Genomic DNA, 72,089 nt, shown 5'->3' on the forward strand with positions numbered 1-72,089 from the left:
CCTGAGGGAGAAATTCCTTGCTCATGGCACAAATCTTGTGAGAAGAAGTACCATGAGATCTTCTCAATGAAAGGCACTGATTGCCACATTTTTGTTTATTGTTATCACATTGGCCTTGATAGAAAAAAAAAAAAAAAAAGGAAACACTTGCTGCATGAGAGTTTTACCCACTTAAACATGTAAAGGAGAATTGTCCCTACCAGCACCTATCAAGTTAATCAAAGGCAAAGCAAAACAAGTGACTAACCTCTTATTAATATCTAAAACATTTGCCTCCAATGTCTGAATAGCTTTTAATGAGGGTACTAAGTGTAAAGAACTAACAAATGCAATAATGAACTAAGTGGTTTTCTTCAACATCTTTATTTTGATTGTTCAGCATTCAGAAGATCTGCATATCTACAAATAAATAATTCAAAACTAATTTTAAGCACATCTTCAATGGCTCAATATCACTAACTTTATTAAAAGTTGTAGCTATTTATGCTAGAAAGATGATAGCATAAATTTACCATGAGTGATGCCATAACTGCAGCTGTGTTATAACTAACACAAAAATAAAGTTTTTTGCTGTGTGCAGGTTTATACTTCAATTACATTATTTAGACTCTAGATTAGGGAATTAGGCATAATAAATTTGGAAGAAATAATTAATTTTTTTTTTCATTGGTTTAGTAAATGACTTAGAAACCTTCCTAAACATGTTGAGAGAAGTTAGGTCTTCTTACAAATCAACTGCTGTATTTTTTTCAGAAGCCTCAAATTTCATCCATGATATTTGTGTAGCCAATTATAGACTGGGATTTGAATTACTTCAGCTGAAATGTTTTTTTCTATAAATAATCACTGTATAATCTAGATTCACCAAGCTCCTGCTCCAACCCTGGGAAGCACGGTCAGCCTGGGGATGGGACCAGGACCACTTGTTAGAGCTACAGGCTGAGCGGGGCTTGCCCATCCACAGTGGCAAAACAAGCGCAGGAGGTGATGTCAGGCTCGCAGTTAAACAGAGGAAGAGATTTTGGCATCATGTCACAACTGGCCTCAATGTTCCCCAGGAACTGCTACTTACTCGCATCAGGAAACCCCTCGGCACAGATCAAGGATTTCAGAGTCATGCGCTGTGGAAGTACAAGGCAAGCAAAGCTGCCTGACAAGCTTTATGAATGTTTGTTTGAGTTTTGTAAGAGAATATTTTCATAAAGTTGTAATCCTTTTATCTCAAAATGATTGCTGCTTAAATTACTGTTAACAAAATCAAGAGCGGGAGGCAACAGAAGCCTGCCAGTGTTAAGAAGATCAAAGCATGCTGGCATCGATAGCTATATTTATGTTGCAGGTTTACAGTATTAAATTATTTATGTACTTTAGAAGAGAAGAAACATTTCACTATCAATACAAGAAATATTACATTGCTAACTTTAGTTTAAAATTATTTCTGTTTTTCAGGAGAGTGTCTTTAATTTGCCATTATCTAATAAATAAGATTTGAAAAATTATTTCTTTAAAAGAAAACAATATACTATGTTTTTCTATACTTGTTTAAGGCATAGGGGAATGAGTGGTTTCCACATCCGAGACAACAAGACCTTGAAATGAGGAGGCTTCCTGCTTCTTTCGCACTTCACTTCTTTCTTGTTATAATTTCTCCTTGTCATACATCCAAGGGGAGGAAACCAGTTTTTACAAAGTGTTAACAGTGGCTGTGTATTGCTTGTCCTTCTGGTCATTCAGCTGTGCTTTCAAGACACCCACCTGTGTGTCTCTGTTTCAGCCTTCCCTCTCTCCCCTACTCGGTACATTGGCCAGACAAAACGAGAAGGTTGCTCCGGCCAGCCGGGACTGCATCCCTCAAAACACTACTAGAGCTTCTGACCAGCTGAAAGCAACATCCTCAGCAGATTCATGTGGCTCCATCGACCACCTCTTTCAGCAGCTGCCAAGACAGAGTTTGCTCCTCTCTCTAAAGCAGTGATGCCCATACTAGACACAGACCACAGTTTTTCCTGCCTTTGCTAGTCTTTTCTTTAATCTTTGTCTTAATTTGCCCTTTGGTTTGAAGACCAAGGATCAGAAAGTCCTCAGAAAGAGCTCAAGATCATGTTTTATCTTTTTTCTGAAGACTGCCAAACTGAGGATTTTATTTTTCTTACAAAGAATAAGAGCAGGAGAAATGTGAGAATAAATATTGCTCACACAGAAGCTCTACTTCACATACATATATATTTCTAAATACAAATATATTGCTCATATTTATTTCCTCTTGCCTTCCTATTTTCTTCATATTTAATGAAGCTTTAAAAAACATTTAGTGATGATTGTTTAATGCAGGACTAAAAAAGCTACACTCTCTCAGTTTAACCTCATCCCCGGGCTCATATTTAATTGTAATAATGTGCAGTGACAGTGTCATAGCATTTCCTTTAATCAGCTGGGCTTCCTGAAATTAGCTTCCCTAATTTTGGCCTCTAGTTGCCTACTTAGAAACTTCATAGCAGGGGATAGCAACAATTCATTACAGCCAGCTGGAAGAAGGATTTTGTTTCTCACAAGAAATATAATTTTAAAATACGTGCAGATATACATGCGCATACATATATATTAGCTTTTTTTTACATATACATAGGCACAAGCACGTGTGTCTATCTTTCCTCCTGGATCAGGATGAAAAGTCAGAAACTTGACAATTTTCATAGGAATGAGATTCCTCTAATGTCTCTTGATTTGCCAGCTGCCAAACTCCTTTGCTTCCCACCTCTCTGATTGCTTTCCTGGATGCTCAGCTGCCCAGCTGCCGCGCTGGCTTGTTGGCTGCCCGAGCAGCCAGCTGCTTTGTCAGGCAAGTGGAGGATCCCGGGCAGCCGGCAACCTGCCCACCCTGCTGCCAGCCAACTGGCTAGTGTCTTGTCAAGGCAGGCTGCCTGGAAACCTGTATTATTTCTGTTGAAAATTTTGATGGACTCCTGCAGGATCCATATGTCCTGTTTAATCAGTACTCTCTGATGGAGCAGTATTCCTTCAGGGACAAGAACTAACGACCTTCAGTGTTTCTGTGGTATGTGGAAGTACTCTTCTCAAACGTATCCTTTGGATACGACTGCACTAATGCACGCTCAACACACTTTCAAGATGTACAGATGTATCAGAACAGCATTCAAATAGGGCTCAAGAAAAATTAAGAGAGAACCACGGAGGTACTGGAATATGATGTCGGTGAAAGGCACTCAAGCATTACAAAAAAGGAGCAAGCAGGGCATTTCAGAAGGATAGCAATGATCTAAGAGAATGGAGGGAATTTTTTAGGAATTCTGATGAGCCAATGTCTTTAGCTTTTAGACATTAGAAGGCTATGAATGTGTCATGCTCCAGAAATGCTCAGAGTCAATTTATAAAAGCTCAGGATTGTTGCATGAGTAGATAATAGCTAAAGAACATCATCTGTGATTATGCAACAGCATAGCCAAGTTCATCGTCTTTCACATATCTCAGTAGCAAGCCAAATGCCAATACAATGCCCTATGCCAGAGAAAATATTTTGCTTCGGGATTTTTTCAGCTAGTAAATAGTATAAAATCCAAGTAATATACCAAACAAAATCTATTTAAGACAATTCATGTTTGAGAAGAGTGTATGAAATGTATCTGACTTATCTGTATGTGTTGCAGGTAGGTATTTGGTGACATTTGGACGATGGTCTTTCTCCATAGATTGTTATATTTAAAGCAGTATTTCTCTTGTGCATGACCCTCCCTCCGTTTATAAAAGTTTTGGGATTTTTTTTTACTTCCCTTTTCTGTTGTTCAACTCCAACTTAACTCTGCCTGTGGAAAGAGCTCTTCATTTCTAGGAAAATAAGGTGAATATAATATTTAGACCAATACCTATATCCCCCAGCTTCTTCCCCTCCATATATCAAACATATTTTTTACTTTTTCTAATTTCCTCTCCTACACCAGCTCACTATCCTTTTCTTCTTCTCTACTTAGTCTATTCCAATTCTTTAATTTCTTCTCAATTTGCTTCAGTTTCTTCACATTATAGAAAAGGTGTGGAGTACAACTTCCTTCCTTCAGCCTATTCAGGATTTTCTTCATCTTTCTATTTCTTTCTCCTTGCCCTTCTGATTTCACTGTAACAAAATTCTTCCTTCCTTTCAACATTCAACTTTTTGATTTCTTCTTAATCACCTCCTCCTACTCTGCATTGACTCACACTTTCTTTTCCTCCTCTCTTAACCCTTCCGTGCCTTGCATCTTTCCTCCCCCCTGCATCACTGCTTCTGCACTCACTCAACAGTCCTCTCAGCAATTTTTCTACCTCCTCCACTCAGCTTGTTATCTTTCCTACTTAAATTTTCTTCTTGACTCATTTGGTGATATTATTGTTAATAATAATAGTAGAAAAGAAGCTTTCCGCAAAGAGCAGAAGAGCAAGTCTCTGCCAATGATGAACTTGACAATATAAAAAGAGATTATAGAGACAAAAGTGAGGTGAATAGAACTGAAAAAGGCAATGGCACCTAATGGGACAATGAAGTCCTTGTTGTTTAGTTATCCATCATTTTGTTGTTTAAGTAATCTGCTACTAGAGGAAAACTGAGCTAGGGATTAAAGTACCTGTGAAGCTCATTTTAGATAGGCAGCTGCTTCAGATAACTGAGTGGGAGTGCTTCGACTGTGTCACTGGAGCCATTTGTCAGAGATATCTATATTCTTTTTTCTTTTCCAGCTTTGTCTGCAGTATTTATTCTTCTGCCCTACAGAGCTGATGCTGTGTCATACAGAAGAAAAAGAGAAGGGGAACGTGTGGGGTTTTTTGTTTGTTTGTTTTTAATCTGAATTACTCTCCAAATATTTAGTAGGGCTTACATCCAAATAAGTTAAACCTGCTCAAGTCAGATTTAGTAAAGGTCCATATGTTGCAGGCAGGCAGTGTGAGAGGCTGTCCCTACTCTTAGTCTTCCTTCTCAAACAGCTAAAGGTTTTTGTCTGGGCCAAGAAGATCTGCTTATCTTAGATCCACTAGCTTTAGTAACACATTTCTCCACAGTGTTTTATAGACCTTCTAAAGCATCATGTCTGGCAGCTGAAATTTATTTTATAGCCTTTTCTTTAGAAGGAGAGGGAAGAAAGGGCTTGGGAAATATAGCCTTTGCCTAGCCTTCAGTTAGGTTTTGCATGACTCTGGTCTTGGTGCTACCTAACAGGTGAGTGCTAGCACAGCTGCTGCAGGAGCCTTGTGCAGTTTGCTCAGCAACATATTCAAATTCCTGAGATGAAAATGAAATGAGAATTGTGGAGGAGGGAAAACAGGCGATGAGACAGGAGAGATGGAGCAGTAACGAACACAGCAATGGGCTCACCTACTGCTAAGTCAATTCTCTCTTGACTTCCTGGGAAGAACAGAAGAGCAGGGCATCCCTTGTAAAGATTTTTAGTTACTTTCACACTCCATGCACTTATGCATTGCTCCTTCTGCCTTTGGCTTTTATGCTTATAGAAATATGAGGGTATCTTTATCTATTATTACCCCTCTGTCAACATGGTTGAAATGGCCAGCACACTCAAATGCTGTTAGGATGGGCAGAGGGCATCACAGTCTTGTCTGCAGCCACAGATTTGTGAACACCGTAAGTCCGCCTTGCTTCTGGAAGAGGCAGTTCCTGCCTCTCCCTTGCTACCAGCTCTTCATTGATACCTCCATGGTATCTGCTTCTTCACATCTACAAGAGGAGATGTGAGCTATATATTGGGCTGCATGAGGAAACTAGATATTGGGAAACAATTTTAGCTTGAATAAGTACCCTGACCCAGCTCAGCAACCAACTACCTGAACTATTGTGCCAGCATAAAGGAGGCAGCAGCTCAAGGGCAGAAATTTGGTGGCCAGAGGCATGCAGTGTATAGCATTGATCTTTTTGGCAGCCATTCCAAATTATATTGGTTTAAATTGTGCATGAAGCTACAGACAAATAGTGTAATTGGGTGAGAATTCACTGCCTCAGGAAAACCGGCCAAACAAAGAAAGATTTTAACAAGGTATAATAAATGTTCATGTTACTTTCCAGTTATGAAGAGTGGAATAGTGTCGAGAGGCAAAACTGAGCAGTGGCTAAATCACTGCAGGTGGACTTTGTAGGCTGTCCTCTCTATCCTCTCTGTCCTTCAGGTCAGGCACTTAACTGCCATGGCCATTCTGGTAAAAAAACCTCTCCAAATAGGCATTTATGATCCAAAAAGCAGTCAACAACCAAAACCAATAAATACCCTTCCCCCATGCCTTGAGATGTTCCCCTAGACAGGGCAAGCCTCCCCTATCTATGTGCCTTTGATTCATCATCTGGGAATCAGATGCCCTGGCCGCTTGCCAGCGCCCGCATTTTGCTGTCTGTCAGAGCAGAGTCAGCAGCTTCCCCGGGTCTGGGAAGGGGCCCTGCGCAGGTCACGCTGCTTCTGAGCAGCCAAGCAAGCACCTTCACGGCTGCCTTTTAATCTCTAACGCAGCATCACGGTGTGGCTCATCTTAATCCTGCCAGTGACTGGGAAGAGTTGATACATCTTTGGTTTTTTTCTGCTCCGTTTGGCCCTTTCTCTGCCAGCAGAGTTCCCTTTTTGTTACAGGATCCCCAGTTTTTAAAGAGAGATGACGGTGATGTAAAGCGAGTTACCTGAATTGAGCAACCTCTTCAGTGGTACACAGATCCAGTGGAAGCTACTAGACAGGCAAAACTTAGCTCCCATGGAGTCACGCCACTGGGATTTGTGGCAAAACATGCAATAATTCAGAACAAGGAATGTACAACCTCAGCACAACTTCCAGATTTAATATTGGTTTCAACTAAATTGAAAATAATCTCCAACAACAATACACCATGTAATTAACACAGCTTGATTTTCTGTCAGTCAGTCTTTATTCCCTTAAAAATGTCCAAGTCAATTTGGAAAAAGAACCCTGCAGAAAAAAGAAAAAACATCACCACCAAAAATAAACAAATTAAAAAATTATTAAAACTAAACCAATAAAAATATAAAAAGTGTTTCTTATTTTGTTTATTAAATTATCATAGTTGAGGTACCAAGAAACAAATGTTTAGCAGATATTTTGTGTGTGTGTTTAGTATGGTTTCTTCTTTCCCTTGGTAACAAAGAACTTTTAGTAAATGGCTTTCTGTTTGTTAAAAATACAAGGGATGAGTAAAAAACTGCATGAGTGAACATGTTTAATATTTCAGCTGTAGTGTCATGTGTCATTTCAAATGAAAAGAAAAAGAACAGCGTGGGGGATGGATGGCTGAAAAGAGGAAGGCAGGATCAACCAATGTCTACCAAGGAGAAACTGAGGCAGTTGAAGGAATAGGTAAGGTGAATATTTCAGACGGAGAAATACCATGACAGAAAGGGATTTAGAAAAGAGGATAAAAAGAGATACAATTGCAAAGAGTTAGGAAGATCTAGGTCTTTTTTTTTTTTTTTTTTTAATTTGATTTTGGAGCTGGGTTCTGCAATGATCCAATCACGCAATACATGAGAGGGGAAAACAAAATGAAACGTTTGTTATTTTCAAACTTATCAGAAAAAGCAAATGGTTACATAATGAGTAATTTATTAGTGCCACTCATGATCATCAAAAGTTTCAGTTGGGACCAAGATTACAGCAAGGTCTTTAAAAGGATTTCAAACCTGATGTTAACAAATTAAACGGTTTTTTTCTTTTGTTTGTAAGACCCAAAGACATTGATACAATTTGTTATAATGTGATTTTCCCTGTCATTGGCTATAGACTTCTACAAATTAACTTTTATTAAAGGATGGACATCTTAAAAATAGACAAAATATACTATCAACTATTCCTCCAAACTGTAATTTAATTTTGGAGAACTAATAAGAAAGCTGTGGGAGGGGTGTGTGTGAAGATAAAGCCAATGGTCCCACTGCCTGTGTTAACAGAACCATGCCGCACCAAGAAGTAGTCTGTTAAAAAAAGCCAGCGGCTATATCTAAGTGAATTTGGAAATTATAGGATCACTTCTCACCTATTCTATTTCCATTGCTTTAACCTCATGTTTTCACTAGCCACCTGATGAAAATAGATACCGTTCCTTAGGCATCCCTTTGATGCCTCGTTTGCTTCAGGAAGGGGAGAGGAGGAAAGGATTGGTGTTTTTCCTTTCCTTTGAGTCACTGGAGACTTTCACAGATGGAGACAGTATGTCAAAAAGAGCCATTAGTAATTCATTAAATTCTCAGCTGCTTGGCTAGTGTATCATAATCACAGGCTCAGATACAAATCAGTCACCAGGGCTGGAGTCATCATGAATTTTTTCCTCTAGGTCAGATAGGCAGAAGCATTCTGACATTCATAGCAAGGGGATGACCTGCTTCCTCGGGTCGGTTTATTTAAAAAATTCCCTATTGCAAGGCCTTAAGACTTTGGCATTGTTCTTGATTTTTTCCCTTATGTTCCTTCAGACATTATAGATTTGTCTTTTGGCCTGTTACAGGCATATTAAATTTGCTCTAGACTATTTAAAAATACTGTGTCATCCGAAGTCTGTGAGGGCAAGCGGAGTGCATGTTCTATACTCTGAAGTAGGTCTCTGTTGCACTCTTACTGGTAATTTCAGGTTTATAGACTGTATGATCATGATCGTCTTTTCCAAATTCATGTTCCTAAATTAGAGAGTTCCCTAACATCAAATTTCTGTTTTCTGAGTAGATATTTTTAAGCGAAGCTCAAGGTTCTCTCTGACAAGCTTGAGTCTTTTGCTTTAACTTTTTTTTTCCAAACTTAAAAGCATATTCCTTATTGGTCTCCAGTTTTCATTATTCTTTCTGCGGTGTGAATTGGTGATTCAAGTACAAGATTTGAGCAGCAGTCTCATCAGTAAGAAACAATATTAGCTGAGATTCTTCTTTCTGGACGTCAAGAGCAACTGTTTTTCAGGTAGGAATCCACATTCAGATGGCTTCACTCCCTGCATCTGGCTGCGTCCTGTTTGATTGTGCCCTTTTGGTCCCAGCACCCATATTGGCCTGCAACAGTGACCAGGTTTTTTTATCACTTGCCAGTCTAAAAATTGATTCCTTCTGAAGATCTCTTCCCAAATGAACATTAATGTGCCTGATATTCAACTAAATAAGGATACCCAGCTAATATTTTTATTTTGAAGTTTCTGAGTGAACCAGTTGTTAATCCACTGAATTCAGGCCATGTTAACTTCCGAAGTTCTTGATTAAACTGTCATGTGATGCAAAGTCACAAGCTTTTTAGAAATCTCTTGCATTGACACCGTCAGTGTGCAGCAGGTCTGGAAACTTTGCCAGTGTACTGAGAAATCAGAGATCATCCACAAGAGACCATTGTGGAAATCTATCCTTGATGTTAATACATCATCAGAAAATATCTTTGCTGTAGGGAGTGAAATCAAATGTCTAAACTTCTGCTTGGCATGAACCAAGGTGGCATGAACCTGAGCTGGCTGACTTTCTCATTTGGGGTGGTCCCTACAGTTCATTTTTTCTAAAACTTTTCAACACTGACAGAATATTTCCATCAAAATTTTCTTTCTTTTAAAGATGATTACCTCAGAAGAAGGGGTCAGTGAGCTCTAGACTCAGGCAACTCCGATGCAGCACACCTGCAATGACTCTCCACCTGTGGTGAAGGCTGCCATTGAACCTTTCCCTCCAAAAATCCCTAGGTCCAGGTTCCCTTGATTGAAGGCTCTCATTGTGAGAGGAAATTAAACATTTTTTTTCTGAATCAAAGACTCCCATATTTCAATGTTAGGTCTTGTGCTTGCTATTCCCTATCTGCCAAGCCCTGAGAATGCCACTCATTTTTTGGTTTTGCTGAAAGGTCCTCATGCTGGCCAGACAGAGCTCTTCAAGGAACCCATGTCACGCGCACAGTTATTCTGGTCACCAGTCAGCTTTCTGGTGGTGTCAGTAAGTTTCTGTCTGCTGGCATGAAAGGGACATGGTGAAGATGTCTTCCGTGTCAGGCAAGACATTTATTTTTGACCCACTGCATCTGTAAATTACTTTTAACAGCTATAATGACAGGTACAATTACCTTAGAAACAGGACTTTGTGTTCCGTGGTACATCCGGCACAGCTGAGACTCCAGGATTGGGTTCAAAAGAGAAAAACTCAAACCAGCAGGAAGATTTGGTAACTAATTTTGATTTGATGATGAGATAAGACAAGAGCAGGTGCCTGCTGCAGGACTCTAGGAGAGGTCTGCTACTTCCTTCCTAAAGGTAATTCTGGCCAAAATCAGAAGCTGACAATAAACCAAGCAACTATTGGAGATTTTCTAAGATAAACTGTCCATCTTCAGAGCCATGGTAATCCAAATAATTGCTTTCAAAACATCCACGTCACAATGTTTGTGAAGGGCTGCAAGCAGTACAAAAGTGTCCTTTGGTCAGACTGGTTATTGCGCGGTCCTCAAGATCTGTTCTCCTCGGTACACCACTCTCGGGTCCTGCAAAATCTGTCAGGGTTTTAAAGTCTTTCCATTTTTCTTTGGAAAGTTTGCAGAACATCTTGTCCAGGGAACAATTTAAAAAGGAAGCAATGTTCATTTCTTGCTATTAAGTTCCCAAGATCAATTGGCCTAAGAGAGAAACTATTTGGATTATATCCTTGTGAAATAACATCTATAGACCCAGACTACTTTTGAATGAGATAGTTTCTCCTATCTGCCTTCTTCAGCTGAATAGTCCCAGCTGCAGACAGTCAGTCAGATGGTGCAGGAACAAAAACTTCACTACTGAAACTGTGTCAGGAAAAATGAAAGGAGGAAGAAGGACTTATTTCACAATTATTTCTCCTGCTGAACAACTTGCAGGTTGGGGTTTCTTTTGTTTTTGTTGAAATATCTCAATCAGAATCTGCTTCATGTTTCCAGCTGACCCTTCCAAAGCACAGGGGAGCCACAGGTCCTCCAAAAATTAGAATCATAAATCATAGGATCATAGAATGGTTTAGGTTGGAAAGGACCTTAAAGATCATGTAGTTCCAACCCCCCTGCTGCGGGCAGGGACACCCTCCACTACACCACGTTGCCCAAAGCCTCATCCAACCTGGTCTTAAACACTTCCAGGGATGGGGCATCCACAACCTCCCTGGACAACCTGTTCCAGTACCTCACCACCCTCACAGTGAAGAATTTCTTTCTAACATCTAATCTAAATCGCCCCTCCTTCAGCTTAAACCCATTACCCCTTGTCCTGTCACTACACCCCCTGACAAACAGTCCCTCTCCATCTTTCCTGTAGGCCCCTTCAGGTACTGGAAAGCCGCAATTAGATCTCCCCAGAGACACCTTTTCTCCAGGCTGAACAATCTCAACTCTCTCAGCCTGATTACTTGTTATGTCTTGGTTGCAGATGCAAAATGCCTCCAGAATCCAAATGGGGGTGACTTCAGGGTAGAATTTCTTAATTATAAAGCCAGTAAAGGTCATTATATCTCTGTAGTAAAAAATATTTAGATATGTTACAAAGGCAAGTGTATGGTCCTCCACCTAGGGTGGACTAACCCCAGTCACCAGTACAGGTTAGGGGTTGACCTGCTGGGAAGCAGCTCTGCAGAGAAGGACCTGGGAGTCCTGCTGGACAACAAGTTATCCATGAGCCAACAATGTGCCCTCATGGCTAAGAAGGCCAATGGTATCCTGGGGTGCCTTCAGAGGAGTGTGGCCAGCAGGTCGAGGAAGGTTATCCTCCCCCTCTACTCTGCTCTGGTGAGGCCACATCTGGAGTATTGTGTCCAGTTCTGGGCTCCTGAGTTCAAGAAAGACAGGGAACTACTGGAGAGAGTCCAGCGGAGGGCTACGAGGATGATGAGGGGACTGGAGCATCTCTCGTGTGAGGAAAGGCTGAGAGAGCTGGGGCTGTTTAGCCTGGAGAAGAGAAGACTGAGAGGGGATCTCATCAATGCTTATAAATATCTAAAGGGCGGATGTCTAGAGGAGGGGGCCAGACTCCTGTCAGTGGTGCCCAGTGACAGGACAAGGGGCAACAGGCACGAACTGAAATACAGGAACTTCCATCTGAACATGAGGAAAAACTTCTTCACTTTGAGGGTGACCGAACACTGGCACAGGCTGCCCGGAGAGGTTGTGGAGTCTCCTTCTCTGGAGAGATTCAAAACCTGCCTGGACATGATCCTGTGCAACCTGCTCTAGGTGATCCTGCTTTAGCAGGGGGGTTGGACTAGATGTTCTCCAGAGGTCCCTTCCAACCCCTACCATTCTGTGATTCTGTGATATGCTTGTAATCATAAAACTAATCTGCTATATTTTAATTGGAAAGATGATGATCTTTATTTTATGGAATAAATATTTGAAGCTGCTACCTAAAATTCAGTTAAGAACATCCCACAATTCTCTGCTGTGCTATTTCTACAAAAAAATGCTGAAAAAATAGCATTGAGTTATGAGATGCATTAAGTTTTAAGTCATGATATATATATATATGGTACACTGATTGTCACATCTCTTTAAGTAACACTGTTTTAAAACTGTACAGCCTTCCACTGTCAGTCAGTTCATTAGCATGTCTTGTGCCTTAAAAGGTGCTTGCAAAAAAATCTATAGATTCATAGAAAGAAAGGACTGCAAAAGCTATTCAGGAGATCATCTGATCAAGTCCTTTGCACTGAGGCAGGATCCAGTATATTTATATCAGCCTCAGCAGAAATATATACATATATGGTTGCTCAAAAACTGATTTTAAGAGAATAGTGTGGTCTGAAAACCAGCTGGAATCCTCTATTACTTATCAGAAATTACAGCAACCATCTATGAATTACTGCCTTGGCTAATACATTCATATTTTTGAGGTCATTTTTCATTTCCTCACCTCTCCTTTAGTAACAACCCTGCATTAAATCCCCGCTCGACAGAGTCAACAGGAAAATTCCCATGGACTTCAACAGAACCAGTTTTTCCCTCTGTTTTTCTTCTTGATTTAGCTGAGTGGCCATGGAAATCTTTGGCTGACAGATTTATTTAGAAACAGTGAGACATCTAAATTTTAAATCTTTGCTTTAGCCTGTCTGTTATTTGAGTGTGTGCTTTGGGAATACATTTAGATAATTTTTATATTTCAGTGTAAATCCCAATGTAAAATGTCACTACTAAACCAACATTTACCAATTGTTCACTTAATGGATTTGGATTGAGGTGTTGAGCTTGACGGGAAAAAATAAAAGTTAGGTTTCTTACTGAGCCCTGATCACAGAGGTACAGTTGGCTCTGCCTTGGGCAATGGAAAGCATTAGATCATCCCTCCAAGTCCCTGTCAGCCCTGTGATACTTTGATTTAACTAGTTTGGTTTTAACTTCAATCAAACATAGACTTGTGGCTAAGACAGATCAGAAAATAAAAGGAACATGCCACAGGAAAAAAATGTGATGTACTTGTTTAAATCCATTGGCTACAAGAAGCAAATAACCAGACTTATTTAGGCTCACTATGAACAGGTTTTCCATTCCTGAGTAAGATACTGAGTGCAGTCTTAAGATGCTCTCTTTGATGTAAATCTCATGCTGAGGTTCTTTCTCCGTATAATGATGAGGAGGCACATTAGAGCTACTAACAAAAGGACCAATGTAACTCTGACCTGAGAATGGGTTTTCAACCTGCCAGAATTGCCTGGGATTAGTAAAGCAGTCGTCTTCCTCTGGTTGCTCTCTGGTTGTCATTCTTTCAAACGCTCTCTGAAGAATTCAATTATCAAAACAATTTAAAAAGAGACAAGGTTTTGTGCAATAATAGAAAACAAATCTTTTTGTGTTTTGTTTTGTTTTTAAATAAGTCTTTAAAGCTCTTGGGCATAGAAAGAATCTGAAAAAGCTACTTAAAGCTTGTGATTTAGATGTGCTGTGGCTCTAATTGGTTCTTTCAATTTTAAGGCTTGCTCCAACTCCCACAGCAATGAATGGGAATCATTGCAGTAACATCAGGGCCTGATAGATCTGCTTCTCAAGCTACTCTGCAGGGACACCCACTCTTATTTCCTTGACTTCTTGTTTATTCTTTTGAGAATATAGAAAGGATAACATTAAAAAAAAAAAGAAAAAGAAAAAAAATCCAGGTAACAAATGAAGCAACCAACCTGTCAATTTGGTTTAATTTAAAACAGTAATTAAAAACCAGTTTACTGCCCTCTGGATGGGTATAATGTGAATCCAAGGAAAGAAGGATGCTGCTCTTCCGAAGGAGCAAAGCAAGTGAGAGCGGAAATAAAGGGTAAAACTGGCTGGCCCACAATGGTAAAGGGCCTAGCTGGGTTCTGACACAGACCTAAACCCCTAAATCCTCAACATGTAAGTTAAAGAACAAAATATAGTGGCCTTACAGTAACGGTATTTGTATCTTAGAAACCCACTGAATGTGGGTAAGATATTTGACAATCTTTGCTCAAGGAGTCATCAACATCCCCAAACTAGCGGCTCCAGGATTTTGTCCATAGTCAGCTATAGCAGTTTGCAGACCTCTTAGATCTTTTTTGGGGTTGTGCAGGACACAAGAGGGGCTGTTTGCTTGCCTTTTGCAATATTGCTTTTAATTACTATGAGTATTCTACTACCTGTCTTGAACAGACATCCAATAAAGACTTTGATTTTTTTATGAGCAGAAGAATTCTTCTGTCTTAACAGTGCCACATAGATTTCCTTCCTGTGTGACCTGGTCCCAGGGCTAGAAGATGTAAACCTAATCCATGACTAGTCATGGAGACGGGCAGAGGAGCTCGAGCCAAGGTAACAGTTTGGTCATTTCTAAAGGAGAATTCAGTCCCCCTCTGGGGTGGCAATATGTGTCTCTGAGGACAAAATAAAGTGAACAAAAAGCAAATGGAGAGAAACTTTGAGATTTATTTTGGAGCTGGTAATTTAACATGCTGCTTTATTTCTCAGCTTATCACTGCTCTCCCTTTTCCTCTTTGCTCAACCTAATCATCAGCTTGACCAAGGAAACCTCCTTATATGCCCCCAATAAAGAGGGAGAAGCTGGAAATCATGTAGTGAGAGAGATGGACACTTCCCTTCTGTTACCCTGGGAATCCACAGGTCAGACCAGTTTATCTAGTGCTAGTACACTGACCTCTAAAAAAATTTGTGTGATAAACCCCTTTGGAATGCTTCATTAATTAAATTTGGATTGATCCTCCATCTCTGTGGTATCACCCCCCTCAAAGGTGAGTGAGGATGGCACAAGAGTAAGAGGATGTGGGGAAGAAGCTGGCTTCCCATCACCAGTGATGACATACAGCCCTGAGTGTGCTCTGCCTGAGACAGCCAGAGAAGGGTACGAATGACAGAGTTTTGGGAAAGAGAGAGTTTGTAGGGAAATGTCTTATGTCAGACAGATGCAGAATATTTTAAATCTGTTTCAAATCTAAATTCTCCATTTTCACATTTTCAAGGATATCTCAAATCCTTTTTCTTTTTCTCCCACTCTTATTAAGTATCTCAGTGGTGCCTTCTGACAAAGAGTTATACTAGCAAATTCTGCCCTAATGTGAAATATTGTCTGGTATAATTTTAAAAAATTGTATTGCTTTTCATTCTACACCCAGATCGCTTGTATGCACTGCTCCCTGAAAGTTGAGGTCTCATTCACTAATTATTTGCTTACACATTTATGGCTCTTGGAGGCCAGTTTTTTAACCTGTGGGTTTAATGGTTTCATTAGGTCAGTACCTTTTTTGCTACCTTTTCATTAAGTTTCATTGTCAAAAATTAAAAAAAGCTGTTTTGGAGAAACAAACTTTTACAAGGTCCTAGTTTGTGAATTCACCTGCCGAAGACAGTCTACCACTTTGCCATCAAACAAATTTATACGCACTTCAGAGTTCGCTCATGGCTTCTTTGTTCGATAAGAAAAGGAGGGGGAAATCGCTCTTTTGCTGTATTCCCAAGGGAATCCCGCTAAGTTAAAGCACATTTTAATCTCTTGAGCCGGCAGCTTTATTAGTAAGCGTTTCCCAATCTTCAGGGAAATCTAATTTCACAAATAGATCAGAGCCACTTCAAACGCAGCTTTCAGTTGCCATCCACCGGGGGACAAACGGGGAGGAGGAAGTTTGTCAGAAAAGACCTCTGAGCCCAAGAGTGATTACCAGAGGTGTCTCCATCGACTGCCACCCACCTAAAGTCGATAGTACTCAAATGAGTACGCCGGTGCGGACTATATAAGAGAAGCGCATGGCTCTGGAGGGCGCATCCCCCCTCTCCGGGCGCAGCACCGACCGCCCCGCTCCGCGCCCGGCGGAGCCTCCGCGGGGACACGGGCTCTCCGGCGACGGCAGAGGACGGCTCTCCCCAGCCCGCACGCCCTCAGCGAGACTTGCCTCTGCTTGAAGGTAAGCAGTCGCCCGCCGGCTCTCCGGAGGGGGCTTTTGGCACGGAGCGAGGGGGGTGTCGCTGCCCCTGTCGCGAAGCCCGGGTGGTTCCCCGGTTACTCCCCGGGTTTGCCGTGCGCCCTGGCGGCGGCGGACGGAGGGAGAGCCCGGAGCCGTCGGGGAGAGCCGGCTGCCTAGCGGCTCTGATTAACTCTTTCGCCCAAGAGGATTTGCAAGGGAGGCCAAGTATAAAACAGTTTGTAAATAACAGAATTCCCCCCCCCCCTTAATCCTAACCCTTTGCTATAATTAGAATAGCTTACTTAGGGGCATTAAGCACTGCTCTCGAAGCCTCAGCCTGTTGTAATTGTTTTCGCCCTTTACACCCTGATTTGCAGCAGTTCCCCATGTAACCCCTAAATGAACTCCGTCCAGTTGCCCGTCCGTACGCTCTCGCCCGAAAACCGCCGTGCGGCAGTGCCCGGGCGGATGGCGGGCGGGCGGGCTGACCCGCGGGGGCTCCCCCGCCGCCCCGCTTCGCCGGCCGAGGGAGGAAGCAACCGCAAGCGCGGGAACGCCGGGGGCAAAGGGAGCCGAGCAAATCCCCCGCAAAGCCCTAGACCGCAAATATGTGCGGCGGGGTTAATACCCTTCTCCTAATTCCTGTCTATAAATGCACCCTCCGGGGCTGCTCGGGGGCTGGCGGGGAGGCGCAGCGGGGCCAGCCGGTGGCGGCCCGTCGGGTCTCTGCACTGCGCCGCCTTCGCCGGCTCTTCGCGGGGCTGCGCCCGGCCCGGGCGTGCGGGAGCGGCGTGCGGGAGCGCACCGCCTCCGCGCCCGCGGGGGTGCCCCCGGGCCATGGGGGGCGGGCGGGCGGGGTGCGGGCCGGGCCCGGCGCTGACCGTCTTCGCTCTCTGCCTCCTCCCAGCGCCGCAGAGATGCGAGGGGCGAAGAAACGCCAGGCGCTGCCCGCCATCGTGCTCCTGCTGCTGGCCTCGGCCCCGCCGCCGCCGGGCGCCGAGGGCAGGGACGTGCCCGCCACCGGAGCCGAGCGGGGGGCGCTCCTCGACCTCCTCCTCCAAGCCCTGGGAGACGGCGGCCGCCCGCTGCCGCCCCGCCCGCCGCGGCGGGACCGGGTGATCTCCCGGCGGTACAGCGGCGGCGGTCCTCCGCCGCCCGACCCCCGCGCCATCGCCTCCGCCGCCGCCCCCCGGCCGCCCCCGGCCATCGCCGCCGCCCCGCCGCCGCCCCGGCTCTTCGCCGCTGCCCGCCACGGAGGTAAGAGCCACCGCGCTGTCCCGCGCAGGGAGCCCGGGGATGCAGCCCTCTCCGGGTCCCGTCCCTGCCGCCTCCTCCGGCGCACAAGCCCGACGGCGCATCCGCCGGGGCAGCCTCCTGCAGGCCGGAGGGGGCGAGGGGAAAGCGGAGCGCGGGGTGCTCTCCCCACCTCCGAGGCGACAGCCCCCGGGGAGGTTTCTGCTTTTGCTTGGGTCGAGCCCCGCTGAGGACAGCGCAGTCCATCCCCGCTCCCGTGTGGGACCCAGCATCACCGGGGATGTGGAGGGGGAGCAGCGCGATGCCCCGGCCCTGCTCCCCGGCAGGAGTTCAGCCATGGGAGGTATCCGGGACAGAAGGGAGGAGAGGGTCACTCGGGCTTCAGCACCTTCTGCTGGGAGGTCAGTCGTGGCCACAGTTGATCTACAGCCCCTCTGAGCAAGCCTCCCAACTTCCCTGTGTTACAGTGCAGCCAGCTCTGAGGAAGCCCCATTTCCCCCCAAACTTAGGACTGCTCCTCTGATTTGCACAAGGAGGAGAAATGACTGATCTGAGAGACATATGTCTGGACTTACTCCCTTAAACTTTCTCTTCAACTAGACTGGTTGCTGTTTGATGCATTTTTCTAGGTTTGCAGGGGCAGGTGTGGGAGATCCAGCCTGTGCTGGGCATGGGGGCTTGTTTCACATTCTGGAGGGTGCTTGGGCCGGGGCAGGGAGCCATCTCTCTGGCTCTGGCACAGGTCAGGCATGGTCGTGACAAACAGGGGCAGTTCAGGATCAAGCACAGCTGCCTGGTGATGTTCACAGACTGTGCTTGACCAGGAGATCAGTGGGTCACCTCTGCTGCAGCTAGTTTTGATGCAGAGCTATGCAAAACATTTCCTACTGGAGTAGAGCTGCCAGACGCATTTGTGTGGGTTAGGATGGTGCAGTTCAGCAAGAAAGAGATTATAGTGACTATCTCTTGGGTGTAGCGCACTAACCTTTTTCTCATGTTGCCTGCCAGAGACCCTGCTGGAGAGAAACCAAGGTGAGGGAAACTGGGGAAGTTTGGTTTCTTAGGGATTGGTGTCCCTGGAGAGCGCCCTTGTGGCTGATGGCTGGTAATAGGTGAACGCGCGAGGCAGCCCTCCCCAAGTTGCACTGGAAAGGTTGCTCTTCTCTGTCCAGTGGTCTGTTTTAAAGGAAATTAAACCACATTTCAGAAAAACTTGGACTTAGATGACAAATTCAGAAGTTAATAGAAGTTAATAGGTGAGTAACAGATTGGTAGGACAGCAACTTGCACAGTGAGATTGCTGCACAGTCTAAGGGAACTGGACTAAAAAAAAAGACAAATCAAGCAAAAAGTGGTTAATGTTCTGGCCTTAGAAGCTTCCGCTGAGTGTGATCTGCCCCATGTACTGAGTATCATCAGTAAGAGGTTGTAGTGTCCCAGTGAACTTCCAGCTATTCTTGCTTTTTCAGAGCATTAAGTCTCTGATAGTTAAGGGAAAGCCAGCCCAAACCAGGTTGCCACAGATTTGTTTGCTGACAGGAGAAGATGCTGCTGGTTATCAACATGACTGGTCATGAGCGATTATTTACTGTGGCTTGAATTCTTTATGTGCTGTAAGCAAACCCTCAGTGTGCACTTTTCCAGGAAAAAAATGTAAAAGGGTCTTTTTAAGGCAGAATAAAGAAAACTGAGCAGCCCAATTGATTCTTTTATTTGAAACAAAAACCATCTAGAACAGTTCCAGATACAGAACAGAGCATGCAAGAAGCATAATTTCTGTGTTGTTTCTCTTTTTTGTTTTCTTTTCTGAGGATGCTACTTTGTGTTATCAATGAGCTGACTAGCAGGAGGGCTGAAATGCTCTTCCCTTCCTGCTCCTCTCTCTTTCCCTCACTCTCAGGACTGGTTCCAGCTGTAGTCTAACCACATGATGAGCTAATTCAACTCACTGAGCAGCACCTCCACACCCCCCTTTATTGTATTTTATTTCATTTGGGGGCCTAGTTAGCTGTTTGCATAGTGAGGAGAGCTGGCCTGGAGTGCCACTGGTTGAATTTTAGGAGCAGCATAAGGCAAGTGGCTGGAGCACATGACCAGGGGTGAGGTTTGAGAGGGGATGGGGCCTCCTCCTTACCGCGATGGAGACATGCTCATTTAGCTCAGGCCATAACAGAAAAGGGCAGCATCATAGTATGTCTTCAATGAGGCTGGAAAAAGAAAGGTGAGACACTAACTGTCAGACATCCTCCATGTACCACTCAGTTATAGATATGTAAATAAGATGCGAAAGCAAGAATAGTTGGTCTGTGATGCCCCTCTGAATGTGGCTTGCAGGAGATTCAAGGGCAGGTCCTGGGCTAGAGCTATGTCACGGGAATAACAGCTGTGCTCTACTTCACGCGGGTTCGTTGTGGGGCAAAGGGGCACAACAGCACTGAAATAAGATGGACACTCAAACCTGCTCTGCCGTGTTGGGGCAGTGAGCTGCTGTGACCTGCCTGGAAATGACTCTTTAAGGTCTTTTTCCCCCTTAATAATCAGGGATATATTCTGTGGCCTGTGCTTTTTGGTCATATGAAGATTTGTATCACATATCTTGTAGGACCCAGAAGAACACCCACATATACAATAAAGATACGAGTTTCACCATTATTTTAGCTGTCTTAACTTCTTATCTCTTTTATCTCTACATGTTCAAAAGTCTTATCTCACACAGATCTGTCCCTGTTTTTCTTGGTGACGTGATTAATGAGAGTGAGCATTTACTCTGAAGAGTATATTCAGAAGAAATAATGTATTCCAACTAACCAAAAAGCAATCTTCATCTTTTGCTAGGATTTCTGGTAGGATGTCACTAAAAATACAAGTTGTTCATTTGAATTATTATATCTAGTGGGATTAAATTTTCTGTCACAACATCCTTTACTTGCCTCATTTCCATGAAGTTCTATGGTTGAGTATGGGGTTTTAAAGTTGTTAAGCTTGGTTGTGAACACTCCTCAATGGGCAATCTTTTTCATAACCATCCCATTTCTGACGTGTAGCTGGTAATTTTTTTTTTTTTAAATGAAGAACCCAAATACGTATTTTCATGAAGAGAGGATTCAGCATAAGGTTATTTTTGAATGTCACATTGGGGGAACTAGAATAGTCGTCATTCTTCTCAGATTTTCTTTGTTACTTTTATCCAAACACTTTCCGCAGAACTGAAATAGCTTCCATGTAATTAGATTTAAAGAAGTCCTGGGAAATAAAAAAGTCTGCATTAACTGTTCTTTCCTTACGTATTCCCCAAGACAGTGGAGCAATGAGTTCTCTCAGCTTACAAGGGGTAGAGGGCTGAAATATGTCTTTGTGCTGGGAGACCAGCAAGACATTTTAAACCATTTTGATTAGTTATTTTTCAAGCATGAAGGAATGAAGATAAATATTGCTCTCAATTTACCAGTATGTTCAGATTAGCCTCCTGAGCATATCTACTTCAGATTTAGAATAACATATCAGAGAAGAGAATTTGGCCTTCAAACTATTTAAACTTTGTGGTTAAACTTAAGAGTTCAGTTTTATGCCAAAATTTCTTACACATCAGCAGAAGAAAACTGCAAGTTGTCCCATGACATGGTGCTAATTTAACCATTATTCATAATGAGTTAGATTTGAAAGATATATTTGAGGTTTGTTTTAGTTTACGGTTGAATCAAAACCATGTAACTATGTAAAGCATAAGAAAAGTTTTGTTCTTTTTACTAATCTCCCGTAAGTGTAGTGATAGTTACAACTAGAAGTCCCTAATTCTACAAGGCCTGCTGTGCCTAATACAAAACTACTTCAGTGAATGTAATTGCAGATCTGGAACAAAAAAAAAAAGAGACCACTGAGGAAGGTAAAGCTTGTCTCTAGGAAATTAAAATGTATGGTATGCATACGATGGAGTTCTTTGTAATACTTATGTCTTGTCCGATTATTATTTCTATTAATAACATAGCTTCTTTTTATTCTTTTATTTTTTTAATTTTATTTTTTTTTAGTATATTGTATTAATAGGAATTGCTGGGCATTCAGGAGGCTTAAAAGAAGATGTGAGTTAATAAAAATGACATTCTCAAAATCATATGTTTACCAAAACACACATTACCTCAGAAATTAGCAAAATAGTGGATGAAATTGATTTAAAAGAAGAATAACTGTTACATTAAAAAATCAAAATAAATTTTGTTGGCTTACAGTAATTATTCCTGCTTCCACATCCAAATTTTTTGAATGAATTAATTTTAAAGTGAAGTTGGTGGGTAGGCTTTTCTGGAACAGAACCAGGCAAATATATTCTGCTTTCAGAGGCTTAATATAATCCATATTCCAAATGGTTAAGGGACTTATTTTTCTTTATAACTCTGCATATTCAAGATTAAAATGTATTCTCACAAATTAACAAGCTTAATGAATCATAAGATATTATTCCTCTCAGCAGAACATCTACATGGCAGTCTCCATGGGAGAATGCAACTGGCTTGGGTACCGGGAGCAGTAAAGATGCCATAGGACAATATGGTGCCCAGGCCAATGGTTACTGAGGCAGGATCGGAGGGGCTGTGAGGATCTCACCACACCATGATTCAGAAATATGTACAGTCCCAATGAGTTCAGTGGAAATAACTATTATTTCTGCTTGTACCAAGACTAGGTGTCAGTTCTACCCCAAAAATACAAGTAGGCAAGATAGGTTTTTGTTGCATGGTATTTCATTTGGGTGAGGAGAAAGAATTATTTTTCATTAAATATATTGATAGTATTTTGATCTCAAAGCCATCCTCAAATTTTCCTTGATAAATTCTCCTAAACAAGTTGATATTGGCCACTTTTAAATGAGCTATTACTTACTGGTTCTTGTAGTAAATATATAGTTCCACACACCGATAGGTTTAATTCTGACAAGTGCATATTTGCATCTGTATTTGTATTAATAAGCATACTTTACTTTTCCCACCATTTTTGCTATTTTTAATGGAATGAGCCTTGATTTTACTGCCTTTCATTGAGGTCAGCTGTTAGTTATCACCAACATTTCCTTCCAGAAAGTGTTACCTTTGTACCGGTTCCCTAAACTGTAAGATGTCTGTGATCTCAGTACCTCTAGTTTCCGCGCTATCTTTCTTAGTTTCTAACTTAATTAAGCCCCAAATGCTGCAGAGAGTGTATATTCCTTCAGCCTTTAGTTCCGCTCAAGTGCTTGGATCTATTGTTGTGTCCATCCGGCTCCTTCATGGTCATGATGCCTGCACGACCTGTAGCCCTGCTGCTACGTTTCTTGCCTTGACTGCTTGGGTTTTTAGGTGTATTGTGCAATATTCCTCGTAATAGCAATATTGTGTGTTTGGCAAACATGACTGCCAGGCAGGAGAGCTAGGCCACTGAACAGAAGGCATCTGAAATCTAGGATAAGCCAGAAATTTTCCATGTCATGGTGGCAAATGTCAAGCCCATGAACCAACCTTGACAGCCGATCAGTGTGTGAGCAAAGACAAAACATAGTCGTTACGTACATTGAGATTTAAAATATAATGGAGTCTATCAAAGTAGTCCTTCAAATGAAATGATGACACTGGTTCTCCAAGGGGCTCTGCTCTCACTTCCATTGATCACAGTGCAAACCAAGGGTGCTCGATACCTTGCGCTATTGACCTGGCCTTGCACGCTCTCCTGGCACGTGAAGGGAGAAACCTTGTGGAACTGCAGTACGCCGGCTAGCAAACATTTCAGATGGCAGTACACCGTGCCAGGAGCAAGATAGGATGTCAGCATATGGAAAAGCTTTTTTTGTTGAGCTAATGCATACAAAAAGTCAGTGACTTTTTCTTTATTTAAGATGAGGAGATCTGGGTTTTGTTTTAGTTCTATTTCATATTTTTATAAAAATTTCATTTAGCATGACAGGAGATACAATTACTAATGTGTAAAGTTCTAGCCCCAGAAAAGTGAATGTGAGAATTTTCAGTGAATTAACCGGGATTGGGCCTGTAGTACCCCAGGGAATATGCAGGGAAGGGAATAACAAAACAGAAGCTTCACTTCAAAGTAGATCCAAGTGCATAACTGTAACTCAGGAAATATAGCATGCATTTTGAATTAGTCTAGCTTGGCACTGAGCCTTTGAGCAAACTGAAGAGTCGATATATTTTGTATTTTTTTTCTTTACTGTAGACACGATTTGATTTTTCAGTCAAGAAAGAATAGCAGGTCTCTATGTTTTACTGGTTTGTTATTTCAGGTGTTAATCTACTAGGGAAAGCCTCTGAGAGGTGGGAGAATGGTTGTACACAGGTGTAAGGCTTTGCAATACATTTATTGTTTGGTTGATAAGCTTTAGCCTTGAAAATACAGGAGATTATTTTGATTTTTAAATATGCGTGTATACAGGGGAAAAGATTTAAAAGGATGATAAGTGTAACTATACATACATACATACGTACATACAGGCACATCCACTCATCTTTTAATTAATGGGGTTTGAGGGCAATTTGAGGGAGAATGATGTGGTGTTTTGGACCTACACGGGATTTGAAAGTCAAAAAGGTGGCTTCTAAATGTTGACTGTATTATCCAAAGTGCTTAAAACAGCATAAAAATCATTGCATAGTAGTAGTCACTGTGCAAAGCTAGAAGCAAACCCTCATAATCAGTGAGGGACCCAAGGAAGATGCACCGTCTAGGAAAACAGAAGGCTGCAGAGGGGGAGGCTGGTTCCATGTCTGAAATATATGCAGTGCCACTGTCCGCTTTGGGATCATTTTATTCTTGTAGAAGATCTCTCCAAGTGATCTGAAAGTAGTTTGTAGGAGGGGGGGAAATATCCCCTTTATTAACACTTACCTGTTTTCTAGAGAACTAAAATTTTCAGTGGTGTTTATCTAGTACTTTTCACTAAAGTAAAAAATTTACTTAAGGGCGAGCAAATCTTACGTTAATATTTTGTAAGACTTCTTTTTAAACATACCAAGTAAGTGCACTTTAATAGCCATAGTAAATATCTTCTTTTTCAGTAAAAGCATTCAGCTTTGATCATTTGTTGCTTACATTTGGTTTTGATGATGAGGGAGAATATTAAAGCAGGCTGTTAGGAAAGAATGTAATGGTTTGTGAATGCATGCACACATGAGCAGCGTTACACAGAGCGAGATATAATTTTTTTTTTTTTGGTTGGAAAAAAATGTGTTCTCTGGGACATTTTTTGTTTGTTTTGACACTTAAGCTATTGTATATACTCCCTGCGAATGAGACCACAACGGAAACTTAACTCTGGTGAAGAAAATATGTCAAAACGAAACTTGTAAAATGACTAGAAAATAGCAGAAGATACATGATGGAAAGCATTTTGCTAGAAAAAGTGCAGCTGATCTCCGGTGTAAGCCTCAGCTGATGGTTAGGCTTTTCTATTCAATTTAAGAGTGAATGCTTCATTTTGTCACTTGTGAATTAGAGGTTACTACTTTAGTGTAAGTCCTGCAGGCTATTCATTGGTGTTTTGGGCATTTTTAATGTCGGTCAATTGGAAAACAGTTGCTCCATTGAGGGAATTGATTGACTATTGATTATATACCGAGGGTGCAATGCTTTATCTCTAGGGTATAAACAAGATTTAACACATGAAGGATCCAAACATTTGATTGATTAGTGGCCATTTTTATATTATCCTGTGTTTTATTATGTCTGCTGGGCAAAAAATAATTGATGTGAAATGCTCCACTGATTTTACTAAAACAGTGCATAAAAATGTGTTTGTTTAATACAGATTTTAACAACAAGAGAAAATATTGTTTGGAGTTGCAAATTTTGGCTACCTTTTAATCCAGAAAATCCAGGCAAATTTCAGGCTTTCAGAAAAGGGATGACTACAAAATAAATCAGTTGTGTGGATTAGACCTGCACAGGTACAGCAAATTTAACACCCAGCTTACCAGAGAGGGTAACTCTGCATCACCTGCATGGTGGAGACACTCAGTGTGTATGTATGTGATTCAGCTGCATGGGTCTAGAGAGGATCCTTCATCTAAGCTATAGTCAGGGCTTTCAAAATCCTTAAAACAGATCCAAACTGCACATTTATACTGAAGTCCACTGACCCAGAACTGAGCAGCACCTCCAGAAAAGCCTTACTTCTCCTTCTTTACTTTTGTCTGGAATAGCTATTTCTTTCCTGTCAGAGCGAGGAGTGAAACAAGGAGTCGATCTGGAGATTAAATAATAATAACAAGATAAATGTTATCTTCGATTAGATAGAAAACCTCTTGAATATTGAGGGTAACTGTTCCTTTTCTCTGCAGTTACACTCTCCATCTCAGAGTACCAGAATAGTGAGAGCAGTATTATAAAACAGAGAGACCTTAAACTTGCTCAGTCCCAGGATATGGAAAGTGTTTTCTGGTTTTTATTTAAGAACAATGCTTTCTGCTCAGCACATTTGGGCCCACTGAAACATATGGTTTGCATGTATTTTACACCTGCTTATGATCCTCAAAGATAAGACCTCCAATATCAGTATGTCTAAATAGCTCACTACGTTTGATGCATTTATATGTAACACTCCAATAAAACATTTTGATCCCATTTATCATTTATAAGATGTCTCCTTATGTAACTGTGATAGGGTAAAATGACATTTGCCTGAGTATAAACATGGCACATGTTCACTGGGAACACATTTAAGATAGCATTTTAGAATAAAGTACTTATAAGGGAGAAAACGTGTATTATTAATCTATTATGATAGTTCTGAATCTGTTCTAATTCAGAAAGAAATAGAAACATTTCTAAAATAAGCACAGGAAATGTAAAGTACAGTTAAACATTACCATTTGCACAGCAATCAACCTGAAGCCTATTCATATTTCAAAAAGAGCAGGGTCTAATTAAGCTCTGGCAAACTCAATTCTATTTCCTTTCGCTCTGATAGAGTTTGCCTGTTTGTCAGTGCTGAGTTTGGCTTGTATGCAGTTAAGCACATGTCATCAGCTTTCATTCAGATGATTCAACTAGTTCATATATTGCTTTTGATGTATTGCAGCTGTTCTTGTGTTTAATTTATGCAAATATTCTAGAATCTACATTTATTAGCAGCCATGATAGTTAAAACAAAATACTTGCATAGAGTGCTGCAGAATTGCAAGAAGTGAATTTCCTCTTCATATTTATCAATGTGTAGTCTCTATATCTCATTCTAAGAGCGGTTCTGCCTTCAGTCAAAAGCTCTCCAATAACTTTCTAGGCATAATTTGGAGTCTCTGGATTCAGCTGAAATATCTGCCTTGATAGTTTAGTGATTTAAAATAGATGATAGATGAGTGAATGGAAATTGTTATCTGTTACAGAAAAAAAAAAAAAAAACCCCGAATACGAGAAGACAGCTTCAGTAAATCAATGTGTTTAATAGTTTGACCAGTCTTACCGATATGTCTCATTTTCAGTGAATTATCCTTTTATAGTTTAATGAACAGTTAGTATTGTAATACATCTTTCCTCTTGGAAAGAGTGAATACATATTCACAGCTTAGTATTTAAAATAGCGAGGGTTTCATACATTTCATACATTTTCCCATTTGAATTGCTTGAGGGATATCCTAACCTGTTTATCAGAATCTCTTAGAAGAGAGAGCTCTTTCGTGTAAACTTATACATCAGGTCTGTAAGTGTTTTGAGATTTTCTCTTTTACTTTTCAAAGTAGATATGTTTCAGTGTTTTCTACGTTCACATCTATGACAGAGGAGAAAAGAAGAAAAAGGGTGCTTTTGAATTATGCACATAATGCTTATCTGTATGTGTGTGGCGCTGTTCAAGAGGTTTGCAATGCAAAATATAGTTGCTAAATTCTTTTTTTTAATTTCTTTTTCAAATGTAAAACTTGTCAGAATATGTTAATCTAGACGTATATCCATTCCAATTCTAACAGTTTTCTAGAGTGATCACTAATAGTAATAGCAGAAAAGTAATTGTATATACTACTTTTGGCTTATTTCTTGATCCCACAGCATTTTCTGATGAAAAGAGGGATTTACAGAGAGGAAAACAAAAAAAATCCATGCTTCTTAATGTTCTTTTGCCAAACAAATATAAAGGTCTCCACAGGCAAGGATTAACTAATACAAATATGCTTTCTGAGCAGCTATTGAAGAATTACTAATAAACATCATTATAGCTGAGTTCAAGATATTCAACCTTGTAAATATATCCTGTTATAATTTCATTATGGTTGGCCGATGCCCTAGGAGAAGCCAATGTTTCAACCTCTTTGTTCAAGTCTTAATGAATTATCGGAAAGTGGCTGATTAGAAAGCATTGAGTCAGAAGGGGCTGCTGCATTCTGAATGTTACTCTCTTTGATGTTGTTTACCTCCCAAGTCGACTCATTTCCTTGGCCAAAAATCTTGGTACACGAAGCTGTGAGCCTATTTCGCTGCGCCATTATATCCCAGTGCATGTCTGGAAGTCAAATCTGGTAGGTAGCTACTTAGTGAACGTTCTAAGTGCTCATTGAAGCTCACAGCTTAGAATTGGATTCTGCCCAGAAGTGGGGCGTGACTATACTGTAGCTAAAGGAGACACAACAAAAGAAGTGGGATGCCCAAGTAGAAGTTTAGTGTCTCCTTAAACTAGAAACACTTTCCATACTTACTTACCTACTTTTTTTTCTATTTGGTGGATCTGCTTGCTTCCTGCTTCCAGTTGCTTCTGAACTCAATGCCTATTCAGCTCAGTCCAAGGCAGAGGCTACACTGTAATGTGAAAATATCTGTTTGTGACACTACGCCCACTGCACGCTGCTGGGTAGGAGCTTGGGCCTACACTACGTATCAGCATATACTTGAGCTTTCTCTTCTGGAGAGCTCCAAATTTTAGGTAGTGAAACACAAGCACAGGCATAAGGAATTAGGATGTGAGTGCATCTCATCTTCAGACTGGAGTCAGATCCTTGATTAATTCCTTGACAATCTAAAAATATTCAAAGAGGTGCATGAAGTTTGAGTAATTGATGGTGTCTTCACAGTGGCTTAGCGTTGTTCCGCTGCTTCCCACAGCATACTGACGCGACAGTCCCTCTGTGAAGATTCACATTTCCCAGCAGATCAGCTCCACGCTGAGATGTTGCCTAAAGTAAAATCAAATAAGAGCAGCGATAAACTATATCCTGATTTTTTCATCTCCATTAAACTAGTCTAATTTAAAGACCATTTCATTGAGTATGTCACCTAAAATAAAAGGAGCAGCCATTAACCACAAGGTTCCCCACTCAGGCAATGGTCAACAAACACTCTAATCAAAGTGTGTGGTTTTTTCAGTTGAACCTGTCTTCGAGGTACCCCTTAACACAGCCTCTGTTCTCTTGGGGTGGAGAGAGGGGTTTAAAAAGCTGGCTGACTTGGATTGTGGGTCTTTTCTTTAAGGATGACCTCAAAATTCTTAAACATGGCCTTCACAAATAGGAGTGACCTATAGTTTAAGGGTTCAGAGCTTTTGAGATGTCTCATTGGTAATGTGCCTTGGACAGAATCCTCAATTGTATCTCTTCTGAAATACTGGAAAAGGACCATCACAGCGGACTATATTTTCACTTTAGTTACGATAGCCTCTAGATTATTTAAAATTATCTGGATAGCTTTAATTTGAAGAAGCAAGTATGCAGGTTAAGAATATTTGAAGCCTGGTAATGAGTGCTGTAGTCAGCCCTCTTACTCTTTCTCAAAGAAGATGGAGAAGGTTCAGAGAGTGCAAAGGAGGAGGAAATAACATGAAAGCTGGTTTTACCAGATAGGTAAAGACTTATTCATGCTGGGAGAATCTCCAGCTGGGAAAATCCACGGTTGTTATAGCCTTTGTGCCACCAGAATAGAAAAAAGGGTTGGCTCGGAGAAGGGAATCTGGCTCAAAGAACTTAAAATAAATATCAGATGTCAGAGCTGTGACTTAATTGTTTAGCTAAGTAGATCATGTGAATTACACACAGATTGAGGACCTGGTTTTGCTTCTATTGAAATCAAGGAGAACAGAATCAGGCCATACTCTCCTTCCAGTGTCTTTCAGCCCTCAAAAATGTGTTATTTGAGAGTACAACAGATCCTAGAATCATTTCTTGTACCAGTCGGGAATCCAGAGAGCTGCTAGTACACAACTACTTTGTGTTTTATTATTGTAGACATAAGCTAAGAGTCTAAACAGGATGTATTTCCTTAGTTGCTGTTGGTTTTTATTTCAAAATTTGACATTGAAAGAATGGCTTCCGTGACTCTAACCATGGAAATTGGAATTCCAGGTTCAGACATTGGTTTCTGACAGTAGCCAATTTCAAAGAGATACATTGAGATGTACATGTATTTTCCTCCTTTTAACGCAGTTTCAGAATTAGACCCATGCCTCAACTCAAAGACACTAGCTTATAAATATTGCCTTGAGAAACTGTAGTTCTGAAAGCCTTATAACTTTATAGCAAAAATGTATTTTTTTCTTCCTTAATGAACATATGAGATGTTTGTTACCTTTATGAATAGAAGAAAATAAAACATTTTTTCTCTATTGTTACACAATTGGATATTTCCTTTAGCATTTTAAAATTCTCTATTAAATTAAAAAAACAAAACAAAACAAAACATGAAGGCTTCGTAGGGGGGAGGAAACTATCAGAAGAAAGACAATGGCAGCTGAAAACTTGAAAAAGTTTATTTATAACCAAAATTAAATTACCTGGAGCTGACCGACAATCTTACAGTCAGGAAGAAGGGAAAGATTTTGGGAGAAGGCTTCACATGTGCAATTGAAAGTACATTTCCATTACCTGGCTAAGAGCCTTCACATAGTTCTACTGACAGAATGAAATATTGGTAGACAGGTGATAGAAAGAAAAATGTTTGGAAAGATCTACAGCCAATTTGCAGACTGACATGCATTTCTACAAATTCTGGCTGGATGATGAATGACTGTTGGTACAGCATGTAACTGATGACATTATAAATGAACGGAGCATAGAGAAATTACTTAGTATCATATTTCTGGACATACTTGGAAGATACTGTGGGAAATATTCTGATTTAGATAGGGCAGTTTTTAGGTGCTGGTTTCTGCATTCACACCTGGCCAGCCAGGGTTCAGCCTCTCCAAGCTCACGATGATGATAATACCATTACTGTAGTCTTTTAAGCAGCAACAAGGTGTGATTTCTTTTTCTGAGAAACGAAAGTAGTGTCTGAGCGATTAGTGAGCAATTACTTTCCCTTCACAAATGATGAGTTAAGCAAAGAAAAAATCTGAGAGGGAGAGGAGGAACATAATATTACCAGTGCTGAGAAACCTGAATAGTTCACAGCAGGGAAGACTATCCTCCCCATCCCCTGTCCGCCTATCCTGACACTTCAGATGTGATTAAATGCTTCTTCTGTAGCTCGAGTAAGTTAGCTCCCTCCAGCCTCAGGTTATGTCCTTCCCACAGCCCAGTGCCCAGGCTCAGAGGAGCCAACTCTAGGGATAAGCTGTTGCCCTTAAGAGGGGGTTGAACTGGAAGCTGGCAACCCATTTCGGGCTGTAAATAGTCATTGCTCTGCTGAGGTAGGAAGGCCTCCCTGGAATTGCTGTTCGTGCTGTTAGTTTTCATCATAGCAACGATTGCTGTTAACTATTCCTGTCACTCCCTGTTCCCGCTCGCAGCTCAGCAGACACCAGCCAAGGCGAGGAGGCCAAGCGGAGCGCAAGGGAGGGGAGAAGGCAAAGTGCAATGGCTGGGCAAGAGCAGGGCGTGGGCAGGGATGAGTGGGGGCAGCAGCTGGCTGGGTCCTTCCCGTGCATGTGAACGCATTTTTTGTCACCCTCCCATGATTGCAAGTCAACCTTTTCTGCTGTGAAGACTACTGGAGGGACTTAGTTAAAACTAGTTTTTCTCCATAGCTTCTGAAGAATTCACCTAGGTGTAGGCGAAGGTAGGAATGATAAGTAGGTGTCCTTTTCCTGTCTCTTGTATCCTACGTAGGTGCTCCAAGTGAAACAAGATGAACACCAAATGCTTCCATGTCTGTTTTTCCTACTTTTGTTCTCTAACTTCTGGATGTGTGTTCTGTCCTCCTTCCTCATACTGTTGCAGGTGCTTTCACTTTGTATATGGTAATGTACATCACAGGGAGTGGGAAACTGAGACAACATGAGCAGTTGTGGTGTCTCAAAGATGGTCCTGTAAGTTCAAGTCAGAAAGTTGTGTTATAAAGGAAAGAACTTTTGTATCCTTCCCAAGTAGCAGCATAATAAAATGTAAAAGAGCAAACTCAAGTAAAATTAGTGTTTGCTTTGTTTGCTCTTACTGTTTTGATTTTGTGAAAGTTTCTGTTGAAGAACCAATTTTACCTGTAGCATAAAAAAAACTAGACACAAAAGTTTGTCTCAGAGGACTTGTGTGACTTCACCTCCCCTCACTTGCATGGAAGAAGGCAGGTCTCCCACAGATTGTGCTTGAGAGGGATTGCGTTGGCAAGAATGCCATGATACTAGCTGTAATAGCATGGGAGCTTTGACCCGGGCACTCTGCTTTCATTACGTCCTGAGACATCCAGTAGAGAGGTAGAAGGATTAAGGGACTAAAGGTCTTGCTTTCTTAAAAAAGCGGAAAAAATTCACTTTCATTCACTTTCTACCACAGATGAATGGAGAGAAAGCTGCAGCGGTGAAGAAAATTTAGATACAAATTTAGAATACAAATGAGCACATAATACCTTCTGAGGCAACATTACAGTTGTGGTTCTGGCATTTTGGAAAGAGAAACTTGAAAAAAGCAAACTGTTTTAAAAGCTATCTGTCTCATGATGCACACCAAAGTTTAATTACTTTTCATGAAAACAGCAGTGTTTTATGATCTGAAACATCCAAAAAGGAGCTAGATAACAGACATTCTTTTCATAAAAACTAGCTGAATCAGTAGGATGTTACTTATGGATTTACCCTGTGCTAGAAATGTGGCAAGGAGCTCGAGACATTTAATTTCTAATCCCATGTACTCCTTTGTAATGTAGTAATAAATAAATTTAATTAATTCAGAAACTAACTCCATTTAATGATTTTCAGTAAACTAAGAATGAGGGAGTTAGTAATAAAACACTGTAACAAACAAATGTATTTCTTCTTACTGTAAAAGGGCGTGTTTTGCATGGCTCATTGTCATATATTTACAAGCTTGTATAATCTTCAGGTAAGACATAGCATTTAATCAAAAGAACTCTACAGGGGCAGGAGTAGTAGGGATTCCAGGAGAAACTCCACCCTCTTAGGTGCTCATAGGCCATGACCCAATAGAACATAACTGAGGTAGATATTTGTTGAATTAAAGCTAGTATTTCACACTTAGAATCATATGGCATAAACCTATTGGATTTATTAAATCCAGCCATTTGCTATTTCAGGCAACACATCCTAGAACCTTGTTCATAACCTTTTCAGAGAACTAGAATGTGCCTAGCTAACGTAAGACTAGTCTTGCCTATTTATCAGCAGAGATAAATAAATAGCCCTTTCTTCTTGAAGAGAGGTCCAAGTCACATTGGGCTTGCTTTTTTGTGTTACTATTTATATTATGTTATAGTATGTACAGAATCTTCCATACTATTTATAACAGAGTGTTGCTAAACTGTAGTGCCCCATCACTCAAATAAAGGCTATACATCCAACTGAAATCAAGTGTCTGAAGTTAGTCATCTGTTTTATTGGTACCCACCTGAACGTCTCTGTAATAACAATACAGCTGAAAAATGTATGGGTCCACAAACCTTTCCATAATTCCTTTGCAATTAGATTAATGGGGTGTTGACGGGTGAGGGGGACTACACAGCCATCAGTGCAAATGGAATTTGACCTTGATCACTATAAAAAGGCAGCACTTCAAAACTATTTCAAGACTATTTTTAGAAATCTTTAAAAATAAATAAATAAATAAATATTCCATTCCAAAAAAAGGGTGAAGAACTAGAAATTTCAAATACTTCAAATCTACTCCACACTGTAGTCCACGTATGTCAATCCATCAAACAAATGTTATGAGAACATATAAACATATAGTTCTACAGACAAAAACAAGGCATGCTGAATTAGGAAAGCAGTATGCCTTTGCTCTTTATAGGTTTTTTAATGTGTTCATCTTCTCACTTTCTTTGGTTTGTAGAAGGTTTCCTTGTCTGTTTTTATCATCAGCTTTAGGAGTCTCTTTGTGCAATACTTTGGGCACTTTAAAAAATGTTCAGTACTTGCAATACTGCAATTTTGGTAGAACCAAATAGTTTGCAGTGACTCTCCTATGAATGTTCTGTGAATATTAATCCCCGTGGGTTTAAGGGAGCAACTCATGTAGATAAGGCTTACAAGGGTAAGAGATATGACATAGGTGAGTAGGGACTCTGGGATAAGAATGAATGGTTGGCACTACATGTGATATATTGGCAGAGGGAAGAGAGGAAAAAACCAGAATTTGTGACTAAATGCCAGACTGAGATTTTAGAAGCTGGTGCTTCCTTTTACATACATCTTTAGCGCAGTGAAGAATTACACTGATTTTTTTTTTTTTTTAATGTGGTGCTCTTGCCAATGGTGGCTGACTTGGTAAACTTTATTAGCCATAATGAAAGCAAACCTTGTTAGGCTTTCTCTTTGAGGTCCTACTATTGTACTTCTAAACTGACTGATGTCACAGCCCACTTTATTGCTCAAGTTCCTGATGAAAGTTACGGAATGAAGACTTTTAATTTTATATATGTAACACCAGATATTGTATTCATAACTAAAGCTGGATAATTTGAGAACATACTAATTACTCAGCATTTAAAAGGAGTATTATTTGCCATGCTCATATCAGAAAAATATTACTGAAATGAGTATCAGGAAAAGTAAATGTTCAGTCACTAGTTTAAGTATCCTTAGCAGCAGTGTTTCAAACCTGGACAAGTAAATAAGCACGGAAGCATTTATTTGACATGGGAGCAGAACTAGTATTTTAGGACTTGACTAATGAGGTACAATCATATCGCAATGTGCATTACAAATCATAGAATCATGTAATGGTTTGGGCTGGAAGAGACCTTAAAGATCATCTAGTTCCACCCCCCCTGCTGCGGGCAGGGACAGGGACAAATATTCTCTATAAGTTGAAATATCGAACAAAGATTTTATGGACAGCAAATAAATCCAGAGATTAGAATACTGTTTATGGCTACTCTTGAAGAAGCAGAAGATAAATTGACCAAGTCATTCATTATGAATTCTTAATTGCACTCTATTTGTCACCCTTAAGCTCTAGAGTACACTTTGTATTGCAAGAACTGAAAGGGCTCCTGTTAGATGGAGTAAATGGGAAGCCTAGTAAACTACACTCTCAGAGTAGAAAGGTATGCATGAGTACATTCAGCATATTCTACATTCAGTAGATGGCAGTGGTATGCAGTTGTAGATTAATTCAGGATTTTCTCTTGAGCAGACGCTCTCATCTCTCTGAATCCAAGCAGTGTTGATTTGGGTGTTTATTTGAGGCTTTTTTTTTTTTTCTTCCCAGAAAATACTCAGATACTAGATAATTTCTCACCTGCTAGAGCAGACAGTGATAGAAAATGCAAAAAATTTTGCTAATTTATTGTAATGTTCATTACAGAGCACTTGGAAGAATCTGGCGAGTTTTGAATTTCAAACAACAATATTACATAGAGAAAGGAATGCATCTGTCTGGAGCATTGACTCATTTGCCATCTATGCCCCGTGGAACTTAGTATGTACACATCAAAGTCTCAAAATAAAAGTATTCCATAAGTGGGAACTGTGTGTGTTACTTAACAGAAGTAGTAACACAGTGATGTCTCGGAATACTGCACATGGAAATAGATATTTCCCCTTGTCTAAAGGAATGAATTGCAGATATATTGGGGGAAAATTGTGTGTGTGTGTAATTGCAAAAAAAATTACTAAGAAAATTAGAAACTATAGAAATTATTATAAAGCTTTTAATTATGGAAAACTGGAAAAAAAAAGAACATATCAAAAGCAGAAATACAGTTTATGTGGTAGAAGCCACAGAAGAAGAGGCTAAGAGAATTAAATTACGTCATTTAAGTAGATATGTTCTCATATGGCAGTTATTTCTAACATAAATAATAGAAAATATTTAATGATTTATGATTGTTAATGATGGAAGAAGTCGCGCTCTGTTGCACAAAGTTGTGGTTTTTCTTGCCTCCCTATGGGAAACTGCAATAGAAAATGCATTAAATATATCAGCCTGTAAACTGAGTTGTAACACAACCACAAATTTGTCGTAAGGATTTTGAGCACTCTTGGACAGACCCCAGAATCAATTGGTGGTCCCTGACTAGGGAATACAAATGTCACGCATTTTCAACAAAGAACTGCACACTCTCTTTCTCTGCTGTATCAGATGGCACATGAGGATCCAGAGAGATATTTCAATCTATATTAATATGGCTATTGTTTGCAGGACAAAAAGTAATGCCATTCTGATAGCAATGAAATAGCAGCAGAAAAACAAAATAGCATTTCCAACATAGTCGAAGCTGCTGGAAATCCTCAGTTTTGCCAGTAAGAATTTTGTCCAGCCATGGGCTCAGAAGTAAGAGTTTTGGGCAATCTGGTCACAGCCAAAGTATAATAATGAAAGTAAGAAATTAAGATCTTTTAATTGGTCAGGGTACTGAAGAAAGAAGTATATGTTAATTCATTCAACTCTGCTTAATGTCACCTGCTGCTGAGGGCTGTTAGGAGCTGTTGTCCCGAGCACTGTGAAACCACGGTGTGGCAAATGCCCTAGCCAGAGTGGGATTGACTCCCAGGGACAGCTGCCCACAGTGGTGACCACGTATTTCTGTCTACGTCTAGCAGAACTACCCGAATCAGGTCTCTAGATGCATGCTTCATGCTCCATTTATTCACGCAGGGGATTTTACCATCTGATTCCTAGGTGTGACACTGTAGTCAAACACCTACACTTAACATCACACCATCTTATCAAAATGAACAGTAACATTTTTTTCTCCACTAGGATGCCTTATCTTTGCACTGTTTTCTATGCTAATTGTTGATTTTGAGCAAAACTTTTTTTTTTTTTTTTTAATTTAACCGAGGATCTACATCTCTTCTTATCATTTATAGAAATCAGTACATCTGTAAATTGAGGCATACAGAGGAAGGATGGTTTGAGTCATTAAGGTTTCTGAATATATATATGTATATATTTTAAAGCACTGCTTTTGTAAAGATTTCATATATTTTTAAGACAATCATGTTGAGGATACTTTCGTCCTGGCATTGCAATGTCATTCCGTTCACTCATGTTTCTAGTATATTGCTTTACTTGGGTATTTTTCTCTCCTCCCTGTCTATTTTCGTCTCTATGCTTAAGTAATTCTGACACCTTATTATTTTTTTTAATGAATTTACATTTGAAAGATTTTACTATCACTTTTATCACCATACATTTTATTTTTCTGTAAACTAAATCCATCTTGACATTGCTGAATGTATGCAAACCTACTGCTACTGATATTTCACCTTGCAGTATTGTCACAGTAGACAAGGGTTGCCATCTTTAGGCACTACGGGGAGTTTCTAGTAAAGAAAAGCTCCGTCCAAATAAATGGGACTTCTCTATTTTAACAATTACTTGAGACAGTTTTGCTGACAGTGTTCCAATATTTGTAGAAGCATGATATTTCAACTGCTGCAAGATTTATTCCTCTACCGTGAACAAATACAGCCTTTAAGTTGAAGCTTTGAAGAATCTTGTCCTTCTAAATGTCAACTTTAATTAAAACTTTATTAAAATATACTGTGTTGTAAGCAGGTTCGTAACATGAAATGATCTTTAACAAAAAATAAAATAATCACATGCTATTTTCATGCCAGAGCAACATTTTTAGAAGCCTGCATCTGGGTTTATAATAGAAGAGTCAGCTGCATCTCACTGCTGACAGTTTTCTTCTGCCATTTCACAGACAGAAAGAAGAACACGCACAATAAAACATTTATTTTCTAAATGCCATAGTTATAAAATTACTTTAAACAAAATATGTGGGAATTAAGTTTTTCATGAGATTGTATGTGTGACAGTTGTGCAAAATCTAGATTAATCTATATTAGTCTAGGAAAAAAATATTATAAGGTTGGTAATGCAAGACCCTCTAAAATGTATTGCTTTGTATTAAAATAAATTTGGCTTGAAAAGGATTATAAAGTCAAAGAAAATATGACTAGGAAAGAAGAATAAAAAGCAAAGAAAGAAGGGTAATTCTAAAGCATTGCCCTTTCTGAAGAACAATTACATCAACTCAAAATGTCTTTACCAGAATTAATAAAAACCAGATCAGGGTCATATAACCGTTATATGATATAATAAGATGTATTACCATTGCTATTGACTATATCTTGTACTATGTATTATATTGTAAAAAATAATTCTGTGAGGTTATAATCATTTGAACTGTCTAGCTCTATTAAGTAACTTGAAGTGCAGAACAACATAAACCCAAGAAACACCTCTTATTCCATCATGTGACATATCATTTCAAGGAATGTTGTACAAAATAACAGTGGGTATCCCAAATTAACAATGGATATTCTGGAAAATGGATAATTATTAGACCTGGCTAAAGATGCCAAGCTTTAATTTCTGTAATGGAGAGCACTTTAGCACCTGCATGAAAATCTGACAAATATCAGTTAGGTGGCAGACATAGGTATACTGATAACTAACGTAATTTCTGGTTTTATGTTCATTTGGATATGCTTACGTTTTTCTGAAACATTTACCTGCTATGGAGAAGTTTTCCGTAAATGGTTTAAGGGTTGATTTTTTTTCTTTTCTTTTTAGTAATTGAGGAAAAATTGCTTTGGATTTTATTGGGGTTTTTTTTTAGATGCCTGAATATTCTTCCAAAAAGAGATTATGATTCTCGATGCAGACTTTTTTCTTATATAGAAAGATTAAGGGACTTGGCCAATGAAGCAGAGCCTGAGCTCTGCTACTTCACATTTTCTGTGCTTGCCTACAGTACAGCCTGCAGTGAGACATCGTAGATCCCCCTGGTGTAGACCTGGACTGGGCCAAGCTCTGGAGTAATTTTTGCTGGCTGGTTCACATGGCTTCTCTGAATAAGCTAAAAATAAGCAAAGACTGCCTGTTGGGAGCATAAACAAATTGAGATCTTGACTTTTTTCTGCCAAGGTGATATCACCTGAGGATGTGGAGTTTTCATGCCCCGAGACTACAAACTGTTGTGTGGGTTTGGCTTATTTCAGTCCTGCGAGCGCGAGTTATTTACACTACAGCAGGACATGAATTTTCCAGGCATGACTATGGTGACATAGTGCTGGAGATGGTAGTGTAAATACAGGGTAAAAATCAGCACCTGCTGTCACAGCTCTGCAGTCTGAACAGACAAAACACAGAGAGGCCAAAGGCACGGAAAGGTGAAAAGCCTGATCTGAGGTGAAGAAATTATGTCTTATATTGCAGGTTAAGCATATGCCCGAGCCCAGGGCTGTGGCTTATTTAGTCTTCTACCTCTCTGTAATTGTGTCCAAATTAGTGAAAAATTAAATATTCATGTCAGCTACCAGGTGCTGAATAACAACTGAAAAGTGTACAGAATAATTTTCTAGGAAATTAGCTTAACAACAGTGATTTAAATCAACTTTGGAAAGTTTACAACAAAATGTAAGAGTGGGGAGCTGGAGCAGCTGTTGCTCACTGCTTCTTAGCTCAGACCGTGCTAGGTCTCCCCATCATCTCATTGATCCCAGCATGGGATAAAATTCAAGCAGATCCAGTCATTTTTTACCTGAAGCCACAAGACCTTCTGTGAAGTGTCACAACTTGAGAAAATTAACAGTATGGATGGTTTAGAACCAAATTTGCAGTATAAACTTAACCATTCTGTCTGTCAAGCAGAGCTGGAAAACCCTCTAAATTAGTCTTGTCCCTAGATTTTTTTTCTTAGTGTTTTAGACGGAAGGTGCAGTAGCAGATCTGTCCTAGCACCATTTAATAGTTGTCCATGGCCATTGCTTTCTGTGGAAGGGGTGTAGCATGGGCAGCATTTTGCCCCGGATGAGTAATTATCTAAGGACACACATAGAGGTGCTAGTGTAAATAAGAAAGAAATCCTTGAACTAAGATTATTTTTGATTATAAACTGAGACTGTATCCAGGATGAACCCAGGGTCAGTAGCACCAGTGCCTTTTAACTCAGATGCCCTCTCTCTGGTGAGCAGCGCAGGTTTTGTAAGCCTGGGCACAAGAATGCCACAGTCTGAATGTTGTCCCAGCTGACTAAAACCAATCAGTTACTATGTCCTGTGGGATATATACTGGCTGTATTTTATTAGTTTGTGTAACGAGGCAAGAATGGATTGAATAAACTCTGTCCACTCAATATTTCCTGTTCATGTGAGTTTCACACTTAAAACATTTTATTCTTCCATTTCCCTGTTTCTTTTGTGGTTTTGCCCAGTGACTTTCAAGTGTTTTGATTTTAGTAAAGCTTTGCCAATCTATCTTATTATTTTCATGTTTCTGCTTTTACTTTGTGAAATTAATATTCCAAAGGAATTTAACTTGCATTGTGAGGATGCGACCATACATTGTGAGAATGGATATTAAGCTGTCTGTCTTAACAGGTGATAGATACCACATGAAATATGACTGGAGTAACTTGTTAGAAGCCAGGAAAAGCGAGTGAAGTGGTTTTGTCGTGATGATTTTTCAGTGCTTTATAAAAGCATCCCGTACGGACTTGAGATCCTGCTTCTGGCTGCGGTGTGATCTGGTCGGGAGTCAGCATATTCTATTTAAAAAAGATGTTCATCAGTTTGATTGAAATGCCGAGTCCTTTGAGACCTCAGCCTCACTGTTGTGTACAGATGGGAGGGCTTGGCTGTGCTGCTGGAACATGGAAGAAAATTACTGTGCTCGTGTCGGGCAATTCATAGTTCAGGCAGAGTAGTTGCCCCCGCCGGGGGACAGAAGTGTTCCGGTAACCTGTGCTGCCCGTGATTTTCACGCAAATGAGCTTAGGTTGCCTTTGTGGAGGGCTGGGGCTCACTGATTGCGTTCTACCGAGTGAATGCACTGTACTATTAAGAAAACGAACGCTTGAAGAAAGCAGAAACGTGGGCACAAGTTGCAAAGCAGATTGCTGCCCGGAGGGATGGCAGGCGCAGCAGGGGAGGAGCAGGCACGCAGTCAGTACCATTCCGCCGCTTTCCAGCACACGCCTGACCTAGTTTTCCCTACTGGGACAGGCGGAGCCAGGCTGGGGCGAACCTTGGGCCGCCTTGGGTTACTCGTGGGAAGCAGACCCTGCAGCGTTCCTTCTCAGGCTTACTGACACAGCTACAGCCGCAGTTTTATGCTTGCAATGCCTAGCTGCTTGCCTGAGCATCAAGGCTGTTGTCCTGCTTTACCTTCTGTGCATTTAGGGGTGGGGTTTTGGCTGCATACTGTATTACGGACTTTTCCTAAAGAATTTTATGGGGCAAAAGGCAGCTACCGTTCCCGTAGCAAATTCTATAGACTTTGAAAGGACCTGGGTCTAAATGTTCTTTGTCAGAGCAGAAATTGCTTGTTAGCCCAACCTTCACCAGGCTTTGGTTATTCATCGGTACTGGGCAACTTGAAGCATCTCATTCAAAACTCACACAGATTGTTTCACTATTTTGGTTTTTCATAGGCTTCATTCTGTGTAATCTTAAACTACCTGACATTTCATGTCAGTAAAATTCTCAGTTTAATGGAGAAGGTGTGGTATTTCATTTGCGATAAGGAAACAAGTTAGTTAAAACTGAGACTTTTCGAGGAGTCTTAAGTAAATTTGGTCCCCTAACTTTGCTGAGTTGCAGTAAGACTTGAGCATTTCAGCTTAAAATCCCAGCCTAAAAATACACTCATGTGACCTCTGAGAAACTGCCTAAAGCCAGCGGTAAGAATTTATTTTGGCAGATAACCAACATCTTCCTATAGTATGAAAGGAAACTCACTCTCTTCTGAGCTAAATGTTAATTCAGACAAGGAATTGAAAAAAAAAAAAAAAGTGGGAGAATACCAAGAGTTAAAATGACTTTAGTGGAAAGGAAATATTTTAGTGAATAAATATGTTTAGCTGCAGGTCCTAATGCTGTGAATTAATCATATTCCTTGTATTAGTGCTAAGAAAGGCATTTCTTTTGAATTTAATGTAACATGCAACTGTTATATACAGTAGCTGTCTGCAATAATAACTGCAGTTACCCAAGAATTTTTTAATACAGTTTTTCAGTAGAAAATTTATGAGGTTGAGGGGAAATGTACCAGTTCTGAGAATATTTACTTGCATCAAAAGTTTCTGCCGTAAGCCAGAGGCAACATCCCACTGAAAAAAAAAAAAAAAAAAAGTGAGTAGAGTTTTTGTGTTAGCTCCAGTTTCTGTTCCGCCTGATTCCTTTGGCTGTTCTGAGACTTGTGTTTTCTCTTCTACTTTTTGGAAAAAATACCATATATGGAAAGGGATTTTTTTTTTAAATCCACAGCAATTTTCATTGGAGAGGAGTACTATTTTTTGACTAATAGTGCAATGAAAATATGTATGACCTATATCTCTCTTACATGATCTGTAGGAGGTTTTTCTCTTCAGGTACCTGTTATTTCAAACCCCCAAATATGGTATTTAGTTTGTATTTATCTAGGTATTTTACATGATTTGTTCAGGTACTCAAATACTTGTCATAACATGATAACTTATATTATTTATATAAATATTCATAAAATTATGGCTCAACACAGACCTGAAGTGTGTAGAAATGATTGTCAGAACATCTGATAGACTGTGTTGTAGGATGACCATTTGGTATTCATCTGTGAATTACTTGAAACATTTCACATTGTTGTTTACACACACACACACACACAACTGTGAAAATTAATTTCGTAGTTAATTTAGGAAGCTATTGGGTGTCTTTACAGCAGACATCCTGGCATATTATGCTTTCAGAGCTTTTAGTGTAATTCCTATATTACATACTTTTTTTTTTTTTCTCTCCTCAGAAATTTTTCCAAGAGATTCCAGTCTAAAAGACAAATTCATAAAACATTTTACAGGTAAGGCAGCTGCTTGCTCTTAATTTACCTACATATGCATATTCTAAGTAGCCACGAGTCACACCATTACCTTTCTTGAGGTTCTGAACGAAGTATAACATTTGTGAAGCTAAATTTGCATTGTTTAGGACTAGAAGTTTTTACAGAAGTTTAATTAAATTTGAGTCTCTCTTTGAATAATCTAGCTTAAAATAACTTTTAAAACATGGTAAGTTAAAATATTCATGATTTAAAACTTATTGTTTCATTTTTATCATCCTGTTGTTCCTTGTTGATTTGGAGCTACATTACAAGTTTAATAGCTGTAGGTACTGAATGTATACATGTCTGTATGCTATAGGTACTCTGTTGTATACCTACGTGCAAACAATTGCCAGTACGGTGTTACAAATGCGATATGTGTGAGCACCTATCTGCTATCTCTGGCAAGTCATATTTTAATAAGAGAATTCAGTACAGTTTGAATTTTAAATATATGTATTTTTCCATAATTTTTCTCAGTCCTACCATATTTGTTTTCAATTTTACTAATTTTAAAACTTCTTATTGGACTGCATATACCTTTCAGAAACAGATTTAAGTGTAAGTTTTCACTGTATCAGGGAAACACATTTTGTCTTCTGTCTCATGATGTATATGTGTGGATGGTTATTTTAACAAGGCAAACAAATAGAACAAGGAAGGATTAAACAGTGTAAATGAATCAGAAAAAATAATTTGCTGTTTCAAATATGAAAGTCTAATATGATTACAGTCAAGTACTTGTACTTGAAAACTAAGGTGGAGTTGTAAAATGCATTTACCTTTGGGACTCTTATCTTGTAACAACTGGAAAAATACTGTACCCTCTGAATATAGGCAAAAAGAGTTGCCAACAGCAAGATGCTTGCACTGATTCTTTACTCTCCAGTTCCAAATGTTCTGTAATTCAGAAAAGTGAAGGTTTCGGAGTATGACACTGCAAATCTGTTGGTGATTTTAAATGTTACTGAGATTAGTGAAACTGAAAACTAGAGAAATACTTGGCAGTTGGAGCAAGAAGAAGAGAATTGGATATAATTATGCATTTCCTCTTTGCTGGAAATTTCAGACAGTCCTTGGCAAGAAGGAAAAGAATTTGTTGTCTCTTTTGCATGAGGGAAGTGTCCTCAAACCTTTAGGATAAGCACTACTTTAAGGATCTTGCTGCCAACTTCTAACTGCAGCGTAACAGCATCTACAGGAAACGTGCTACACCCAGCTGGCCCTTCGCTCATACAGTAAACAAGAGGAATTATGAACATTACCATTTCCAGTCCATATGAGAAAGAAGTGAAAAGAACATAGACATCCAACTATGCCATCCCATGTAGAACAGGAGTACTGGAAATTATTCTCCTGGGGAGGATAGACAAGAAAGATTTGCTTATATTAATAATTGATACATTTCCTTTTCATTTTTAACTTTGGAAACTGCTCAGCTACCATAAAAAGCTCAGGATAAGAATCTGGGGAAGCTGAATAATGAAGACAGAACAAATTTCATTACTCAGAAACAACAGTGAAAAGCAACCATGAGTTTTACAGAAGGTATTTTGAGAATATTAAATCATAGAAAAGAAAAAGAAAGAAAATACTTGAAGGCTTGTTTCTGGAGCCATTCATTAAATTAATAGTGCTTTTCTGCATGAGTAGTTGCCATCTAAATTGCTGAAATTATTTGACTAAGATTAGCTGGAATGAATAAGGAAAGCAAATTCATTCCATAATTCTTGAAGTTTATTTCTTTGTTGGCTCAGAAGTTCTGCATATATCTTTTTTCTTTTCTTTTGCTTTTTTTTTTTCAATTATGCTCTTAATATCTTCATTGATGGGGTTTTCTGCCTGTTTTCTTTCTTTCTTTCTTTCTTTCTTTCTTTCTTTCTTTCTTTCTTTCTTTCTTTCTTTCTTTCTTTCTTTCTTTCTTTCTTTTTCACAGCTTTATTAGGTCCTGTAATCCACAGCTGTTTTCTTAAAACAGCCTAACTTTGTTTTTCTTGCTGCCGTTCAAATCATAATCCTTTTTCTATCAATCTTAGTTAAATAAACTGTTCAGATATATTCCTTAGTAGTTTGAGAGTTAGAACATCCTAAACTACTGAAGTTGTGAAAAAGAGGAGAGAGGGGGAAATCAACATTATCTTTACAGTCCATTATCTTTACAGTTTCAGGGTTAAGAAAATTATTGTACACTTCTACTATGCCAAGAATAGTAGACACATTTTAAAGCCAAATAAGAACCATATGTAACAGTCCTTGCTTATAGGAAAAATCATAAATAATCTTGTGAGTCATAAAGCTATCTATCAATTCAGTTTGAAAAGCCAGCTGACAGAGAGTGCTCTGTAAGGCACAAATAAAATTAACGGCCTATTTTTGATGGCAAGGAAGAGCGTTAGAAAGCCATATATTATCTGAAGGGATGTAGAATTTATTTAGTGACAAAAGCTGATGTTATATCCATATATCTTGGATAATTTCAATTTACGTACATTCTCTTGAGCCTAATTACTCAGATAAAAAATGGCAACAAACTTCCAGTTCGAAGTTGCAAAGGCTGCTTTGTCAGCTTATTGAAAAGCTTATTTGTGGCTGAAAAATCGCATTAAATCTACATATTACTGTAAAATATATTTAATGTTTGAGTGTGTTCACTGTCATGGGGAGGAATCTTTTCTCAAGCTTGTGGTAGTTTGGCTCCATTATCCAGAGAGAATTGGCCTGGTATGTTTTAGCAGGGTGATAAACCACCTTTCAAATTGTGAAATAAATAAATTTTGCCCAGAAATGCTTACTATCTTCCTCTGACAGGAAAGTTAGTCAAAGCAGTGTGCTTCATATGGATCCTTTTGTAGCACTGCTTGAAACAAGCTATTCATATTCAGGATTCCTTTTTGTGCTGAATGTAGAGGATACAAGTTAAATTGACTCTTGTTCAGTTAGTGTCAATTTATGTCAGTGTTTTCTGTCCAAATCACAGGAAAGTCATCCTCAGCTGTCAGTGGTAGTATGGCTAAGCAGCTTACATGATGCAAATAGTACATTTTTACTCTCCTTTTCAACTTGGATGCCATCAGTAACACCTTGCCGGGGCCATCAGCAATGATGGAAGGGCTCTTTGGCAACTTGTTACCTTTCAGCCATGTTTTGGAGACCAGTACTATATAATCTTATCAAATATTAATGTGGGTAGATGACACTGATATCCAGAGAAGGAAGCACGGACTGGAAGAGCAGAGACACAGCACACTACACGCTGAGCACACAGGGATTTGCCTCACCTAAATGTTGAAACACATACTACCCTCTGAACTTCTGCATCCTTTCTTGCTAGGACTACTTGAAAAGGACAGCAGGTTCCTAGATGCTATTCAGCTGTCATTTTTTTCCCTTAACACCCACGTTGTATATTACGAACTTCATAAACTATCTGTGCGCAAATTAGAAGCATTAGTACATGAAACTATTTCACCTTTCCAGGGCTTAGAAACTCATGTTTGCTTAAAATGTTGCTTTTATTTATCTTTACAAATAATATCTGCATTCCTTCTACATTATTCCGTCTACATTAGAATACTGATGACTACTGAGCAAACTAAATTCTGTTGTAGTTACACCATTCCATTTTTCAACATATAAGAAATTTTACTGTTAATTTTGAATTACTGGAATTTCAAGGCCAAGCCAGTCCATAATTTCCAAGGGCCATTCTTCTGTGATTTAGATCATGAGCATAATAGCATAGCAAGAGTATTTCTTGCTGTTATGTCAGTAGCATTGTTATACTTGTTATAATTGTTTAAAGTGTAGTAAAAAATGAAATGTAAATTTGTCAAAACACATGGAAATTAATTCTATGTGTTGATATCATTCACTGAAGCCGTGAAGCAGTGACACTGAAAGCTTGTGGTTAACTCCTGCTTTCTTTCAAACAGGGCCGGTCACGTTTTCGTCAGAGTGTAGCAAGCACTTTCATCGACTGTATCACAACACAAGGGATTGCTCAACACCAGCCTGTGAGTAGCGATTAAAGTACCTTATAACACTAGCTGTGATACTTGTTTAAAAACACCTACTTGTCCTGCTAAGGGTTTGATGTGCTGGTCCTTTGGTAACTGTTGCTCTTTAGCACTATTCTACAAAATATACCCAAGGTTTTCTAACCTACAAAGATTTTCTATTAATGCACTTGCAGTCAGCTGCATATAATGGAGTTCCTTCAAGGTGAAACACAAATGAAATGAAAGCTACACACAGAAAAAGCAGTTGGGCATGCCTATGCAGAGAGCAGATATGAAGCCATGCTCTCCTTCCTGCTCCCTTTACCTCTGCTTATTAACTTGTGCAATAAGATAACATCTGAACCATTCTCTACCTTCTCTTAACAATCAATAGTATGGTTATAACTTATTTTTTTTTTTAGTATATTTCAGTTTGTGGTTATAATTTTCTATTATATGCCCATTGTTAAAGAACATAAAATCAATTAATTAATCATTTCTGTTACTGATACGTGCTGTTCTTGTCAAAAAATATTCCAGTGTGAAATCCACAGAAGTTTTGCTTTAACACAGCCTGAATGTAATTTTGTCAGAAAGACTGAAAAATAAAACTGTCCTAAGATGTCATTTAATGGATAAAACAACCAAACAAACCAACCAAACAAACAAACAAAAAAAAACCAAAATGGAAATACCTTAAAAAGAAGTTACTTCAGCATTCTCCAGTGCAATGGACAATTCAAATAAAGTGAGTGGAAAATAAGCAATGCCATTTAATTAGAAAAGATGAATCTTACTAGTGATGTGTAAACACAAACTATGGACCACGATGCTTTGGAAATTTTTCAGCATTTAACTTGAAAAAATAATGACGCTTCTTGTCTGCATCACTTAGAAAGATGGCAAGCACTTTCTCTGAGCAGCTGAGATGCTCTCTCACCGAAGCTCAGCACCTCAGAGGATCTGGCTTTTTTGAAAGGGGCTGGAGCAGCCCTTGTCTCCATCTGCCCTTACACTGTTCATAAGTTGGAATGTAGAAAGGCATGGCTGATCCTCAAAAGATATACATATAACTTTGTGAGTAGACATACGAGTAGGCTAGACGTATATCTATTACATGTTACAGAAAAAAATACCACACATGTTGCATATTGCATACCTTGATACATCGATCCAGAGTATATGAATATTATTTGGACTCCTCTGTATTGCCTGAGTGCTTCATTTTATTTATGAAGAAACACAGTCATAATATTTCTCTTCTAATTAAATAGCTTTTTTCTAAATTTAAAACCAGGATTGTGGTTAGGACTGCATGTAGAACTGATTTTTAAGTTCAACTACCAAAACAAAATGTAAAATAAAAAATGTAATTAAAATGAAAGCAGGGTGGGGTTTTTTTTTCTCCTTTACATCAACCAAACCCAAAGCAGACAATGAGTTTCATTCAACCTAAAATGTTCTATTGATCTAAAAAGAAAAGCTAAATCTTCAAAACTGTCTCCACCTTATCCAGCACCCAGGGTTTAGAATAGCTGCCAAGGCTGATGGTAGCCAGGTTCTTTTCCTATCTCTTTAGAGGGATCTAATATTTTCTTTCAGGGACACCTTAGCCACCATAGGATGTCTGAGGATAAGTTACTTCCTCTCCTGTTGACATGGCTATATTCTGTACAAACATTCCCTGAAGAACTGAACCCAGGTTAGCATTCAGTCTCTTGCTGTTTGGCACAATTTCTATTAAGATTTATTAAAATACTTATCAAGCAGGAGAAGAAAATTGCACCTAAGTAAGAGAGATAGAAGGTAAGACACTAGTATATCTAGTCTGATGATTAGGAGGTGTACCTAGACATGGAAAAGATGGGTTTCCATCAATGTTAATACTAAGTGGAACAATAAAAAAATTTGCAAGAGCCTGACCTCAAACTACCTCATAGTCTGCTGGTTAGAATAGCCTCCCAGTTAATGAAGTAAATTCCCTCAAGTAAAGTAGAGTGTTGAACCTGGTCTTCTACATCTTAGGAGGAAACTACTTGGTAGAAAATTAATTTCTACCATCACTCACATTTCCTCTAGAGCCCTGGCTAGGATAAGGTACAAGCTAATTTTGCATCTTGCACACATAATTTCATGAGTTTCCATCAGAGAATGGTTTCACCGTGTAGAGTGTCTGAAATTGTAGTACGAGTTATACATTTAATTTTATGCAGATTTTTGAGGGTATCTGTCAACTGAGATTCATTATTGCTGTGGGTAATTTTGTTTTGTAGATTATAAAAGATGTGCAAGGTTGCTAACAAGATTAGCAATGAGCCCTTTGTGTACACAGTCCTAGGATGTTTGCTATGTAAGTATCATTTTCCCCACTCATTTCCTTATTTGTTAAATGGTCTAGTGATTTTCTTCACACTTGTACCTTGTGCATACAGAATGTGGTATTAACAGAGTGCATCAACATGCAGCTCTGGCATTGCTGTTAGGACTGACTGGTTCCTCATGGAAATACGTAGAAGCACAGATAGCTCTGATAGGCCCCACTGTAATTTCCTACAAGTCACGTGTGGCACTATATCACATAATTATGTGCATAATTAGGCAATGGTGTTAAAACTTTAAGGAGGAGTCTGGTTGGTGAAAGAAAAAATGCATGACGACTTCACCAACACATTTATTTCAGGCCTTTCAGAGGAGGGTTTGTTGTTAATCCATGGAAGAAGCAGAACGTCTCGGTCTCAGGTCTGCCAATGCAATCTTCATGGATACCCTGTCACTTAATGCATCTTTGGGACCCCATTTCATTCCCAGATTGTTTCCTGAGAACTTCTCTAAAGTTAAAACCACTTCATGGTGATGAAAGTAAACTGAACATAAAGATGTGAGGAAGCTAAAGGCTTCAAGTAACAGGCTGTGGAAGGAACCGGTCCATTCTTGTTTATGAATAGCATGTTAAATGTGTTAGTTAAACACATTGTCACTGATAAAAGGAACATCATTGGGTGAGCTGTTTTCCCCAGTTGTTTGATTATCAATAAACTTCCAACAGTAATTAGAAAAACTGCACTGGTTATTATTGACCAATAAAATATATAAAATCAGTGAATTTAATTTATTTAAATTTCTTCAAAGATGGTTTCCTTTCACCACCTCCTACTGAGAAATACTGCAAGCTTGGCGTTTGGGGGAGTTATGTATGTCACTTCTTCCTGCATCAAGACTTCAATTCATACTAATCAAGAATAAGAAAGGAAGAGTAGGATATGAGTCAGTGTTAGCTGATTTGATTTCCAAGTGGAGGTGGGATTCATTTTGGTGGCTGTAAGAAAATGCTGTGAAGAATATGGCGATATTTCAGTGCTGAGAAGAAGTGACATCATTTCTTTCTCTTCTTCTTTTCTTAACTATTTTCAGTCTGTTTGGCCTCTTGCCTTCCAGATCTTGCAGATATCATTTTGAAAATATGAGGGGCACTGAACCAGAAATGGGCTAGGGATCCCATTACTTTGCCAGGATCTCCTTTTCATGACTAAGGGAAGGAAGCCTTTTCTGAATACCCTTTTTAACTTTTTTTTTTTTTTTGAGGTACCTAAATTCCTATTTGTTTGTTAGTGTTCTCTTTCAAATCTGAGTTTTCTAAAACATCCTATCTCTCATTTTCTGCACTTTAACCTATTTAGTCTGTGTTTTCCCCTCATCTGTGTCCCTTTACACCGCTGGTTTCATGGCTCAGGGCTTCCAGAAAGATTTCTGGGTGTTCCAATATTGTTTTTTTCCTTTTCTTTCAAGAGGATGAGTCAAAGATCTGCCTCCATAGCCACAGTACAGAAGCATCTATCTCATCATATTTCCATCATTAAAATACAAAAGGATGAAAAGTTGCTATGATTTTCAAATCCAGGTGTTCTAATTCGCCTGCCAAAAATAACACTCAAAGAGATGACATGTGGGGAAGGGAGAGTTTAAATGGTAAGCAATGTTAGCAGCTCGTGTGCACTGTGTTCACTTACAGTTTTATCTAGGCTGCCTTTCTCTCTACTTTGTTAAAAATAGAGAAAACATTATAGAAAAAAGTAGAACTATGATCTGAGTGTTTCCCAGCTGCCTCTGTGCTCCCTCACCCTATTCCTTCACCAAGTAGATAAAGTGGCTAATTTTCACTAGAGGTAAGACAGTCTCAGGTCTTTATGTTTACTCATATCCAATATCTTTTTGGAATGGAAATATTTTCCTGATCAGAATGAAGAGTGTCAGGAGTCGCTCTCTTTTCTCTCCAAATAGACTGGGCAGCACAGGAGTTATATATGTTCATCCCTCAATAACACTACATTTTTAGCATGATTCGGTGATCGCTTCTACTCCGTCTTTTGGCACAGAGGATCTGTTTTCCTCACCACCCTCACACTAACTTAGAGAGGACAGGGTCATAGTTCCTGTTTATTGTAAGGGAATTTGCCTTTGCTTTAACATCTGAGAGTCTTGGAGTTTCTGGATTGCCTTGAAGAAGGAGGCTCTCCCACTTGAAGGATTCACAACTAATTTTAGCCATTTCTCCTGCATGTACTAAAATAGGCTGCATTTTCCTCATAAAAAGATAACTACGGTGCTATTAGGCGAATATTTTCCTCCCTCTCCTGTAAATTCCCGGATACAAAAAGAAGACGTGGTCTTTTCCCGTTAGAAATGAAGTTTTGCCTGGGAAAAGCCGATCTTCCCGCGGGAGTTGGTAGCGCAAGCTGCAGCGGGAGCTGCAGGGGAGCGGCCGCGGGCTGTTTCAGCACCATGGAGAAGGGCCCCGCGGGGGCTCCGCGCCGCGCCCCGGGCAGCTGCCGGGATGCTCGCAGGGCGCCGCGGCGGCCCCGGGGCTGCTGTGCGGGGCACACGCTGCCCAGCAGTTAGTTACTCGCCGTTACGGCTTCTAGAGAGTTTTTATTTTGTTTTGTTGTGGGGTTTTGTGGGGTTTTTTTCTAATTCGGATCCTTGCAAATGAAAGTGAGGCACTTGATGATACCCGGATTCTAGAAATGCACATGACTCTGCATGCGAAACTTCTTATAAGATGCAGCAGCATGGACCGCTATGTGTTAAACCTCTTAGCATCAACGCTGAGGATTTGCCATGGCAAAACTCATTAGTGTTCACAGGAGAGCAAGACCCACTGGCATTCTGGAGTTAATCTTAAGATTTATGCAATCCACAGGAAACTGTGCTTTATAAACAGAATTATACTAAGCAGTCTGACTCTGTGTTTTGAAACTAGTTATAAAATGGCATGTCCTTTTCTCTTGCAGACTTTCTACTAAGGAGAGAATTCTGATTTGCCAAGAAAGTGCCTTGAAATCTTCCAAGACGGAGAAGACATCTTTTACCTTTTTGATTTACAACGTTTTGTTACTAGGTGCATTTTATTTTCATATATTTGTCGGACATTCCATATTTGTGTGAAACATTATTTTATTTTAATTTGTAAATCTGTTGCCTATAGTTCAGACAAGCCAATTATTTAAATACATTGTATATAAAGAATACTAATGATATACTGATTAAATGTTATAACCATATGCAGGGAGTTGGTAAAATTTTGCTGTTTCTCTTGTTCCATTGTATTTACATCATTCTGCTCAGGCTCTTACTTTCATTATTTGCACTAACTTGAAATGCAGAAGTCTATGTAACTGAAATCTGAATAAGCTGTAAGTGGGGAAGTTTTACTTGCCATGGAAGATATTTTATATTATGAAGCTTTGTTAATATATACATATATATTATTGCGCATCAGAAAAAAATTGCTCAGAAATGCACCTTGCTTTCAGGAACATTTGTATGACTATTCTGGATTTTCATCAGTTACATTTGTACTGGCACTTATGGAAAGAGTTGCAAATAATGTAAATATAAAGACTGGAAAACTGCAATGCAGTTTTGGTGGAATAAAGAACATAAAAATAAACTATTTTTCAGGAGAGGTTATTTAAATTTATTAAGAGGTTACTTCTTTAATATATAAAATTAATTTACCTGGTGAACTCGAAATAATTTTCCACTTAGAACTTCAAACTTGTGGGTTAAGTTTTTTACAGCATTTCATTTTCAAGTGGTAAATTTTATTCAGATATTTATTTTTCAACTGAATGGGGTGCAAACAAAAATACATCATGCACCCACTGTGAACAACAGAAACCTTCTGTGAGGATGAAGAGAGGGTAATAAAATAGCCCAGTAGAAGAGAAAATACTTTGAAGTATACTGTCGTAAAACCAAGGGGTATAATGAACGGATTTGGCTGGTGACACATCAAGCTTAACTGTTTGGGAAGAATCCAAAACACCGTTGCTGCATCTTTCTTATTTAAAATCAAATTGTGATGATAACATTTGCTACCAATTTGTCTCAGCTCTTTTATGGCAAGCTTACATGATTGCTTTACAAAGAACCTAGTATGAAGTGAGGCTTTATGGTCAGGCCTAGACTAATTGATTACTGTGCCCAAATTGCAGTTCTTGTGATTAACTGACCATTCAGACTAATCCCCTCAGATTAGATGTTGTCTCTATCCTTTCCCTCAATGTGGGCTTCATGTGCCCCTTAACTTCTATGGCCAGCACTTTTTCCTCTATAGAACAGCAGGGCAGCTCTGCCCTGGGATTCCTTATAAAATAGCGAACAGCTGCCTTATTATCCAAAGGGATTTTGTTTCTTTTTTCTACATTGTTCAGTGTGTTTCAGCACTGAAGTTGTGCAGTGTCCTATGATGCACCAGTCAGTCCAGCCCACAGCTTCGGCAGGTACTATCATGTTCTGTCTGCCTGGGCAAAAATATATTACAGCAGCTGTTTCTAACCTACTCCGTAGTCACAACTGCTAAAGTAGTTACTCCATCTGTAGTCCTGACTAGAAGGTTGTCCTGTACCATTTGTATTTATGCTTAGCACAGTTGTTTCTCAAAATTTTTGCCATCACGTTCTTTTGATAAAAGCAGTTTTCAAGCCTCATTCTAATCTATGTTGGATGCAGTATTTGTACTGAAGACACAGTAACATATGGGAAATCCTAGTGGCTGAATGGTGAGATGGATAACCTTGTTTCTCTGTCAACATCATATTTCATAGGAGGATTATTGGCCAAAACAGAAGCACTGCACCCAGAGGAGAAAGGATGAGGTCCAGAATAGAGATCAGAGGCTCTGAGAAAAGCTTCTCTCTTTAGTCCTGCTTTTGTATTTCCGCTCTGATTTTTTTTTCTCAATTTTTTTTTTTTTTAAAAAAAGTCCCTCCTTTCTTCTTAAGGGACTGAAAACAATGAAAGGAGAAGCAGTTTTACTTCAGTTAGCTGATAACCTTTCTCAAATAACTTCATTGCTCCAGACTTCTGACTTTGTAAAGAAAACCACTCTGTAGGCAAATAATATTGTTCCTCCAGCATATTGCAGAGGGATTCACAAGGCCACCAGCAATTTAACCTGGATCTGGGTGAATGGAGACTATAAAGCAAAGTTCAATTTTCTCTCTTTATTGCTGAGACCATCTTATTTTTTTATCACAACACTGTAGAAGGGGTGCTAGTCTTTGTTTTGGGTGCTATGCAAATGCAAGACAAAGACCCTATTCTCATCTTAAAGAGGTTAAAGCCATAGAGTAAAACAGTGTGAGGAAAGTGTATATGGAAACAATGACCTTGTGATGATTGGTGAGGTGGGTAATGGCTTCACTGTGAGTTGTCTAAAAGCATCACTCAAAGAGATTTGACAGCAGACAGCACAACAGGCAGCCAGAGTTTTATAGGGAACTCTTCCCAGGATGAGGGCTCTGATCAGAGAGGGGATTCTTGGAAGCTTTTCTAAAAAAACAAAAACCCAACTCTAAACCCACATAGGCAATAAGTGATGGTATAAAAACTTTGTAAGGGTCAGAAATTGAACTTTCAACATGGAATGAGACATTAGTTTTAAAAAGAAAATTATAACAATGAAAGACCTTGAAAATGAGGACAAACAAAACATACAGAAAGCAAAAACTTGCAGAATCACCTTGGACTCAGGCACCTGGTCACATTTTGTCAAGACCAGTAAAAGTGACAATGGAGTAACTGAGATGTAAAATAACAATATGAATATATGCTCAGATCATATCTTAAAGGTTACCTAAATGGCTATAATGTTTATCAGGAGGGGCGGAAAAGGATGATATTGAGGCTTGGTGACAAGATAGATGAATAGAGTGGGCACAGGAGACCCCTAATTATTTCAGCCTGGCCAAAGAAACCAGCACCTCACAGACATCCCTTTGGATCCCACCTGATCTTCCTGCCCTGCCATGGGATCCCTAACTGTTGCTGTTTAACCCCAGCCGGAAACTAAGCACCACGCATCCCCAAGGGGATGGGGAGGGAATGGAAAAAAAACCCTCTTGGGTTGAGATAAAGACAGTTTTATAGGATAACAAAGGAAGATGACGATGATGATAATAACAACAATAGCAATAATAATATAAACCAAGTGATGCACAAATGCAATTATGCAATTGCTCACCACATGTGGAAGAAAAAAAAAAAGGAACCCTGATGCCCAGTCTGTTTCTGAGCAGTAAATCTGCCTCCCAGCTTCCTTCCCCAGTTCCATACGGAGCACGATGTTACACGGCAGGGAATGTCCCTTTGGCCAGTCTGGGCCAGCTGTCCTGGCTGTGCTCTCCCAGCTTCTTGTGCACCTGGCAGGGCGTGGGAACCTGAAAAGGCCTTGACTTAGTGTAGGGACTACAACTACCTGGCAACAACCAAAACATCAGTGTGTTATCAACATTATTCTCATACTAAATCCAAAACACAGCACTATACCAGCTACTAGAAAGAAAATTAAGAAAGAAAATTAATCTCAGCTGAAACCAGGACAGTAACTCACCTGGGTCAGAAGCTTGCATTGGTCAGCAGGAATGAAGACACTGCTCCCAGACATGTCAGAACAACCCAGCACAGGGTGGTTTAGTGTGAGACTGTGAGCTGTGACATCTGATTGGTGTGGAAGGCTAGGAAAAGTGGCTGCCATGCTGGGAAAGCAAGTATCTACTTGACATATACTCCACTGTCCGCACCATCCCATGGCCAGGTGCTACCCACACTGGACCTGAGTGGGGAAAGGTTGCTGACTTAAGGGGAAATGATGGAGAGGTGCAAATAAAAGGAGTAAGGATAGGCAGCACTTTTTTGCACTGGAGTATGATTGAACTCCCTATGCTAATATTTGCTCCTGGCCTACAGTTCATCTCTTTCCTCTGCCATTACCTGTCTTAACAGCTGAGCTTCCCACCCAGTCTTGGACATTATCTCTTCGTTGTCCCCATGAATACAAAAGCCTTATCACTTGCTCACAGACAGGTATTCAAAAATCAGATATAAGCTATCATTATTAAAAATCCACTAGGTCAATATTTATGAGGGCATAAAAGAGAGAAGTTCAGAAGAAAAACAAGGCGCAAAAAATTTTGTGAAGCTTTCATTTAGCTTCACAGTAAGAAAACAATACTTAAATACTTTGTCAGACAAGTTTATACCATTTGATAGCATACATTTTGCTTTGGAAGTGTATTATTTTCAACCATATCAGCATCACTTTACATCCATGTAGAGTGTTATCGATGTAATTATATTAGATAATGTAATAAATATAATTAATTTAGCTTTGCTGCTCATTTGTCCTTGTCACTCTCATAATTCTGTGAGAGTGCCATAATTCTGCCCTTTGCTTTAGTATCTGATTCATTTGCTTACCTGCAGTATCAGAAAATTTCTGTGCCCTTTTAATAAAGACATTTCTGCTAAGAAGAATACTATTGTCATTGAAATTGCTATCCAATTTTACACCAAATATGGTAATTTTTACATTTTGTACATGATGCAACAAGTTCAAGGAATGATTACTATCTCAGTTACTACAAACAAAACTAGTATCTTTTATTTGAAATGTTCCTTGATGGTCATACACTCTTAATTACAAAGCATATTTTGCAATAGTCTTCTGTTCTCTGCAATATGAACTCCATTTATCCCATTTGCTTCCCTTAGAATGCATTGTCTAAATATTACCTATATTAAATATTTCCAATTTATATAATTGATATTCCTTTCCTAGTAACATTCACTTTGGTTATTTAACTACTGCCAAGAAATGAACTTATGTTTTCATGGAAATATTTCACTTCCAGATCTCACCCTCCAGATCTCAGCCTAGCAAATGTTGGCTCAAAGCCCATCATTATATATGTGCATAAAAATGTAATATGACTTCTCTCACGTGCGTTACTTTATGATTATCCACACTGAATTTAATTTTCTAGTCATTGCCCTGTCACTCAGTATCATAAGGTCTGTTGGCAACTTTTAAAGGTCAGCTTTCACCTTTGATATCCAGAGTGACTTCTTATCAGCAAGAAAAACATTTACATAGGGGTTTTTTGATCATTTTTGGATCTTGCTTCATAATAGAGGAGTATATTTTGCATTTAGTCATAAGAGAAGCCTAAGAGGAAGAACAAACTGCAGTCTTTATTTCTCCCTTTTGAAGCTTACTTCTCCCAGTAAATATGCCTCTGCCTTACAGTATTCTCCCTGCTCCAACTAGAAAGGATGAAAAGCCATAAATCTCATGCATTTTCTGCACGGCACCTTGCATGCATAGGTAGAAATATGTGTGAACCTACTCTCCATGTTTCCTTTGCAGATTGCTCAGATGAAGGGATAGGGACATACGTATTGCTGTCTTCCAAGCGTGCTTTCAGTTAAATAAGACAAGCTGATGTTGGCTCACCTAATTTTTCACAATTAATAGGTCCAGCACCCAAGGTGCCGCATTTGCCGTTTGCCTTCATTCTATGCACAGATGGGACTGTACCAATGCCTAAAAACCGGAGTGTGAAGTTAAGCTGTGACAAGTGCGTGCAGCTGGCTGCACAGGGAACTCAACAGGACGAACACCAGCTCTGCCCACACTGCCGATAGTGCTCCTTTGTGCCGCCTGCCTCAGTGCTACAGCAGTCCCTCTGGCAGGGGCTCTGGGGTAACGTGCCTGGTACCTGGAGTGAGACAGTGCAAGGACAAAAGTAACAACGCACCGAAATGGAAGCTGTCTCTTTGATCCTTTAGGACCTATGGAAATCAGGAACTGGCAAGGTTTAATGTGAAAGAAGGTGGAGAGTCATCACTTTGGGATGCCTGGATTTTTATCCTGAAGGTTGCAATGCAGGAATTCAGACAAAGTATAGACTAGGTACTTTTTCTGGAAAATACATGATTTCAACTGTTTTAAATTATTTAAGTCCATAAGTGAATGATTTTGAAACAGTCTGTCATACTCTGTTATGCAAAGATGCATTAATTTATGTCACTGAAGAGGTCAGCTTGGTCCTTATAAATGGAAGAGTATCTGAACTAAACCTAAATAATGTACTGTGGTAAGGATAAAACTGAAATATCCCTCACGAGTAATTCTGCCATATCACTCTAACAGTAGGCTCTCGTGTCTGTTGCATCACATGTTGTAAGGAGAATAATTGGTCCAGCAGAAGAATGTACATGCTTGTCAGCAGAAGAATGTACATGCTTGTCAGCAGAAGAATGTACATGCTTGTTACGCTTTACAGGGTTCCTACTGTGATCCTTTTTTTGCATCTTATCTTTCTTCATTTAAATTATCCACTGCTATTTGAAGAGTTAAGAGTTTATGTTCCTTTGGGTTTAAATACTTAAAGATGCAAGTTCTCGAGAGCTGGCCCTGGAGACTCATAAGCAAGCTGATACATGTGTCCAGTGGAACTTTTACTGTGGCAGTGCCTAATAGCAAAGTTTAATTTACTGTAATTTTTTTTTTTAATTGGAGAATCGAAATATTTTATTGAATGCTTGTGGTGCAAAAGAAACAAAAGATTTGAAGCAGACAAATGTAGGGGTAAAACTTTTACCGGAGAATGGCAGAATCATTGTCACTGCTTGCTCAAAGAAGGCTTTGAATTGGAAGATTTTTCTAGTAACTTTTCATTAAGACTTGAAGGCATCACTAATAGTAACAATCTGAGAGAATTTTCAATTTCAATTATCATCCACTTTGAATAATAATAAGAAGCACTGATTGAGTCACACTATCTTTTCATCACAATACTGATTTTTGGAGAAGAAGCAAGGAACTCGGAGTCTTATTAGCATGAACCAAAGCAGTGTATTTCACGTATGGCTTCTAGTTTATTAGACTAGAACTGAGCTAGAATCTGCCTGGACTCAAGAGATCCTGTACACCTCACGGTGTGGTGAAGACTATGTGCTTTGAAAGACAAGTAAGCTTTGTTTTCATATGAGTAAAACATTATGGGAAAGAATAGTGTTGAATGATTTATGTTTGAAAGAAGGGAATGATGCTTAAAACTCCCAAAATTAAATTATATGCCTTTAAATTTGTAAACAGAAATGAAATGCAGATGCCAACGGAAAAACTTTTCTGAATAAGTCAGGGATGAGGAAAGAAGCCTATATTCTTGACAGAAAAAGTGATCATGGAAATGACAAAAGCTCCTGGAGATGGCTACAACGTAAACTCTAAATAGAAGCCATCCTAGAGCTCAGGAGGGAGAAATATAGGGCAAATTATATTAAGACAAAAAGAAGGGAGTTCAAGATGGCATGAATGAGTGACAAAATGCATCATGAAGTATGCAGAAGCAAAATTTAGAGCATACTTATCTCTTTCCTATTAAAAAAAAAAAAAAAAAAGGAAATAAACAGGACTGTAAAAGCTTTTCCAAGGCAAGTCCACATGGGAGCTGTCAGAAACCTGCTGTCTCAGGTGTAAGCTCAGTAACATGCATCCTCTTTCAGTCAATAAAACCCAGTCATTTTTATTTGTTTTCATTTTAACTTTTCCAGCATAAAATAGCGAACTACGTTATTATTTAACATTGTTAATATATGTAGTGGGAGAACAGGGAAAAGCAGAGGAATAGGTATGTGATGTTTTCAGTAGACTCTCTGGTGGACTAGGGAGTGCATATTCCAAGGCATCTTTCCAGTTGGGGCTCTGCCCAGAATAGAAAACCCTGAACCAGAACCACAATATGTGAAGCTGCTCCAATAAATCTGGCTTACACAAGTGTTTAAGTTTATTAAGACTTCACTGCCTGAAAGCTACTTGGAATTATTGCTACAGCTGGATTATAACATTCTCTCACTGGTCCAGTATTCTTTCTTCCATGGAAATCTCATAACTTATGTCTACTCCATCATGATGATTGCTAGCTTTGAGCCAGAGGAGGCACATATACGATAATATTTTTGTCATGTGGAATTTTTATTTTTAAATCAACATAAGGTCTAATAATAGCTTGCAACATGATATTTGCAAAATATCTCAAGGAAGATGAGATATAGTCAAGACTTCCACTAGAAGAAGCTGTCTGTATGCTAAATCTGTCATTCCTAAATAGAATTCCTGTCACTTGTTAACTACAGAAAATATAACAGTAACAAAAAGACTTGGAGGTGACCTTGAGACTTGACTCACTCTTTACAGGCGTTAGCACTCTCCCTCATTGATAAAAGTTAGATTAATTTATTTTACCTCCTGGCATCTAATCATAGGAAAGGGACCTAGAGAATGGGGAGAAAATGATGCGACTTGCCTACGCACAACAAAATCAGTAACATGACAGCTTTTAACCAAGATATTCCAATCCTACCACATGTCTTAGAAAGTGCATTCTAGTATCAAGCTGCACTGTGGTTCTGTGGCTGCAGTCTTTGATAAAAAAATATATGCTCTCTACCTTTTTACTGTCCCAGTGCAAACTCACGTGTGTGAATAAGGAGGGAAGTGCAGATTGTTTTAATAGGCTGCAGACTGGAAAAACGGAAGACTAGAAGCGGGAGGAGAACATGTCTATTCACTTCATTGCCTCACAGGCTACGAGATGCTGACTGACAATGACTATATTAGGGGCACAACACAAAGTAAGGACTCTTACAGGTTTGGTGTGGCGGTTTTTTGGTTGTTTGTGACTGATTTATAAGACAGGCCTGTTTTTTAATATTGCTTTAATATTAGCAAAACTAAGGCTGCACATCTAGAAATATGGAATACAGACCATATATACAGAATGAAGGATTACATCCTGAAAACTCTGGGAACAGTTCTAGGTTCATATCAGGTGTGCTAAGAAGCTTTTTACTGAGAGACAAAAGTGACGCTACCTTTGTAATATGTTTATCTTATCTGTATACTTATCACAGTGCTTATCTTATCTATACAGCTCCAAGGTATGTAGATCGGTTGCATAAGTGGAGAGAGAGCAGGGGAGGAATACAAATGCCTGGGAGTTGGAAAGTATATGTTAGAATGACAGAAGTAAAGGGCTCAGTCTGCCTAGTGGATTTTTAAAGGCTACTGAGTAATGAATAGATTTACATGTTTAATTACTTTCCCAAGGGAAAGGCACAAAGGAACTTCATAAATTTGTATGGAGAGGTAAAACAAAGACCAAAAGTTGGAAGCTGGTGCTATGCAGATTCAAATTTGGAATGGCCCTAAATCGCTAATCTTCTGTTCAAAAAGTTAATCTGTCGAGGTATACTGGATTCTCTGGAAACATCAGAAAAGAATTGAAGACGGAGGTTTTTCTAAAAAATGTATTAGGTAAATTCATAAATTATTAGGCTTAGTAAGTAGCTAAATGTATTAAGATGTCTTCGCCTGCAACACATAAAAGGTTGGATAATCTAATGTTCCTTTCTGGCCTTAAATCCTATGCTTTTCACTCTGCCTGTTTCTTTCTAAATAGGACTTCAGGAGGAGACTGGCAACAACTATACTCTATAATTAGGTAGTCCTGTAAACCATGATAGGCCTGCCCTTTTCCACAATAAAATGCAGTTTTGTTGATACTGTACTTATACCATACAAATAACCTTGATGTATCTGAAATTTCAGATGCAAAGAAACTTCTATCGGAAACCACTTCGATATTCTAGGGTAAAGAATAAAAACTATTTTGATTGACACTTCTCCTCCCCTATTCCCTAAACTATTAGAATTAAGGCTCTTTTGTCACAGCTTTGTTCTAGGTACAGAACAGACATGAACAAGCCAAATATCCCTGTTATGTGACTGAGTTAATAGGTAATGACGCATCTTATAGTTTTGACTTTCCCTCTTAGTGGCTGTATATGTGACGGGAGGTCAGATAGAGGAAACAACTGTTCTGTGTAACTTAACTTTTTCTGAAGTTGACAGAACACAGTGAATGTTTCTTTTTTATTTAAAAATATTTAAAACACTTCCATGCTTTCCCAACATTATTCTAATGCTGTACTTGATATGTGTGTTTTGTGGCTGACTATGAGCAGCTATGTGAGCCCTGCGCAATTACTATGGAGAGAGAAATGGAAAAGGTAAAATCTCTCCAGAGTGACCCACACTACAAAACACCCAGGAATTCTTGCTGTAATGTGACATTAAACTGTCTGAGGATGAAAACCAGGCTATGATTAAAAATGCCAATGCAATAATTTTGTAAAAATTAAAGTCTTTTGGTATTTTAAAAGAGTTTTCAGGGGTTTTTTTCTCTGCCTGCCTTCCCCTAATATGACATACCTAAAAAAGAAATATATAACAATCTTTGGTCTAACTGGCCACTACAGGAAAGGATCACTGGCAATATTAAAGCATTGCTAATGAATAGCAAGGTGGTATTTTATGCACCAAATTTATGTATGTCACCATCCCATGGGCAAATGTTTCTGATGTCTAGTACAAAAACAGAGAAATAAGGGAGTCCTGCTAGCACTGTTTACTTTGGCTGTCACGGGATAGGCTATACATCTTCTTCCATGCTGAACTTCTTCTACATAAAGGTCTGATAGTCTAGAACAGTTCCCACAGTCTTGGCTTGTGATGAAAGTGACCTTCTCTCCATGTCCTGCATGGCCTGCTTCCCATTTGGCCAAATCCGAGTCCCTGCATTCCAGAGATCTGCGCCATATATCCTTTGTATATCTGAATCATGACAAGGATCAGCTGATATAAAACATGAGGAGAGTCACGAAGGCCATGTTTGCAAGAGCCTTGTGACTGCAGGAGGCAGATTTGCACTAATTCACATCAGTGGTGTGTGTCTTCAAAGACAGTGAAGCTACGGTTATGTGCAGACGAAGACTATCACATTAGCATTACGTTTATGCCACTGGCACTCAGCAGCACTTGTCCACAATGTCCACTGTGCCAGACCTGTTCTGCAACAGCAATATGTAATCTTAAGGATGATTATATAGATCATCACTTAGGAAAATGCTCTACTCTGTAGCAGAGATGTGATTTGAAAAACACAGTTACACAGATTATTCCAGTGCTCTGGATCATCAGGGTTGCCTGCATTGCCTTATGAAGGATATTCTGAGAGGTCAGAAAACTGCAAGAACAGGTAAACAGTCTAAAACCAATAGCATAGTGTGGATTTTAGCATATCATTAAGCAACATATGTGAGTAGTTCTGTACACCTCTTTTGGTAAGCTGTGCAGAAATTTGTGCTTTTCTGTTGTACTTGTGTCTTCTTGTGTGCCATTGTCAACCAGAACTGTCTGAGCACACCGCACAGCGATACTCTCATGTAAGGAACACCACTGGCTTTTTGCTACTGACCGTTCATGTGATAAAAATTGCTTACTTCCTCGGAATAGATCAATGAAATGCTAGTGAGCTGCTAGAAAGAATATATAGTGCATAAATTAAAGTCCTGTGTTTGCTTAGTAATTCCCCCTTATTTTTATAGGAAGGATTTTCTTCTTCTAGTGTGACCAAGCAATGCTAAATGTTCTAGCTGCTGTTTCCAAACAAAATCCTGTTGTCAGGCACCACTTGCCTTTCAAAGTAGTCTGGATTTATCTGGTCAGCTCAGAGTACTTTCCTGCTATATCTTAGCAGAGATGGAAAGATTAGAGTCTACTTTTAAAATGGTAAGGAAGTTTAGGAAATAAACTTGTACAGCAGATAGAACTTAGCGCTCTGAGACTCTGTCTCCAGATATCTTTAATTAAGTATAGGAGACCTGAGTCCTATATCTATGTAGGAGAGTTACTGTTCAGTATCTAAAAGGTACCTGAACGTGGTCCAAACATTTATTTAATCTGCCAGTGTACGTGGAAATTATTGCCAGTGAAGTCCATGCTGTGGGAGCTCAAAAGGAAGTAAATTACTTTGTAACTGATTTTCTGGAAAATCCTTTGTATTCTTGTGAAAAAGAAGTGGTAGCATTTGTTTCTTGTCTTTATACTACTCTGTATCCTTTATTTTATCTGTTTAATAGTTCTCTAGCTATAGACAATATTCGAAATCACCTTAATTTTTCTGTGCTGTGGGCTACAGAAGTAAAAAGCATATGCAATTTGAGTGCTTTTTCTTGTTCTCTTACATGTTACTTGTTGAATAATTCATGATGATTTGTAAGACAGCAAAATTACTGTTTCCGAAGTCCCTAGATGGTTTAAGTTAAACTTTCAGTAATGTCACCTAACGTGTTGCCCATCTTGAGAAAGCTGTAAATTCTGACAGCACTTAGTTACTTTTGTCAATGGCTGCTTTGCACAGAATCAATTAGCAAGGCTGGAAAAATAATTTGAGCAGTGCTTCTTTTGTTTTTATTTCTATCCTCAAAAGCAATGCTTCAAATTCTATACACTGAGATACACATAAACATTTTCTTAGCAGCAGTATTGCTGGAGTTGCTGAGTTTACTCCTGGGGTTTGATCATGAGTTTAGGGCTGAATGCATCCCATCTAAACTAAGAGTAAATTTGTCTGATTTCCTTACATAGTAAAAGAAGGGAGAGAGGTGGAGACATTCCATGGGTTCACATAAAACCAAAATCTACAATCTGACTCTTAACTGGAGGAGCTTGTTCTTTCCACTGATATGTAGGGAGTGTACAGTGAAAACATTATTCTCTCAGCCTGATAAAGCTGGATAGACAAATCCGGGTGTTGATGTGTAAAAAGAGATGAGAAATTACTGGTATTGTGAGGAAGATAAAAAAGGAGGAGGAAGGAGGACAGAGGATTTTGTGTGAACGCTGTGAAAGTGCTCCCTCCTAAGTGAAGGAAATAGGGCACAATATCAAATGCCATAAAATATGGAGCAGTGCAGCAAATTGTTTCCATTTGTAAGGAGAAGGTTATGTTAATGCTGTCATTGGATACAGTGGATGTACAAGTAAGGCATATTCCATTTCAGTATTCACGGGTTGGTTTTTTTGTTTGTTTGTCTGTTTTTTCCTGAGTAGAACAGCAGCTTTCAAGCAGGCGAGGAAGGGACGAACGTGTTGACTCAGCGCATTGCCAGCAGGGCAGGAGATGGGGCGACCAGGAGCTGTTTAGGACAGGAAAGAGACTAGGGCATAGTGCAAGGAGAGGGAAAGAGGAGCAGAGGACCATGGCCATGGAACTTGCTGAACCCACCCGGGAGGCCAGCCTGTAAGACAGGCAATAATTTCTCTATTTATGGTAAAGAGGCACTCTCAATGTATACCTTTGTGTGAACAAGTCAGAAAAGGAATCACGAGCTGTGCCCAGGCAAAACTCTTAACTGCTAAGTGAAAAATTCATGGCTGAGACATAATGATATTGGCAAAATACAACACTTCGCTAGATTAGAGTTGGCACTAACAGAATCATTGTGTTCCAGGTCAATTGGTAAAATGGAAATAAATAATAGTGGATGGCTTCTTTGGCTAAGTGGGTAAGCAAAGATCACAGAATTACATAAAGTTTGATGTTTCTAGCAGCCAAGCAAAGTTTCATGGTGTGTCTTCATGCCATTTTAGCCTGGAATCTACAAGCCCATTTGGTCTGGGTAAGTCTACCCAAGCCAGAAAGTAAATTATTCCTTAAGGATGGAGTAGTTAAAAAATAAATACTCTTTGTGGTTTTTATTCATATTTTTACCACCAGAAGATGTAAATGTCATTCTTGTGGCTGTCTGAAATTTAGTATTTATTTCTGTCATAGTATTCATTAGTCTCTGTCTTTTTTTTATATAACTTAATTTAAAAAATATATATACATAAAATGAGAAGTTTGGTTTTGGCTTCCTCAACCAAACGATTGACTTTACTGTCTCCTGAAGGCAAGCACCTGGGTCTTCCAGCTTTCATGAGCTTGAAGTGAGGACACTGAAGACAACCTCAGTCACATTTGGTCTTATTGAAATTGTGACAACCTGCGGTGGTTGGTTCATGTGAAAGTTTCTGGGATCTCTTCCAACTAGCACATCACTCATCACTACAGCCTCTTTCAAACTGCTGTATTGGTGCTTCAGGGCAGTGGCTAGATTGCTAGAAGCAAAGCCAGTTGAACAGGACATGGTGATGAAGGGGTAATGTGAGAGACAGCTGAACCTACAGACAAAGCAAGGGGAGCGCTGGGGACCTGCTGGTGACAGCAGCTGACAAAACCACCAGCAGCCCATCCTGTCCCACCACCCCAGCCCATCTCAGCTTACGATGAGGCTGCAGAAACATCCATCCACAGAGCTAAGGGATGTTCCCCCTCGCTGGGCCGGCACATTACCCACATGGCAGCTGCATGGGAAATAGCTGAAAAAACAGTCACACTATCTCACTGCAGCAACAGCATTCCAGATTACCTGGGCCTACAGGTTCACTTTGTATCCTTAGCATCCCTCATATCCTACTGCTTTCTCCTCGACTTCTTTCTGCCTACTTATCCATCAGTAATCTTGCAGATATACGTACAGATGTATATGCATATGTATACACATTTCTATGGTCTAGATTTGACCACTATATTTACAGACTTGATTTAGTGTTTGCCATAACCCAGCTCTGAGCGATTGGACTATACCTACAGAAGCTCCTTCTGGCTAACATTTCTGTGATTTTTTACATTGTCATGTGTATATCACTATACTCACATTTCATCTTGCAGGTATCACTTTGTACAGTATTTCCTGGCAGAAAGTCCAGCTGCTCACACAGAAATGCAGTTAATATTTTTCATGTGAACAATCCAACTTTCTTACTCAGGGTGCTTATTCATTACAAATCAAGTTAAATGGAGAAGACAAAACTGAATCTATTTGCAGTACATTGAAACATTCATTTTTTACTGTGGCATCTGAATACTCCTCAGTTTTTAATTTATTCATCCTCACAATTAAATTTTAGAGATTGAAAATCTGTGTTAACTGTATTATACCTCTAAGAAATGGAAATGCAGAGGTAATGAGGACTTCGGGGCCTGTATTTGATCCTTAGATCCTCAGAGTTACTTTTTAGCTGTTGCCAGCCCTGGAAATGAGTATACTTCTGTTCCATTAATGCTGTATGCCTGTAGTTCAAACATGGACCCGATCTGAAAAACAGACCTGGAGCAAGCTCTCCTGTCTCGCTGGACCATGCTTTTGTCTCTAGGCTCTGCTGTACCTTGTCTATGAAATGATCATTAACAGGAGGACTAACCTCTGTTGTCTACCCAATGTAAGTGCCTGGACTATCGGTTATTCTGAGAGTTGCCTTTCTGTATCCTGCGGGACTATTTTTGTTTATTGTGTAGTGAAATAACTTCAAATATAGAGATAAAGCTACCCACACTGAAGGATCCCTGCGAGCAATAGGTATAGATTCAAAACCTACTAAGAAAAAATGAAGCAGTAATATAGAGTTTTTTGGGGGTTGTGTGTAAGATAAAGCATTTTTATCTACTGGAGCTTGACAAAATTGCATCCTTTTCTTACCACCTTGTGTCCTGTAATGGAAAGGAATAGGCTGGTGGCAAAATCTGACTCCAGGAAAGGGCTTGTGTTTTTGAGTAGCAATTGCAGGGTAGTGCCTAAGTCACCGTCCTCAATGTGCACGTCTGTGTGTGTGGTCACTGTTTGTTTGCTTTTGCTTGTTTTTTAATGAAATCCAGTTATTCCACCCTTTGCTTTACTGCTGTTTTGTAGGAAGCCTAGAGGGAGTTTTTCTACTTCCTAACCTTTGATATGTACCTTAGGTTCCCTTATTGGTAAAGGAAGAAAGGTTAAGTTCTGCTGAATGTTGGTCTAGAGCACAGGTTCTCTCCTTTTGCTGTAAAGGAAGTGTGAGGAGACAGGCTTATTACATTCTCTGCCTAAAGTTATGAAGTAAATCGCTTGTGTGTCTCAATGGCTTCAGAGGTATCAGGAAATTTGCTACAGTGCAGTAATGACTCATACTACTTGAACTTTTATTCAGCTAACATTTTGAAAAAATATATATTGGTGAGACTTTAGAAAATTCTGTTGTAAAAATATGTTTTAAAAATATATAAATTAACTAGTTCAGGGATAAACCTAACACATTTATATAATCTTTGCACATACGGCTTTCTATGATGAATTTCAGCACGTTAGTGAGGAGGAAAAGCATGCTGCTTCACAGGAAATGGAGATTGAGCCCTGCTCAGATAGAGACATGAAACATTTGAACTCCAGCTCCCAGGATGGAGACTGCCTGAAGCTCCCATTTTCAGCGGAACTGGGTGCCGCTGTATGGGTGGGTGGCCATGGAGCCGCACAATTGCTCCTCTCACATGACTGAGCCACCCCCATGTCACACTGCACAAGGGAGAGGGGGGAAGAAGGAGAGAGAGCATATCTGTGATTGGTAAACACAGCACATCTCCACTTTGGGTTTTTGACACATACTACTTTTTGTTTCATGAGGAAAACTCTTTTTCCCCCTCCCTTTTCTCATTTTTTCCCTTGGCTGTAATTTTCTTATCTCTAGACTGAACTAGAAATCCATATTCCTATCTAAAATAATTGGCTTTTCAGTCCAGGTACTTGAGCTTTATTTGAGTTCCTGGTATCTGAGCTTTGTTTCAATTACTAGGCAGAAGAAGAAATCACATAACTTTAACTGTTCAGTTTACATTATGTTTTAGAACTGTCATAGAATTTGTTTTCAATGCTGTTAACAATATGGTAAATCTCAAGAGAAATTTTTATAGGCCAACAATTCAATATGCATTATACAGAAGGAAAAAAACTTCCATGATATTGTCATAATCTTTTTTATGCGATGGAAAGACTTGCAGAACTGGTAGTGCTGGTTTGGTTTGTAAACCCCTCGTTTTCTGTGGAGTTTTTAAAGAAGATTGTTATTTGGTGGAAGTACCATTTTCTCTGACAAATTTCAAAAGTGTAGACATGAATCTCAGATATCAAGTTTTGAATAGTCTCTGGTTGAAAGAAGAAGTTTTGTGTTGGGTCAGCACTTTCCCAGGCCTTGCATAGGACTGTGTCAAACCAGATCTTTCCTGAAAGCCACGTGAAAGTCTGTTCTGGCCAGGGCAGGGAGGTCCAGATCAGCCAGGCCCTAATTAGCTGTTGAGAACAGGAAAAAATGAAACTGAAAAGTAGTTTAGGTCTATGAAACAGCAGTTAAAATTTCAGTACTGAAAGGCTGTTTAAGAGTTGGGGGGATTTTAACTTTCAGGGTAAGTGGTTTTGAATCCAGTTCCATAGCTTTCAGAATGAAACTGAAGCATAAGAAAATAATATATCCAGACATAATTTTACTATAGACTTTGGCACAAAATATAGTGTGCATATCTCAAGCCTGATTTGAGCCACAACTCATAGGTTGTCTTCTCTTCTAATTCAAGCATAGAAACCACACTTTGAATTAATATTGTTATAATTACTTTGGCAAGGATATAAATCTGAAATCTGCCTAAGTGCTGGAGGCTTTACTTATTTCTCAGGGGATTAATTATACCACAATAAACATTTGAGCATGGAATAAGTTAATAAGACAAGAACAGGATAACAGTAATATTTTCAAATAGAATAAACCCAAGGTTTTTAATTTTCTTTTGGGGAAAAAATACTTCTACTAAAACATTCAAAAGGAATAAAATATTCGAAACAAATACAGTAACTGAGCAAACAATCACACATACGAGGCAATGGTCTATCTTTCATTTTCTATCTCTTCTATGGATGTTTACCCATCAGTGCTTTTCTTCATTTGTTGTCTTTAATATTGTGTCACCAGTTCATATAACAGGATCTTCTAAACAGACCTTTTGTATGTGGCTGATGTGGGATTGTTCTTGTGAAGATTTCTAAAACAATTTGAAAATACTAACTACGAAGAACAGTAAAAGAATACATGCCAGAAGCTTTGGTAGTGCTCTTTGCAGAATGTTTGCCACCAAACACAAGCTTAGGGACTGGGGAAGGCAGCTGAAATTGCAACCTTGCTAAGTGAAAGGAGTATTGCTTGAAAAGCAGGGAGAGAATTACACTGAGTTTTCTCTTCCTTTTCTGTTTTTATGTAGCTATCTTTTTGCTTACGCTATCATGGAGATGATAAGTGGGCAAATATGCTGAAAAAGACACACTTGCTTCACTATGAATAAGGAGGATGCAACATGTGGTTTTTTCCATAGAGAGTGAATATAAATATTTGGGTACATTTTGCTAAGGCCAACCTTTCTTCTGGCCTTCTATTTCAGTCTTTTTTTTTCAGCTTACCAGCTTCTCTGCTTGTTCTGTATCCTTTCTACTTTAGAATATCTATTTTTTTCTCCTGTCTTATGCAGATGTGTGCATCCCTACACATGTATCTACACAGGAGATATTACCATGTCAGAAGCAGGCTTTCTAGGAATAGTTATGTGCTAAGTCTGGCCCTAGAAGTATTGAGAGGAAGATATATAAGAGGCCAAGAGCATTTTCTTTGTTTGCAATTCTTCAGCCTCCAATTTTCCTGCTTTGCTTTTCTCTTCAGAAGCTGGCTTGGAGCTGCAGTAGATGGTGAAGTGTTTCCAAAACAGTATAATGTTAAAACCATTGAGTGATACAGCTGCATCCTAAATTTTTTAGCATTTGTATGAGAATCTTTTGTTTCAAAGTGAGGAATGAGGAAAACCATAAAAACTAAAGGTTTTCATTTTGTAGAGATTTCTGTAGAATAACTTCCCATGAAATAGAGTGGAAGCCTTACTGCTTTAATGTTTAAATGTTAATTGAACAAATACTTAGAAAAATAGATTGCAGGGAACACTCCTGCTGTCAAAAAAAAGATACCATGACCTGAAAGCCATTGCTTGTGAATTAGATTCTGCTCTCAGAAGCTCTCACCACCAACAAAATCTTGCAGAGCCGATCTCTGTTTGCTGCACCTAGTCTGTGCAGTGGACTTGAGCTGGATATGAGCTTATGACCTAAGCGTTATTCAGAATAGTGGGGTATAAATACAATGTGTTACATAGAAAAAGGTTTGTATGTGAGTTTATAAGGGGTCCAATGAACTGTGCATTAATTTCTTTTAAATATCTATTTTCTGTGTGATAGTCCAACAAGAGCAGCTGATGAGTGGGTGACATACAATGTCAAAAAATAATCAAAGATAACGCAAAGATCAGTGAGCCTAGGCAATTAGAACTTGAAAGAATAAATGTTATTAGTATATTTATGATTTAAAGACAGATGGTGCAGAGTTGAGCTGAGGGAGATTGGAAAAACACAGTTGGCAAGCACTGTCTCTATTTTGGTTAATAAGACATTCGAGATTGCACATGCTATTGCAGAGCTCAGTTTGATTACATAAGAAATGTAGAAGATTAATAAGGTTAAGCTTTTGCACACACCGGACTCATTCCTCAGCTGTATCCAGTGAGGCCTGGAGACAGATGCTCTGCTCTCTTCCCTGGCCCAAGTCCTCTTCCCAGTCCCTCCCCCGATTCCCTCCAGTCCCTCTTTCCAACCTGCAGCAGAAATTGGAGCTAAAGAGTGATTTCACTTGCATTCCCTTGCCTAAGGGCAGGCTGACGGGATCACAGGACTTTCCCAAGATTTCCTGGCCATGCTTTCTTCCTTGCCCAAAACGCAAACCCATATAGGCAATTCGGGGAGTAATGGCAGGAAGGAGAAACTGGTGTTGGCTGCTCCAGGATCTTGTTTCACCCCTTGGAGCACTTTGGTTTCTGTTCTGGCCTATGCTTTGCCCAGAGTTGTAGTCACTGCTTTTGTTCTAGGCTCTCTATAGTGCTCAATAGAACAAACACTTAAAATATAATTGTATCTTTCAAAATGTAGCCTTTTAAACTCGTAATAGCATGGGAACACAAGAAACAGTGGGAGAGCAAAGCCTTCTGTGGTTCAGTAGGAATCCATTCTTTAAGATATTCATTGCTCAATAATTTGTTTCGTTCTCTAAATCACCTCACGTAGGGTTATGTTCCTGAGTCTGAGCAGCAGTTTATTTTTGGTTGTATCTCACTACTGAT

General features: G+C 39.4%; 1 protein-coding gene across 2 annotated transcripts; it reads left to right on the top strand.

The window, feature by feature from the left end:
• Positions 1-16,150: 16,150 nt before the first annotated feature.
• ALKAL1 (ALK and LTK ligand 1) lies at positions 16,151-52,746 on the top strand. 2 transcript variants are annotated; one of them, XM_054816842.1, is made up of 6 exons: positions 16,151-16,379; positions 17,287-17,636; positions 42,719-42,772; positions 46,726-46,806; positions 49,065-49,141; positions 52,080-52,746. In XM_054816842.1, exons 2-5 carry the CDS (start codon positions 17,297-17,299, stop codon positions 49,127-49,129), a joined length of 540 nt encoding a protein of 179 aa, XP_054672817.1. In that variant the 5' UTR covers positions 16,151-16,379; positions 17,287-17,296; the 3' UTR covers positions 49,130-49,141; positions 52,080-52,746. The 2 variants fall into 2 exon arrangements, with proteins under 2 accessions (XP_054672817.1, XP_054672818.1); XM_054816843.1 differs by lacking the exon at positions 16,151-16,379 and adding an exon at positions 16,969-16,999.
• The last annotated feature ends 19,343 nt before the right edge of the window (positions 52,747-72,089 follow it).

Source organism: Grus americana, chromosome 2 (assembly GCF_028858705.1).
Source record: "Grus americana isolate bGruAme1 chromosome 2, bGruAme1.mat, whole genome shotgun sequence".
NCBI classification, from domain to species: domain Eukaryota; kingdom Metazoa; phylum Chordata; class Aves; order Gruiformes; family Gruidae; genus Grus; species Grus americana.

Bases quoted from the DNA above. Each gene is read 5' to 3' on its own strand.
- ALKAL1 (XM_054816842.1), top strand. From the start codon at position 17,297: ATGCGAGGGGCGAAGAAACGCCAGGCGCTGCCCGCCATCGTGCTCCTG. The intron at 17,637-42,718 runs GTAAGAGCCACC...TTCTCTCCTCAG, and splicing joins CGCCGCTGCCCGCCACGGAG to AAATTTTTCCAAGAGATTCC. The intron at 46,807-49,064 runs GTGAGTAGCGAT...TTTGTTTTGTAG, and splicing joins GGATTGCTCAACACCAGCCT to ATTATAAAAGATGTGCAAGG.